The sequence below is a fragment of the Mesoplodon densirostris genome, chromosome 5 (assembly GCF_025265405.1).
Source record: "Mesoplodon densirostris isolate mMesDen1 chromosome 5, mMesDen1 primary haplotype, whole genome shotgun sequence".
In the NCBI taxonomy this organism is placed as follows: domain Eukaryota; kingdom Metazoa; phylum Chordata; class Mammalia; order Artiodactyla; family Ziphiidae; genus Mesoplodon; species Mesoplodon densirostris.
The window spans coordinates 71354312-71425215 of record NC_082665.1 but is presented as its reverse complement, the minus strand read 5'-3'; positions in this window follow the sequence as shown (position 1 = coordinate 71425215).

Here is a 70904-nt window from a genome sequence, read left to right as displayed (position 1 = left end):
CATATGCCTTGGAAGAACACTGGGTGGCGGAAGAGTTCTTGGGGCCCTGCGCATCTGTCCACTATAAAAGTGCCACGGTTCATCTCTGTGAATGCAGAGTGAGCGGCAACAGCCTGTTCTCTTTGCCGGATATCTACATGGCCAAAACATTCAAAAGTGCCCCTGAGCAGAGCTGTAAAAGTTCGTACGTGGACCCTCAGGGCTCTCGGTGCGGAAGCTGAGGAGCAATAGGAAACACTGTGCGCAGTGTCCCTTCTGGATGTTCTTAACCTAGCAGCACTTTCTGGCTAGCCATGACTCGACTTTAGTGGCCGTCTTGCAAACGGACCGTTTGCCCCTGAACACGGCTAGGCTTCTGGCAGGTTCAGGGCACCGCACATTGATCACGAAGTACAAACAACCAAGGTCCGGGGATAGCCTCCACAATGCTTGCCGGCAGGCAGCCTTTGCCCAGAAGCCTCAGTCAAAGCAGTGACTTGACGCGAGTGTGCTGTTCAGGACTCCTAGGACTCCTGGGGGCTCACCACGTCGCATGGCAAAACACTGTGTCCCAGTGTGTCTTCCTGGGCGACCGCACCAAAAAGTGATACCTGAGGCAATTGGGACTGGTTCCCTGCACGAAGGATGAAAGGCAACACTCTGCTCTCTTCGCTGCCCACCTATTCGGCCAAGCGTTCCAAAGTCCTCCCGGACTCCGGCCTAGCAGCTCCTAGGTGTAATGCAGACGGTCCCCACAGCTGAACTACTGCTGCGATGAGGAAACACTGTGTTTACGGTTCATACTGGGAACCCTTACCTGCCGTGTCTCTGTGGGAGCAGAAGGTCGACTTCAGAGGCAGCCAGACAAACGTACAGTTTGCCCTTTCAACGCTACCTGTGGTTTCGTGAGACACGCGGACACTGTTGCCTCTCCCCAGAAATTATATCCTCGAAGCCCTTCAGCCCATGCAGGAGCACCTGGGTGCCAACATTTTCTCTGGGAAGCACCCGGGTGCGGGTTGCATCTCTTTCTCGTGGTCAGAAACTACAGAGCACTGTGCTGGGTTCCATGCTGATATTGGTTACCTAAAGCCAGGAGCATTACTTTCCCAGTGGGAGAGCTGAAAGTGCGGCCCCAAAGTGTGCTGAGAAACAGTGCGGTTGCTCGTGCTCGCTTCACCGTTAGAACGGCTTTGCGAAGGGCAAGGCAGTGTGACTGGAGATACCCTCTCTTTTCTCCTCCGTGCAGGAGGCTTTCCTGGCGCCCCATGTCCCTAAAGGGAACACTCTACGGTTCCACAAGGACCAGAGGATGGGTCAGGGATGCCCTCCATGAATGCACTAGTGCAGAGTTTGGCCAGGACACCTTAAGCATGTAGTGCATGACAGTTAGCATGCCTTTCTGGAGGCTGCTGCTGCCTCAGCATATGCCTGGGAAGAACACTGGGTGGCGGAAGAGTTCTTGGGGCCCTGTGCATCTGTCCACTATAAAAGTGCCCCGGTTCATCTCTGGGAATGCAGAGTGAGCCGCAACAGCCTGTTCTCTTTGCCGGATAACTACATGGCCAAAACATTCAAAAGTGCCCCTGAGCAGAGCTGTAAAAGTTCGTACGTGGACCCTCAGGGCTCTCCGTGTGGAAGCTGAGGAGCAATAGGAAACACGGTTCGCAGTGTCCCTTCTGGGTGTTCTTAACCTAGCGGCACTTTCTGGCCAGCCATGACTCGACGTTAGAGGCAGTCTTGCAAACGGACCGTTTGCCCCCGAACACGGCTAGGCTTCTGGCAGGTTCAGGGCACCGCACATTGATCACGAAGTACAAACAACCAAGGTCCGGGGATAGCCTCCACAATGCTTGCCGGCAGGCAGCCTTTGCCCAGAAGCCTCAGGCAAAGCAGTGGCTTGACGCGAGTGTGCTGTTCAGTACTCCTAGGACTCCTGGGGGCTCACCACGTCGCATGGCAAAACACTGTGTCCCAGTGTGTCTTCCTGGGCGACCGCACCAAAAAGTGATACCTGAGGCAATTGGGACTGGTTCCCTGCACGAAGGATGAAAGGCAACACTCTGCTCTCTTCGCTGCCCACCTATTCGGCCAAGCGTTCCAAAGTCCTCCCGGACTCCGGCCTAGCAGCTCCTGGGTGTAATGCAGACGGTCCCCACAGCTCAACCACTGCTGCGATGAGGAAACACTGTGTTTACGGTTCATACTGGGAACCCTTACCTGCCGTGTCTCTGTGGGAGCAGAAGGTCGACTTCAGAGGCAGCCAGACAAACGTACAGTTTGCCCTTTCAACGCTACCTGTGGTTTTGTGAGACACGCGGACACTGTTGCCTCTCCCCAGAAATTATATCCTCGAAGCCCTTCAGCCCATGCAGGAGCACCTGGGTGCCAACATTTTCTCCGGGAAGCGTCAGCGTGCGGGTTGCATCTCATTCTCGTGGTCAAAAACTACAGAGCACTGTGCTGGGTTCCATGCTGATATTGGTTACCTAAAGCCAGGAGCATTACTTTCCCAGTGGGAGAGCTGAAAGTGCGGCCCCAAAGTGTGCTGAGAAACAGTGCGGTTGCTCGTGCTCTCTTCACCGTTAGAACGGCTTTGCGAAGGGCAAGGCAGTGTGACTGGAGAAACCCTCTCTTTTCTCCTCCGTGCAGGAGGCTTTCCTGGCGCCCCATGTCCCTAAAGGGAACACTCTACGGTTCCACAAGGACCAAAGGAAGGGTCAGGGATGCCATCCATGAATGGACTCGTGCAGAGTTTGGCCAGGACACCTTAAGCATGTAGTGCATGACAGTTAGCATGCCTTTCTGGAGGCTGCTGCTGCCTCAGCATATGCCTGGGAAGAACACTGGGTGGCGGAAGAGTTCTTGGGGCCCTGCGCCTCTGTCCACTATAAAAGTGCCCCGGTTCATCTCTGGGAATGCAGAGTGAGCCGCAACAGCCTGTTCTCTTTGCCGGATAACTACATGGCCAAAACATTCAAAAGTGCCCCTGAGCAGAGCTGTAAAAGTTCGTACGTGGACCCTCAGGGCTCTCCGTGTGGAAGCTGAGGAGCAATAGGAAACACGGTGCGCAGTGTCCCTTCTGGGTGTTCTTAACCTAGCGGCACTTTCTGGCCAGCCATGACTGGACGTTAGAGGCAGTCTTGCAAACGGACCGTTTGCCCCCGAACACGGCTAGGCTTCTGGCAGGTTCAGGGCACCGCACATTGATCACGAAGTACAAACAACCAAGGTCCGGGGATAGCCTCCACAATGCTTGCCGGCAGGCAGCCTTTGCCCAGAAGCCTCAGGCAAAGCAGTGGCTTGACGCGAGTGTGCTGTTCAGTACTCCTAGGACTCCTGGGGGCTCACCACGTCGCATGGCAAAACACTGTGTACCAGTGTGTCTTCCTGGGCGACCGCACCAAAAAGTGATACCTGAGGCAATTGGGACTGGTTCCCTGCACGAAGGATGAAAGGCAACACTCTGCTCTCTTCGCTGCCCACCTATTTGGCCAAGCGTTCCAAAGTCCTCCCGGACTCCGGCCTAGCAGCTCCTGGGTGTAATGCAGACGGTCCCCACAGCTGAACCACTGCTGCGATGAGGAAACACTGTGTTTACGGTTCATACTGGGAACCCTTACCTGCCGTGTCTCTGTGGGAGCAGAAGGTCGACTTCAGAGGCAGCCAGACAAACGTACACTTTGCCCTTTCAACGCTACCTGTGGTTTCGTGAGACACGCGGACACTGTTGCCTCTCCCCAGAAATTATATCCTCGAAGCCCTTCAGCCCATGCAGGAGCACCTGGGTACCAACATTTTCTCTGGGAAGCGCCAGGGTGCGGGTTGCATCTCTTTCTCGTGGTCAGAAACTACAGAGCACTGTGCTGGGTTCCATGCTGATATTGGTTACCTAAAGCCAGGAGCATTACTTTCCCAGTGGGAGAGCTGAAAGTGCGGCCCCAAAGTGTGCTGAGAAACAGTGCGGTTGCTCGTGCTCTCTTCACCGTTAGAACGGCTTTGCGAAGGGCAAGGCAGTGTGACTGGAGAAACCCTCTCTTTTCTCCTCCGTGCAGGAGGCTTTCCTGGCGCCCCATGTCCCTAAAGGGAACACTCTACGGTTCCACAAGGACCAGAGGATGGGTCAGCGATTCCCTCCATGAATGCACTAGTGCAGAGTTTGGCCAGGACACCTTAAGCATGTAGTGCATGACAGTTAGCATGCCTTTCTGGAGGCTGCTGCTGCCTCAGCATATGCCTTGGAAGAACACTGGGTGGTGGAAGAGTTCTTGGGGCCCTGCGCCTCTGTCCACTATAAAAGTACCCCGGCTCATCTCTGTGAATGCAGAGTGAGCGGCAACAGCCTGTTCTCTTTGCTGGATAACTACATGGCCAAAACATTCAAAAGTACCCCTGAGCAGAGCTGTAAAACTTCGTACGTGGACCCTCAGGGCTCTCGGTGCGGAAGCTGAGGAGCAATAGGAAACACTGTGCGAAGTGTCCCTTCTGGATGTTCTTAACCTAGCAGCACTTTCTGGCTAGCCATGACTCGACTTTAGTGGCCGTCTTGCAAACGGACCGTTTGCCCCTGAACACGGCTAGGCTTCTGGCAGGTTCAGGGCACCGCACACTGATCACAAAGTACAAACAACCAAGGTCCGGGGATAGCCTCCACAATGCTTGCCGGCAGGCAGCCTTTGCCCAGAAGCCTCAGGCAAAGCAGTGGCTTGACGCGAGTGTGCTGTTCAGTACTCCTAGGACTCCTGGGGGCTCACCACGTCGCATGGCAAAACACTGTGTCCCAGTGTGTCTTCCTGGGCGACCGCACCAAAAAGTGATACCTGAGGCAATTGGGACTGGTTCCCTGCACGAAGGATGAAAGGCAACACTCTGCTCTCTTCGCTGCCCACCTATTTGGCCAAGCGTTCCAAAGTCCTCCCGGACTCCGGCCTAGCAGCTCCTGGGTGTAATGCAGACGGTCCCCACAGCTCAACCACTGCTGCGATGAGGAAACACTGTGTTTACGGTTCATACTGGGAACCCTTACCTGCCGTGTCTCTGTGGGAGCAGAAGGTCGACTTCAGAGGCAGCCAGAGAAACGTACAGTTTACCCTTTCAACGCTACCTGTGGTTTTGTGAGACACGCGGACACTGTTGCCTCTCCCCAGAAATTATATCCTCGAAGCCCTTCAGCCCATGCAGGAGCACCTGGGTGCCAACATTTTCTCCGGGAGGCGCCAGGGTGCTGGTTGCGTCTCTTTCTCGTGGTCACAAACTGCATAGCACTGTGCTGGGTTCCATGCTGATATTGGTTACCTAAAGCCAGGAGCATTACTTTCCCAGTGGGAGAGCTGAAAGTGCGGCCCCAAAGTGTGCTGAGAAACAGTGCGGTTGCTCGTGCTCTCTTCACCGTTAGAACGGCTTTGTGAAGGGCAAGGCAGTGTGACTGGAGAAACCCTCTCTTTTCTCCTCCGTGCAGGAGGCTTTCCTGGCGCCCCATGTCCCTAAAGGGAACACTCTACGGTTCCACAAGGACCAAAGGAAGGGTCAGGGATGCCATCCATGAATGGACTCATGCAGAGTTTGGCCAGGACACCTTAAGCATGTAGTGCATGACAGTTAGCATGCCTTTCTGGAGGCTGCTGCTGCCTCAGCATATGCCTGGAAAGAACACTGGGTGGCGGAAGAGTTCTTGGGGCCCTGTGCATCTGTCCACTATAAAAGTGCCCCGGTTCATCTCTGGGAATGCAGAGTGAGCCGCAACAGCCTGTTCTCTTTGCCGGATAACTACATGGCCAAAACATTCAAAAGTGCCCCTGAGCAGAGCTGTAAAAGTTCGTACGTGGACCCTCAGGGCTCTCCGTGTGGAAGCTGAGGAGCAATAGGAAACACGGTGCGCAGTGTCCATTCTGGGTGTTCTTAACCTAGCGGCACTTTCTGGCCAGCCATGACTCGACGTTAGAGGCAGTCTTGCAAACGGACCGTTTGCCCCCGAACACGGCTAGGCTTCTGGCAGGTTCAGGGCACCGCACATTGATCACGAAGTACAAACAACCAAGGTCCGGGGATAGCCTCCACAATGCTTGCCGGCAGGCAGCCTTTGCCCAGAAGCCTCAGGCAAAGCAGTGGCTTGAGGCGAGTGTGCTGTTCAGGACTCCTAGGACTCCTGGGGGCTCACCACGTCGCATGGCAAAACACTGTGTCCCAGTGTGTCTTCCTGGGCGACCGCACCAAAAAGTGATACCTGAGGCAATTGGGAGTGGTTCCCTGCACGAAGGATGAAAGGCAACACTCTGCTCTCTTCGCTGCCCAACTATTCGGCCAAGCGTTCCAAAGTCCTCCCGGACTCCGGCCTAGCAGCTCCTGGGTGTAATGCAGACGGTCCCAGAAGCTGAACCACTGCTGCGATGAGGAAACACTGTGTTTACAGTTCATACTGGGAACCCTTACCTGCCGTGTCTCTGTGGGAGCAGAAGGTCGACTTCAGAGGCAGCCAGACAAACGTACAGTTTGCCCTTTCAACGCTACCTGTGGTTTTGTGAGACACGCGGACACTGTTGCCTCTCCCCAGAAATTATATCCTCGAAGCCCTTCAGCCCATGCAGGAGCACCTGGGTGCCAACATTTTCTCTGGGAAGCACCAGGGTGCGGGTTGCATCTCTTTCTCGAGGTCAGAAACTACAGAGCACTGTGCTGGGTTCCATGCTGATATTGGTTACCTAAAGCCAGGAGCATTACTTTCCCAGTGGGAGAGCTGAAAGTGCGGCCCCAAAGTGTGCTGAGAAACAGTGCGGTTGCTCGTGCTCGCTTCACCGTTAGAACGGCTTTGCGAAGGGCAAGGCAGTGTGACTGGAGATACCCTCTCTTTTCTCCTCCGTGCAGGAGGCTTTCCTGGTGCCCCATGTCCCTAAAGGGAACACTCTACGGTTCCACAAGGACCAGAGGATGGGTCAGGGATGCCCTCCATGAATGCACTAGTGCAGAGTTTGGCCAGGACACTTTAAGCATGTAGTGCATGACAGTTAGCATGCCTTTCTAGAGGCTGCTGCTGCCTCAGCATATGCCTTGGAAGAACACTGGGTGGCGGAAGTGTTCTTGGGGCCCTGCGCCTCTGTCCACTATAAAAGTACCCCGGCTCATCTCTGTGAATGCAGAGTGAGCGGCAACAGCCTGTTCTCTTTGCCGGATAACTACATGGCCAAAACATTCAAAAGTACCCCTGAGCAGAGCTGTAAAACTTCGTACGTGGACCCTCAGGGCTCTCGGTGCGGAAGCTGAGGAGCAATAGGAAACACTGTGCGCAGTGTCCCTTCTGGATGTTCTTAACCTAGCAGCACTTTCTGGCTAGCCATGACTCGACTTTAGTGGCCGTCTTGCAAACGGACCGTTTGCCCCTGAACACGGCTAGGCTTCTGGCAGGTTCAGGGCACCGCACACTGATCACGAAGTACAAACAACCAAGGTCCGGCGATAGCCTCCACAATGCTTGCCGGCAGGCAGCCTTTGCCCAGAAGCCTCAGGCAAAGCAGTGACTTGACGCGAGTGTGCTGTTCAGGACTCCTAGGACTCCTGGGGGCTCACCACGTCGCATGGCAAAACACTGTGTCCCAGTGTGTCTTCCTGGGCGACCGCACCAAAAAGTGATACCTGAGGCAATTGGGACTGGTTCCCTGCACGAAGGATGAAAGGCAACACTCTGCTCTCTTCGCTGCCCACCTATTCGGCCAAGCGTTCCAAAGTCCTCCCGGACTCCGGCCTAGCAGCTCCTGGGTGTAATGCAGACGGTCCCCACAGCTGAACCACTGCTGCGATGAGGAAACACTGTGTTTACGGTTCATACTGGGAACCCTTACCTGCCGTGTCTCTGTGGGAGCAGAAGGTCGACTTCAGAGGCAGCCAGACAAACGTACAGTTTGCCCTTTCAACGCTACCTGTGGTTTTGTGAGACACGCGGACACTGTTGCCTCTCCCCAGAAATTATATCCTCGAAGCCCTTCAGCCCATGCAGGAGCACCTGGGTGCCAACATTTTCTCCGGGAAGCGTCAGCGTGCGGGTTGCATCTCATTCTCGTGGTCAAAAACTACAGAGCACTGTGCTGGGTTCCATGCTGATATTGGTTACCTAAAGCCAGGAGCATTACTTTCCCAGTGGGAGAGCTGAAAGTGCGGCCCCAAAGTGTGCTGAGAAACAGTGCGGTTGCTCGTGCTCTCTTCACCGTTAGAACGGCTTTGCGAAGGGCAAGGCAGTGTGACTGGAGAAACCCTCTCTTTTCTCCTCCGTGCAGGAGGCTTTCCTGGCGCCCCATGTCCCTAAAGGGAACACTCTACGGTTCCACAAGGACCAAAGGAAGGGTCAGGGATGCCATCCATGAATGGACTCGTGCAGAGTTTGGCCAGGACACCTTAAGCATGTAGTGCATGACAGTTAGCATGCCTTTCTGGAGGCTGCTGCTGCCTCAGCATATGCCTGGGAAGAACACTGGGTGGCGGAAGAGTTCTTGGGGCCCTGTGCATCTGTCCACTATAAAAGTGCCCCGGTTCATCTCTGGGAATGCAGAGTGAGCCGCAACAGCCTGTTCTCTTTGCCGGATAACTACATGGCCAAAACATTCAAAAGTGCCCCTGAGCAGAGCTGTAAAAGTTCGTACGTGGACCCTCAGGGCTCTCGGTGCGGAAGCTGAGGAGCAATAGGAAACACTGTGCGCAGTGTCCCTTCTGGATGTTCTTAACCTAGCAGCACTTTCTGGCTAGCCATGACTCGACTATAGTGGCCGTCTTGCAAACGGACCGTTTGCCCCTGAACACGGCTAGGCTTCTGGCAGGTTCAGGGCACCGCACACTGATCACGAAGTACAAACAACCAAGTTCCGGGGATAGCCTCCACAATGCTTGCCGGCAGGCAGCCTTTGCCCAGAAGCCTCAGGCAAAGCAGTGACTTGACGCGAGTGTACTGTTCAGGACTCCTAGGACTCCTGGGGGCTCACCACGTCGCATGGCAAAACACTGTGTCCCAGTGTGTCTTCCTGGGCGACCGCACCAAGAAGTGATACCTGAGGCAATTGGGACTGGTTCCCTGCACGAAGGATGAAAGGCAACACTCTGCTCTCTTCGCTGCCCACCTATTCGGCCAAGCGTTCCAAAGTCCTCCCGGACTCCGGCCTAGCAGCTCCTGGGTGTAATGCAGACGGTCCCCACAGCTGAACCACTGCTGCGATGAGGAAACACTGTGTTTACGGTTCATACTGGGAACCCTTACCTGCCGTGTCTCTGTGGGAGCAGATGGTCGACTTCAGAGCAGCCAGACAAACGTACACTTTGCCCTTTCAACGCTACCTGTGGTTTCGTGAGACACGCGGACACTGTTGCCTCTCCCCAGAAATTATATCCTCGAAGCCCTTCAGCCCATGCAGGAGCACCTGGGTGCCAACATTTTCTCTGGGAAGCGCCATGGTGCGGGTTGCATCTCTTTCTCGTGGTCAGAAACTACAGAGCACTGTGCTGGGTTCCATGCTGATATTGGTTACCTAAAGCCAGGAGCATTACTTTCCCAGTGGGAGAGCTGAAAGTGCGGCCCCAAAGTGTGCTGAGAAACAGTGCGGTTGCTCGTGCTCGCTTCACCGTTAGAACGGCTTTGCGAAGGGCAAGGCAGTGTGACTGGAGAAACCCTCTCTTTTCTCCTCCGTGCAGGAGGCTTTCCTGGCGCCCCATGTCCCTAAAGGGAACACTCTACGGTTCCACAAGGACCAGAGGATGGGTCAGGGATGCCCTCCATGAATGCACTAGTGCAGAGTTTGGCCAGGACACCTTAAGCATGTAGTGCATGACAGTTAGCATGCCTTTCTGGAGGCTGCTGCTGCCTCAGCATATGCCTTGGAAGAACACTGGGTGGTGGAAGTGTTCTTGGGGCCCTGCGCCTCTGTCCACTATAAAAGTACCCCGGCTCATCTCTGTGAATGCAGAGTGAGCGGCAACAGCCTGTTCTCTTTGCTGGATAACTACATGGCCAAAACATTCAAAAGTACCCCTGAGCAGAGCTGTAAAACTTCGTACGTGGACCCTCAGGGCTCTCGGTGCGGAAGCTGAGGAGCAATAGGAAACACTGTGCGCAGTGTCCCTTCTGGATGTTCTTAACCTAGCAGCACTTTCTGGCTAGCCATGACTCGACTTTAGTGGCCGTCTTGCAAACGGACCGTTTGCCCCTGAACACGGCTAGGCTTCTGGCAGGTTCAGGGCACCGCACACTGATCACGAAGTACAAACAACCAAGGTCCGGGGATAGCCTCCACAATGCTTGCCGGCAGGCAGCCTTTGCCCAGAAGCCTCAGGCAAAGCAGTGACTTGACGCGAGTGTGCTGTTCAGGACTCCTAGGACTCCTGGGGGCTCACCACGTCGCATGGCAAAACACTGTGTCCCAGTGTGTCTTCCTGGGCGACCGCACCAAAAAGTGATACCTGAGGCAATTGGGACTGGTTCCCTGCACGAAGGATGAAAGGCAACACTCTGCTCTCTTCGCTGCCCAACTATTCGGCCAAGCGTTCCAAAGTCCTCCCGGACTCCGGCCTAGCAGCTCCTGGGTGTAATGCAGACGGTCCCCACAGCTGAACCACTGCTGCGATGAGGAAACACTGTGTTTACGGTTCATACTGGGAACCCTTACCTGCCGTGTCTCTGTGGGAGCAGAAGGTCGACTTCAGAGGCAGCCAGAAAAACGTAGTTTGCCCTTTCAACGCTACCTGTGGTTTTGTGAGACACGCGGACACTGTTGCCTCTCCCCAGAAATTATATCCTCGAAGCCCTTCAGCCCATGCAGGAGCACCTGGGTGCCAACATTTTCTCCGGGAAGCGTCAGCGTGCGGGTTGCATCTCATTCTCGTGGTCAAAAACTACAGAGCACTGTGCTGGGTTCCATGCTGATATTGGTTACCTAAAGCCAGGAGCATTACTTTCCCAGTGGGAGAGCTGAAAGTGCGGCCCCAAAGTGTGCTGAGAAACAGTGCGGTTGCTCGTGCTCTCTTCACCGTTAGAACGGCTTTGCGAAGGGCAAGGCAGTGTGACTGGAGAAACCCTCTCTTTTCTCCTCCGTGCAGGAGGCTTTCCTGGCGCCCCATGTCCCTAAAGGGAACACTCTACGGTTCCACAAGGACCAAAGGAAGGGTCAGGGATGCCATCCATGAATGGACTCGTGCAGAGTTTGGCCAGGACACCTTAAGCATGTAGTGCATGACAGTTAGCATGCCTTTCTGGAGGCTGCTGCTGCCTCAGCATATGCCTGGGAAGAACACTGGGTGGCGGAAGAGTTCTTGGGGCCCTGCGCATCTGTCCACTATAAAAGTGCCCCGGTTCATCTCTGGGAATGCAGAGTGAGCCGCAACAGCCTGTTCTCTTTGCCGGATAACTACATGGCCAAAACATTCAAAAGTGCCCCTGAGCAGAGCTGTAAAAGTTCGTACGTGGACCCTCAGGGCTCTCGGTGCGGAAGCTGAGGAGCAATAGGAAACACGGTGCGCAGTGTCCCTTCTGGGTTTTCTTAACCTAGCGGCACTTTCTGGCCAGCCATGACTCGACGTTAGAGGCAGTCTTGCAAACGGACCGTTTGCCCCTGAACACGGCTAGGCTTCTGGCAGGTTCAGGGCACCGCACACTGATCACGAAGTACAAACAACCAAGGTCCGGGGATAGCCTCCACAATGCTTGCCGGCAGGCAGCCTTTGCCCAGAAGCCTCAGGCAAAGCAGTGGCTTGACGCGAGTGTGCTGTTCAGGACTCCTAGGACTCCCGGGGGCTCACCACGTCGCATGGCAAAACACTGTGTCCCAGTGTGTCTTCCTGGGCGACCGCACCAAAAAGTGATACCTGAGGCAATTGGGACTGGTTCCCTGCACGAAGGATGAAAGGCAACACTCTGCTCTCTTCGCTGCCCACCTATTCGGCCAAGCGTTCCAAAGTCCTCCCGGACTCCGGCCTAGCAGCTCCTGGGTGTAATGCAGACGGTCCCCACAGCTGAACCACTGCTGCAATGAGGAAACACTGTGTTTACGGTTCATACTGGGAACCCTAACCTGCCGTGTCTCTGTGGGAGCAGAAGGTCGACTTCAGAGGCAGCCAGACAAACGTACACTTTGCCCTTTCAACTCTACCGGTGGTTTTGTGAGACACGCGGACACTGTTGCCTCTCCCCAGAAATTATATCCTCGAAGCCCTTCAGCCCATGCAGGAGCACCTGGGTGCCAACATTTTCTCCGGGAAGCGTCAGCGTGCGGGTTGCATCTCATTCTCGTGGTCAAAAACTACAGAGCACTGTGCTGGGTTCCATGCTGATATTGGTTACCTAAAGCCAGGAGCATTACTTTCCCAGTGGGAGAGCTGAAAGTGCGGCCCCAAAGTGTGGTGAGAAACAGTGCGGTTGCTCGTGCTCTCTTCACCGTTAGAACGGCTTTGCGAAGGGCAAGGCAGTGTGACTGGAGAAACCCTCTCTTTTCTCCTCCGTGCAGGAGGCTTTCCTGGCGCCCCATGTCCCTAAATGGAACACTCTACGGTTCCACAAGGACCAGAGGAAGGGTCAGGGATGCCATCCATGAATGGACTCGTGCAGAGTTTGGCCAGGACACCTTAAGCATGTAGTGCATGACAGTTAGCATGCCTTTCTGGAGGCTGCTGCTGCCTCAGCATATGCCTTGGAAGAACACTGGGTGGCGGAAGAGTTCTTGGGGCCCTGCGCATCTGTCCACTATAAAAGTGCCACGGTTCATCTCTGTGAATGCAGAGTGAGCGGCAACAGCCTGTTCTCTTTGCCGGATATCTACATGGCCAAAACATTCAAAAGTGCCCCTGAGCAGAGCTGTAAAAGTTCGTACGTGGACCCTCAGGGCTCTCGGTGCGGAAGCTGAGGAGCAATAGGAAACACTGTGCGCAGTGTCCCTTCTGGATGTTCTTAACCTAGCAGCACTTTCTGGCTAGCCATGACTCGACTTTAGTGGCCGTCTTGCAAACGGACCGTTTGCCCCTGAACACGGCTAGGCTTCTGGCAGGTTCAGGGCACCGCACATTGATCACGAAGTACAAACAACCAAGGTCCGGGGATAGCCTCCACAATGCTTGCCGGCAGGCAGCCTTTGCCCAGAAGCCTCAGTCAAAGCAGTGACTTGACGCGAGTGTGCTGTTCAGGACTCCTAGGACTCCTGGGGGCTCACCACGTCGCATGGCAAAACACTGTGTCCCAGTGTGTCTTCCTGGGCGACCGCACCAAAAAGTGATACCTGAGGCAATTGGGACTGGTTCCCTGCACGAAGGATGAAAGGCAACACTCTGCTCTCTTCGCTGCCCACCTATTCGGCCAAGCGTTCCAAAGTCCTCCCGGACTCCGGCCTAGCAGCTCCTAGGTGTAATGCAGACGGTCCCCACAGCTGAACTACTGCTGCGATGAGGAAACACTGTGTTTACGGTTCATACTGGGAACCCTTACCTGCCGTGTCTCTGTGGGAGCAGAAGGTCGACTTCAGAGGCAGCCAGACAAACGTACAGTTTGCCCTTTCAACGCTACCTGTGGTTTCGTGAGACACGCGGACACTGTTGCCTCTCCCCAGAAATTATATCCTCGAAGCCCTTCAGCCCATGCAGGAGCACCTGGGTGCCAACATTTTCTCTGGGAAGCACCCGGGTGCGGGTTGCATCTCTTTCTCGTGGTCAGAAACTACAGAGCACTGTGCTGGGTTCCATGCTGATATTGGTTACCTAAAGCCAGGAGCATTACTTTCCCAGTGGGAGAGCTGAAAGTGCGGCCCCAAAGTGTGCTGAGAAACAGTGCGGTTGCTCGTGCTCGCTTCACCGTTAGAACGGCTTTGCGAAGGGCAAGGCAGTGTGACTGGAGATACCCTCTCTTTTCTCCTCCGTGCAGGAGGCTTTCCTGGCGCCCCATGTCCCTAAAGGGAACACTCTACGGTTCCACAAGGACCAGAGGATGGGTCAGGGATGCCCTCCATGAATGCACTAGTGCAGAGTTTGGCCAGGACACCTTAAGCATGTAGTGCATGACAGTTAGCATGCCTTTCTGGAGGCTGCTGCTGCCTCAGCATATGCCTGGGAAGAACACTGGGTGGCGGAAGAGTTCTTGGGGCCCTGTGCATCTGTCCACTATAAAAGTGCCCCGGTTCATCTCTGGGAATGCAGAGTGAGCCGCAACAGCCTGTTCTCTTTGCCGGATAACTACATGGCCAAAACATTCAAAAGTGCCCCTGAGCAGAGCTGTAAAAGTTCGTACGTGGACCCTCAGGGCTCTCCGTGTGGAAGCTGAGGAGCAATAGGAAACACGGTTCGCAGTGTCCCTTCTGGGTGTTCTTAACCTAGCGGCACTTTCTGGCCAGCCATGACTCGACGTTAGAGGCAGTCTTGCAAACGGACCGTTTGCCCCCGAACACGGCTAGGCTTCTGGCAGGTTCAGGGCACCGCACATTGATCACGAAGTACAAACAACCAAGGTCCGGGGATAGCCTCCACAATGCTTGCCGGCAGGCAGCCTTTGCCCAGAAGCCTCAGGCAAAGCAGTGGCTTGACGCGAGTGTGCTGTTCAGTACTCCTAGGACTCCTGGGGGCTCACCACGTCGCATGGCAAAACACTGTGTCCCAGTGTGTCTTCCTGGGCGACCGCACCAAAAAGTGATACCTGAGGCAATTGGGACTGGTTCCCTGCACGAAGGATGAAAGGCAACACTCTGCTCTCTTCGCTGCCCACCTATTCGGCCAAGCGTTCCAAAGTCCTCCCGGACTCCGGCCTAGCAGCTCCTGGGTGTAATGCAGACGGTCCCCACAGCTCAACCACTGCTGCGATGAGGAAACACTGTGTTTACGGTTCATACTGGGAACCCTTACCTGCCGTGTCTCTGTGGGAGCAGAAGGTCGACTTCAGAGGCAGCCAGACAAACGTACAGTTTGCCCTTTCAACGCTACCTGTGGTTTTGTGAGACACGCGGACACTGTTGCCTCTCCCCAGAAATTATATCCTCGAAGCCCTTCAGCCCATGCAGGAGCACCTGGGTGCCAACATTTTCTCCGGGAAGCGTCAGCGTGCGGGTTGCATCTCATTCTCGTGGTCAAAAACTACAGAGCACTGTGCTGGGTTCCATGCTGATATTGGTTACCTAAAGCCAGGAGCATTACTTTCCCAGTGGGAGAGCTGAAAGTGCGGCCCCAAAGTGTGCTGAGAAACAGTGCGGTTGCTCGTGCTCTCTTCACCGTTAGAACGGCTTTGCGAAGGGCAAGGCAGTGTGACTGGAGAAACCCTCTCTTTTCTCCTCCGTGCAGGAGGCTTTCCTGGCGCCCCATGTCCCTAAAGGGAACACTCTACGGTTCCACAAGGACCAAAGGAAGGGTCAGGGATGCCATCCATGAATGGACTCGTGCAGAGTTTGGCCAGGACACCTTAAGCATGTAGTGCATGACAGTTAGCATGCCTTTCTGGAGGCTGCTGCTGCCTCAGCATATGCCTGGGAAGAACACTGGGTGGCGGAAGAGTTCTTGGGGCCCTGCGCCTCTGTCCACTATAAAAGTGCCCCGGTTCATCTCTGGGAATGCAGAGTGAGCCGCAACAGCCTGTTCTCTTTGCCGGATAACTACATGGCCAAAACATTCAAAAGTGCCCCTGAGCAGAGCTGTAAAAGTTCGTACGTGGACCCTCAGGGCTCTCCGTGTGGAAGCTGAGGAGCAATAGGAAACACGGTGCGCAGTGTCCCTTCTGGGTGTTCTTAACCTAGCGGCACTTTCTGGCCAGCCATGACTGGACGTTAGAGGCAGTCTTGCAAACGGACCGTTTGCCCCCGAACACGGCTAGGCTTCTGGCAGGTTCAGGGCACCGCACATTGATCACGAAGTACAAACAACCAAGGTCCGGGGATAGCCTCCACAATGCTTGCCGGCAGGCAGCCTTTGCCCAGAAGCCTCAGGCAAAGCAGTGGCTTGACGCGAGTGTGCTGTTCAGTACTCCTAGGACTCCTGGGGGCTCACCACGTCGCATGGCAAAACACTGTGTCCCAGTGTGTCTTCCTGGGCGACCGCACCAAAAAGTGATACCTGAGGCAATTGGGACTGGTTCCCTGCACGAAGGATGAAAGGCAACACTCTGCTCTCTTCGCTGCCCACCTATTTGGCCAAGCGTTCCAAAGTCCTCCCGGACTCCGGCCTAGCAGCTCCTGGGTGTAATGCAGACGGTCCCCACAGCTGAACCACTGCTGCGATGAGGAAACACTGTGTTTACGGTTCATACTGGGAACCCTTACCTGCCGTGTCTCTGTGGGAGCAGAAGGTCGACTTCAGAGGCAGCCAGACAAACGTACACTTTGCCCTTTCAACGCTACCTGTGGTTTCGTGAGACACGCGGACACTGTTGCCTCTCCCCAGAAATTATATCCTCGAAGCCCTTCAGCCCATGCAGGAGCACCTGGGTACCAACATTTTCTCTGGGAAGCGCCAGGGTGCGGGTTGCATCTCTTTCTCGTGGTCAGAAACTACAGAGCACTGTGCTGGGTTCCATGCTGATATTGGTTACCTAAAGCCAGGAGCATTACTTTCCCAGTGGGAGAGCTGAAAGTGCGGCCCCAAAGTGTGCTGAGAAACAGTGCGGTTGCTCGTGCTCTCTTCACCGTTAGAACGGCTTTGCGAAGGGCAAGGCAGTGTGACTGGAGAAACCCTCTCTTTTCTCCTCCGTGCAGGAGGCTTTCCTGGCGCCCCATGTCCCTAAAGGGAACACTCTACGGTTCCACAAGGACCAGAGGATGGGTCAGCGATTCCCTCCATGAATGCACTAGTGCAGAGTTTGGCCAGGACACCTTAAGCATGTAGTGCATGACAGTTAGCATGCCTTTCTGGAGGCTGCTGCTGCCTCAGCATATGCCTTGGAAGAACACTGGGTGGTGGAAGAGTTCTTGGGGCCCTGCGCCTCTGTCCACTATAAAAGTACCCCGGCTCATCTCTGTGAATGCAGAGTGAGCGGCAACAGCCTGTTCTCTTTGCTGGATAACTACATGGCCAAAACATTCAAAAGTACCCCTGAGCAGAGCTGTAAAACTTCGTACGTGGACCCTCAGGGCTCTCGGTGCGGAAGCTGAGGAGCAATAGGAAACACTGTGCGAAGTGTCCCTTCTGGATGTTCTTAACCTAGCAGCACTTTCTGGCTAGCCATGACTCGACTTTAGTGGCCGTCTTGCAAACGGACCGTTTGCCCCTGAACACGGCTAGGCTTCTCGCAGGTTCAGGGCACCGCACACTGATCACAAAGTACAAACAACCAAGGTCCGGGGATAGCCTCCACAATGCTTGCCGGCAGGCAGCCTTTGCCCAGAAGCCTCAGGCAAAGCAGTGGCTTGACGCGAGTGTGCTGTTCAGGACTCCTAGGACTCCTGGGGGCTCACCACGTCGCATGGCAAAACACTGTGTCCCAGTGTGTCTTCCTGGGCGACCGCACCAAAAAGTGATACCTGAGGCAATTGGGACTGGTTCCCTGCACGAAGGATGAAAGGCAACACTCTGCTCTCTTCGCTGCCCACCTATTTGGCCAAGCGTTCCAAAGTCCTCCCGGACTCCGGCCTAGCAGCTCCTAGGTGTAATGCAGACGGTCCCCACAGCTCAACCACTGCTGCGATGAGGAAACACTGTGTTTACGGTTCATACTGGGAACCCTTACCTGCCGTGTCTCTGTGGGAGCAGAAGGTCGACTTCAGAGGCAGCCAGAGAAACGTACAGTTTACCCTTTCAACGCTACCTGTGGTTTTGTGAGACACGCGGACACTGTTGCCTCTCCCCAGAAATTATATCCTCGAAGCCCTTCAGCCCATGCAGGAGCACCTGGGTGCCAACATTTTCTCCGGGAGGCGCCAGGGTGCTGGTTGCGTCTCTTTCTCGTGGTCACAAACTGCATAGCACTGTGCTGGGTTCCATGCTGATATTGGTTACCTAAAGCCAGGAGCATTACTTTCCCAGTGGGAGAGCTGAAAGTGCGGCCCCAAAGTGTGCTGAGAAACAGTGCGGTTGCTCGTGCTCTCTTCACCGTTAGAACGGCTTTGCGAAGGGCAAGGCAGTGTGACTGGAGAAACCCTCTCTTTTCTCCTCCGTGCAGGAGGCTTTCCTGGCGCCCCATGTCCCTAAAGGGAACACTCTACGGTTCCACAAGGACCAGAGGATGGGTCAGCGATGCCCTCCATGAATGGACTCGTGCAGAGTTTCGCCAGGACACCTTAAGCATGTAGTGCATGACAGTTAGCATGCCTTTCTGGAGGCTGCTGCTGCCTCAGCATATGCCTTGGAAGAACACTGGGTGGCGGAAGTGTTCTTGGGGCCCTGAGCCTCTGTCCACTATAAAAGTACCCCGGCTCATCTCTGTGAATGCAGAGTGAGCGGCAACAGCCTGTTCTCTTTGCCGGATAACTACATGGCCAAAACATTCAAAAGTGCCCCTGAGCAGAGCTGTAAAAGTTCGTACGTGGACCCTCAGGGCTCTCGGTGCGGAAGCTGAGGAGCAATAGGAAACACGGTGCGCAGTGTCCCTTCTGGGTGTTCTTAACCTAGCGGCACTTTCTGGCAAGCCATGACTCGACTTTAGAGGCACTCTTGAAAACGGACCGTTTGCCCCTGAACACGGCTAGGCTTCTGGCAGGTTCAGGGCACCGCACACTGATCACGAAGTACAAACAACCAAGGTCCGGGGATAGCCTCCACAATGCTTGCCGGCAGGCAGCCTTTGCCCAGAAGCCTCAGGCAAAGCAGTGGCTTGACGCGAGTGTGTTGTTCAGGACTCCTAGGACTCCTGGGGGCTCACCACGTCGCATGGCAAAACACTGTGTCCCAGTGTGTCTTCCTGGGCGACCGCACCAAAAAGTGATACCTGAGGCAATTGGGTCTGGTTCCCTGCACGAAGGATGAAAGGCAACACTCTGCTCTCTTCGCTGCCCACCTATTTGGCCAAGCGTTCCAAAGTCCTCCCGGACTCCGGCCTAGCAGCTCCTAGGTGTAATGCAGACGGTCCCAGAAGCTGAACCACTGCTGCGATGCGGAAACACTGTGTTTACGGTTCATACTGGGAACCCTTACCTGCCGTGTCTCTGTGGGAGCAGAAGGTCGACTTCAGAGGCAGCCAGACAAACGTACAGTTTGCCCTTTCAACGCTACCTGTGGTTTCGTGAGACACGCGGACACTGTTGCCTCTCCCCAGAAATTATATCCTCGAAGCCCTTCAGCCCATGCAGGAGCACCTGGGTGCCAACATTTTCTCTGGGAAGCACCAGGGTGCGGGTTGCATCTCTTTCTCGTGGTCAGAAACTACAGAGCACTGTGCTGGGTTCCATGCTGATATTGGTTACCTAAAGCCAGGAGCATTACTTTCCCAGTGGGAGAGCTGAAAGTGCGGCCCCAAAGTGTGCTGAGAAACAGTGCGGTTGCTCGTGCTCGCTTCACCGTTAGAACAGCTTTGCGAAGGGCAAGGCAGTGTGACTGGAGATACCCTCTCTTTTCTCCTCCGTGCAGGAGGCTTTCCTGGCGCCCCATGTCCCTAAAGGGAACACTCTACGGTTCCACAAGGACCAGAGGATGGGTCAGGAATGCCCTCCATGAATGCACTAGTGCAGAGTTTGGCCAGGACACTTTAAGCATGTAGTGCATGACAGTTAGCATGCCTTTCTAGAGGCTGCTGCTGCCTCAGCATATGCCTTGGAAGAACACTGGGTGGCGGAAGTGTTCTTGGGGCCCTGCGCCTCTGTCCACTATAAAAGTACCCCGGCTCATCTCTGTGAATGCAGAGTGAGCCGCAACAGCCTGTTCTCTTTGCCGCATAACTACATGGCCAAAACATTCAAAAGTGCCCCTGAGCAGAGCTGTAAAAGTTCGTACGTGGACCCTCAGGGCTCTCCGTGTGGAAGCTGAGGAGCAATAGGAAACACGGTGCGCAGTGTCCATTCTGGGTGTTCTTAACCTAGCGGCACTTTCTGGCCAGCCATGACTCGACGTTAGAGGCAGTCTTGCAAACGGACCGTTTGCCCCCGAACACGGCTAGGCTTCTGGCAGGTTCAGGGCACCGCACATTGATCACGAAGTACAAACAACCAAGGTCCGGGGATAGCCTCCACAATGCTTGCCGGCAGGCAGCCTTTGCCCAGAAGCCTCAGGCAAAGCAGTGGCTTGAGGCGAGTGTGCTGTTCAGGACTCCTAGGACTCCTGGGGGCTCACCACGTCGCATGGCAAAACACTGTGTCCCAGTGTGTCTTCCTGGGCGACCGCACCAAAAAGTGATACCTGAGGCAATTGGGACTGGTTCCCTGCACGAAGGATGAAAGGCAACACTCTGCTCTCTTCGCTGCCCACCTATTCGGCCAAGCGTTCCAAAGTCCTCCCGGACTCCGGCCTAGCAGCTCCTGGGTGTAATGCAGACGGTCCCCACAGCTGAACCACTGCTGCGATGAGGAAACACTGTGTTTACGGTTCATACTGGGAACCCTTACCTGCCGTGTCTCTGTGGGAGCAGAAGGTCGACTTCAGAGGCAGCCAGACAAACGTACAGTTTGCCCTTTCAACGCTACCTGTGGTTTTGTGAGACACGCGGACACTGTTGCCTCTCCCCAGAAATTATATCCTCGAAGCCCTTCAGCCCATGCAGGAGCACCTGGGTGCTAACGTTTTCTCCGGGAAGCGTCAGCGTGCGGGTTGCATCTCATTCTCGTGGTCAAAAACTACAGAGCACTGTGCTGGGTTCCATGCTGATATTGGTTACCTAAAGCCAGGAGCATTACTTTCCCAGTGGGAGAGCTGAAAGTGCGGCCCCAAAGTGTGCTGAGAAACAGTGCGGTTGCTCGTGCTCTCTTCACCGTTAGAACGGCTTTGCGAAGGGCAAGGCAGTGTGACTGGAGAAACCCTCTCTTTTCTCCTCCGTGCAGGAGGCTTTCCTGGCACCCCATGTCCCTAAAGGGAACACTCTACGGTTCCACAAGGACCAAAGGAAGGGTCAGGGATGCCATCCATGAATGGACTCGTGCAGAGTTTGGCCAGGACACCTTAAGCATGTAGTGCATGACAGTTAGCATGCCTTTCTGGAGGCTGCTGCTGCCTCAGCATATGCCTTGGAAGAACACTGGGTGGCGGAAGAGTTCTTGGGGCCCTGTGCATCTGTCCACTATAAAAGTGCCCCGGTTCATCTCTGGGAATGCAGAGTGAGCCGCAACAGCCTGTTCTCTTTGCCGGATAACTACATGGCCAAAACATTCAAAAGTGCCCCTGAGCAGAGCTGTAAAAGTTCGTACGTGGACCCTCAGGGCTCTCCGTGTGGAAGCTGAGGAGCAATAGGAAACACGGTGCGCAGTGTCCCTTCTGGGTGTTCTTAACCTAGCGGCACTTTCTGGCCAGCCATGACTCGACGTTAGAGGCAGTCTTGCAAACGGACCGTTTGCCCCCGAACACGGCTAGGCTTCTGGCAGGTTCAGGGCACCGCACATTGATCACGAAGTACAAACAACCAAGGTCCGGGGATAGCCTCCACAATGCTTGCCGGCAGGCAGCCTTTGCCCAGAAGCCTCAGGCAAAGCAGTGGCTTGACGCGAGTGTGCTGTTCAGGACTCCTAGGACTCCTGGGGGCTCACCACGTCGCATGGCAAAACACTGTGTCCCAGTGTGTCTTCCTGGGCGACCGCACCAAAAAGTGATACCTGAGGCAATTGGGACTGGTTCCCTGCACGAAGGATGAAAGGCAACACTCTGCTCTCTTCGCTGCCCACCTATTTGGCCAAGCGTTCCAAAGTCCTCCCGGACTCCGGCCTAGCAGCTCCTGGGTGTAATGCAGACGGTCCCCACAGCTCAACCACTGCTGCGATGAGGAAACACTGTGTTTACGGTTCATAATGGGAACCCTTACCTGCCGTGTCTCTGTGGGAGCAGAAGGTCGACTTCAGAGGCAGCCAGAGAAACGTACAGTTTACCCTTTCAACGCTACCTGTGGTTTTGTGAGACACGCGGACACTGTTGCCTCTCCCCAGAAATTATATCCTCGAAGCCCTTCAGCCCATGCAGGAGCACCTGGGTGCCAACATTTTCTCCGGGAGGCGCCAGGGTGCTGGTTGCGTCTCTTTCTCGTGGTCACAAACTGCATAGCACTGTGCTGGGTTCCATGCTGATATTGGTTACCTAAAGCCAGGAGCATTACTTTCCCAGTGGGAGAGCTGAAAGTGCGGCCCCAAAGTGTGCTGAGAAACAGTGCGGTTGCTCGTGCTCTCTTAACCGTTAGAACGGCTTTGCGAAGGGCAAGGCAGTGTGACTGGAGAAACCCTCTCTTTTCTCCTCCGTGCAGGAGGCATTCCTGGCGCCCCATGTCCCTAAAGGGAACACTCTACGGTTCCACAAGGACCAGAGGATGGGTCAGCGATGCCCTCCATGAATGGACTCGTGCAGAGTTTGGCCAGGACACCTTAAGCATGTAGTGCATGACAGTTAGCATGCCTTTCTGGAGGCTGCTGCTGCCTCAGCATATGCCTTGGAAGAACACTGGGTGGCGGAAGTGTTCTTGGGGCCCTGCGCCTCTGTCCACTATAAAAGTACCCCGGCTCATCTCTGTGAATGCAGAGTGAGCCGCAACAGCCTGTTCTCTTTGCCGGATAACTACATGGCCAAAACATTCAAAAGTGCCCCTGAGCAGAGCTGTAAAAGTTCGTACGTGGACCCTCAGGGCTCTCGGTGCGGAAGCTGAGGAGCAATAGGAAACACGGTGCGCAGTGTCCCTTCTGGGTGTTCTTAACCTAGCGGCACTTTCTGGCCAGCCATGACTCGACGTTAGAGGCAGTCTTGCAAACGGACCGTTTGCCCCCGAACACGGCTAGGCTTCTGGCAGGTTCAGGGCACCGCACATTGATCACGAATTACAAACAACCAAGGTCCGGGGATAGCCTCCACAATGCTTGCCGGCAGGCAGCCTTTGCCCAGAAGACTCAGGCAAATCAGTGGCTTGACGCGAGTGTGCTGTTCAGGACTCCTAGGACTCCTGGGGGCTCACCACGTCGCATGGCAAAACACTGTGTCCCAGTGTGTCTTCCTGGGCGACCGCACCAAAAAGTGATACCTGAGGCAATTGGGACTGGTTCCCTGCACGAAGGATGAAAGGCAACACTCTGCTCTCTTCGCTGCCCACCTATTTGGCCAAGCGTTCCAAAGTCCTCCCGGACTCCGGCCTAGCAGCTCCTGGGTGTAATGCAGACGGTCCCCACAGCTCAACCACTGCTGCGATGAGGAAACACTGTGTTTACGGTTCATAATGGGAACCCTTACCTGCCGTGTCTCTGTGGGAGCAGAAGGTCGACTTCAGAGGCAGCCAGAGAAACGTACAGTTTACCCTTTCAACGCTACCTGTGGTTTTGTGAGACACGCGGACACTGTTGCCTCTCCCCAGAAATTATATCCTCGAAGCCCTTCAGCCCATGCAGGAGCACCTGGGTGCCAACATTTTCTCCGGGAGGCGCCAGGGTGCTGGTTGCGTCTCTTTCTCGTGGTCACAAACTGCATAGCACTGTGCTGGGTTCCATGCTGATATTGGTTACCTAAAGCCAGGAGCATTACTTTCCCAGTGGGAGAGCTGAAAGTGCGGCCCCAAAGTGTGCTGAGAAACAGTGCGGTTGCTCGTGCTCTCTTCACCGTTAGAACGGCTTTGCGAAGGGCAAGGCAGTGTGACTGGAGAAACCCTCTCTTTTCTCCTCCGTGCAGGAGGCATTCCTGGCGCCCCATGTCCCTAAAGGGAACACTCTACGGTTCCACAAGGACCAGAGGATGGGTCAGCGATGCCCTCCATGAATGGACTCGTGCAGAGTTTGGCCAGGACACCTTAAGCATGTAGTGCATGACAGTTAGCATGCCTTTCTGGAGGCTGCTGCTGCCTCAGCATATGCCTTGGAAGAACACTGGGTGGCGGAAGTGTTCTTGGGGCCCTGCGCCTCTGTCCACTATAAAAGTACCCCGGCTCATCTCTGTGAATGCAGAGTGAGCCGCAACAGCCTGTTCTCTTTGCCGGATAACTACATGGCCAAAACATTCAAAAGTGCCCCTGAGCAGAGCTGTAAAAGTTCGTACGTGGACCCTCAGGGCTCTCGGTGCGGAAGCTGAGGAGCAATAGGAAACACGGTGCGCAGTGTCCCTTCTGGATGTTCTTAACCTAGCAGCACTTTCTGGTTAGCCATGACTCGACTTTATTGGCCGTCTGGCAAACGTACCGTTTGCCCCTGAAAACGGCTAGGCTTCTGGCAGGTTCAGGGCACCGCACACTGATCACGAAGTACAAACAACCAAGGTCCGGGGATAGCCTCCACAATGCTTGCCGGCAGGCAGCCTTTGCCCAGAAGCCTCAGGCAAAGCAGTGGCTTGACGCGAGTGTGCTGTTCAGGACTCCTAGGACTCCTGGGGGCTCACCACGTCGCATGGCAAAACACTGTGTCCCAGTGTGTCTTCCTGGGCGACCGCACCAAAAAGTGATACCTGAGGCAATTGGGACTGGTTCCCTGCACGAAGGATGAAAGGCAACACTCTGCTCTCTTCGCTGCCCACCTATTTGGCCAAGCGTTCCAAAGTCCTCCCGGACTCCGGCCTAGCAGCTCCTGGGTGTAATGCAGACGGTCCCCACAGCTCAACCACTGCTGCGATGAGGAAACACTGTGTTTACGGTTCATACTGGGAAACCTTACCTGCCGTGTCTCTGTGGGAGCAGAAGGTCGACTTCAGAGGCAGCCAGACAAACGTACAGTTTGCCCTTTCAACGCTACCTGTGGTTTCGTGAGACACGCGGACACTGTTGCCTCTCCCCAGAAATTATATCCTCGAAGCCCTTCAGCCCATGCAGGAGCACCTGGGTGCCAACATTTTCTCCGGGAAGCGTCAGCGTGCGGGTTGCACCTCATTCTCGTGGTCAAAAACTACAGAGCACTGTGCTGGGTTCCATGCTGATATTGGTTACCTAAAGCCAGGAGCATTACTTTCCCAGTGGGAGAGCTGAAAGTGCGGCCCCAAAGTGTGCTGAGAAACAGTGCGGTTGCTCGTGCTCTCTTCACCGTTAGAACGGCTTTGCGAAGGGCAAGGCAGTGTGACTGGAGAAACCCTCTCTTTTCTCCTCCGTGCAGGAGGCTTTCCTGGCGCCCCATGTCCCTAAAGGGAACACTCTACGGTTCCACAAGGACCAAAGGAAGGGTCAGGGATGCCATCCATGAATGGACTCGTGCAGAGTTTGGCCAGGACACCTTAAGCATGTAGTGCATGACAGTTAGCATGCCTTTCTAGAGGCTGCTGCTGCCTCAGCATATGCCTTGGAAGAACACTGGGTGGCGGAAGTGTTCTTGGGGCCCTGCGCCTCTGTCCACTATAAAAGTACCCCGGCTCATCTCTGTGAATGCAGAGTGAGCGGCAACAGCCTGTTCTCTTTGCCGGATAACTACATGGCCAAAACATTCAAAAGTACCCCTGAGCAGAGCTGTAAAACTTCGTACGTGGACCCTCAGGGCTCTCGGTGCGGAAGCTGAGGAGCAATAGGAAACACTGTGCGCAGTGTCCCTTCTGGATGTTCTTAACCTAGCAGCACTTTCTGGCTAGCCATGACTCGACTTTAGTGGCCGTCTTGCAAACGGACCGTTTGCCCCTGAACACGGCTAGGCTTCTGGCAGGTTCAGGGCACCGCACACTGATCACGAAGTACAAACAACCAAGGTCCGGGGATAGCCTCCACAATGCTTGCCGGCAGGCAGCCTTTGCCCAGAAGCCTCAGGCAAAGCAGTGGCTTGACGCGAGTGTGCTGTTCAGGACTCCTAGGACTCCTGGGGGCTCACCACGTCGCATGGCAAAACACTGTGTCCCAGTGTGTCTTCCTGGGCGACCGCACCAAAAAGTGATACCTGAGGCAATTGGGACTGGTTCCCTGCACGAAGGATGAAAGGCAACACTCTGCTCTCTTCGCTGCCCACCTATTTGGCCAAGCGTTCCAAAGTCCTCCCGGACTCCGGCCTAGCAGCTCCTGGGTGTAATGCAGACGGTCCCCACAGCTCAACCACTGCTGCGATGAGGAAACACTGTGTTTACGGTTCATACTGGGAACCCTTACCTGCCGTGTCTCTGTGGGAGCAGAAGGTCGACTTCAGAGGCAGCCAGAGAAACGTACAGTTTACCCTTTCAACGCTACCTGTGGTTTTGTGAGACACGCGGACACTGTTGCCTCTCCCCAGAAATTATATCCTCGAAGCCCTTCAGCCCATGCAGGAGCACCTGGGTGCCAACATTTTCTCCGGGAGGCGCCAGGGTGCTGGTTGCGTCTCTTTCTCGTGGTCACAAACTGCATAGCACTGTGCTGGGTTCCATGCTGATATTGGTTACCTAAAGCCAGGAGCATTACTTTCCCAGTGGGAGAGCTGAAAGTGCGGCCCCAAAGTGTGCTGAGAAACAGTGCGGTTGCTCGTGCTCTCTTCACCGTTAGAACGGCTTTGCGAAGGGCAAGGCAGTGTGACTGGAGAAACCCTCTCTTTTCTCCTCCGTGCAGGAGGCATTCCTGGCGCCCCATGTCCCTAAAGGGAACACTCTACGGTTCCACAAGGACCAGAGGATGGGTCAGCGATGCCCTCCATGAATGGACTCGTGCAGAGTTTGGCCAGGACACCTTAAGCATGTAGTGCATGACAGTTAGCATGCCTTTCTGGAGGCTGCTGCTGCCTCAGCATATGCCTTGGAAGAACACTGGGTGGCGGAAGTGTTCTTGGGGCCCTGCGCCTCTGTCCACTATAAAAGTACCCCGGCTCATCTCTGTGAATGCAGAGTGAGCGGCAACAGCCTGTTCTCTTTGCCGGATAACTACATGGCCAAAACATTCAAAAGTGCCCCTGAGCAGAGCTGTAAAACTTCGTACGTGGACCCTCAGGGCTTTCGGTGCGGAAGCTGAGGAGCAATAGGAACCACGGTGCGCAGTGTCCCTTCTGGGTGTTCTTAACCTAGCGGCACTTTCTGGCAAGCCATGACTCGACTTTAGAGGCACTCTTGAAAACGGACCGTTTGCCCCTGAACACGGCTAGGCTTCTGGCAGGTTCAGGGCACCGCACACTGATCACGAAGTACAAACAACCAAGGTCCGGGGATAGCCTCCACAATGCTTGCCGGCAGGCAGCCTTTGCCCAGAAGCCTCAGGCAAAGCAGTGGCTTGACGCGAGTGTGCTGTTCAGGACTCCTAGGACTCCTGGGGGCTCACCACGTCGCATGGAAAAACACTGTGTCCCAGTGTGTCTTCCTGGGCGACCGCACCAAAAAGTGATACCTGAGGCAATTGGGACTGGTTCCCTGCACGAAGGATGAAAGGCAACACTCTGCTCTCTTCGCTGCCCACCTATTTGGCCAAGCGTTCCAAAGTCCTCCCGGACTCCGGCCTAGCAGCTCCTGGGTGTAATGCAGACGGTCCCCACAGCTCAACCACTGCTGCGATGAGGAAACACTGTGTTTACGGTTCATACTGGGAACCCTTACCTGCCGTGTCTCTGTGGGAGCAGAAGGTCGACTTCAGAGGCAGCCAGAGAAACGTACAGTTTACCCTTTCAACGCTACCTGTGGTTTTGTGAGACACGCGGACACTGTTGCCTCTCCCCAGAAATTATATCCTCGAAGCCCTTCAGCCCATGCAGGAGCACCTGGGTGCCAACATTTTCTCCGGGAGGCGCCAGGGTGCTGGTTGCGTCTCTTTCTCGTGGTCACAAACTGCATAGCACTGTGCTGGGTTCCATGCTGATATTGGTTACCTAAAGCCAGGAGCATTACTTTCCCAGTGGGAGAGCTGAAAGTGCGGCCCCAAAGTGTGCTGAGAAACAGTGCGGTTGCTCGTGCTCTCTTCACCGTTAGAACGGCTTTGCGAAGGGCAAGGCAGTGTGACTGGAGAAACCCTCTCTTTTCTCCTCCGTGCAGGAGGCATTCCTGGCGCCCCATGTCCCTAAAGGGAACACTCTACGGTTCCACAAGGACCAGAGGATGGGTCAGCGATGCCCTCCATGAATGGACTCGTGCAGAGTTTGGCCAGGACACCTTAAGCATGTAGTGCATGACAGTTAGCATGCCTTTCTGGAGGCTGCTGCTGCCTCAGCATATGCCTTGGAAGAACACTGGGTGGCGGAAGTGTTCTTGGGGCCCTGCGCCTCTGTCCACTATAAAAGTACCCCGGCTCATCTCTGTGAATGCAGAGTGAGCGGCAACAGCCTGTTCTCTTTCCCGGATAACTACATGGCCAAAACATTCAAAAGTGCCCCTGAGCAGAGCTGTAAAACTTCGTACGTGGACCCTCAGGGCTTTCGGTGCGGAAGCTGAGGAGCAATAGGAAACACGGTGCGCAGTGTCCCTTCTGGGTGTTCTTAACCTAGCGGCACTTTCTGGCAAGCCATGACTCGACTTTAGAGGCACTCTTGAAAACGGACCGTTTGCCCCTGAACACGGCTAGGCTTCTGGCAGGTTCAGGGCACCGCACACTGATCACGAAGTACAAACAACCAAGGTCCGGGGATAGCCTCCACAATGCTTGCCGGCAGGCAGCCTTTGCCCAGAAGCCTCAGGCAAAGCAGTGGCTTGACGCGAGTGTGCTGTTCAGGACTCCTAGGACTCCTGGGGGCTCACCACGTCGCATGGCAAAACACTGTGTCCCAGTGTGTCTTCCTGGGCGACCGCACCAAAAAGTGATACCTGAGGCAATTGGGACTGGTTCCCTGCACGAAGGATGAAAGGCAACACTCTGCTCTCTTCGCTGCCCACCTATTTGGCCAAGCGTTCCAAAGTCCTCCCGGACTCCGGCCTAGCAGCTCCTGGGTGTAATGCAGACGGTCCCCACAGCTCAACCACTGCTGCGATGAGGAAACACTGTGTTTACGGTTCATAATGGGAACCCTTACCTGCCGTGTCTCTGTGGGAGCAGAAGGTCGACTTCAGAGGCAGCCAGAGAAACGTACAGTTTACCCTTTCAACGCTACCTGTGGTTTTGTGAGACACGCGGACACTGTTGCCTCTCCCCAGAAATTATATCCTCGAAGCCCTTCAGCCCATGCAGGAGCACCTGGGTGCCAACATTTTCTCCGGGAGGCGCCAGGGTGCTGGTTGCGTCTCTTTCTCGTGGTCACAAACTGCATAGCACTGTGCTGGGTTCCATGCTGATATTGGTTACCTAAAGCCAGGAGCATTACTTTCCCAGTGGGAGAGCTGAAAGTGCGGCCCCAAAGTGTGCTGAGAAACAGTGCGGTTGCTCGTGCTCTCTTCACCGTTAGAACGGCTTTGTGAAGGGCAAGGCAGTGTGACTGGAGAAACCCTCTCTTTTCTCCTCCGTGCAGGAGGCATTCCTGGCGCCCCATGTCCCTAAAGGGAACACTCTACGGTTCCACAAGGACCAGAGGATGGGTCAGCGATGCCCTCCATGAATGGACTCGTGCAGAGTTTGGCCAGGACACCTTAAGCATGTAGTGCATGACAGTTAGCATGCCTTTCTGGAGGCTGCTGCTGCCTCAGCATATGCCTTGGAAGAACACTGGGTGGCGGAAGTGTTCTTGGGGCCCTGCGCCTCTGTCCACTATAAAAGTACCCCGGCTCATCTCTGTGAATGCAGAGTGAGCCGCAACAGCCTGTTCTCTTTGCCGGATAACTACATGGCCAAAACATTCAAAAGTGCCCCAGAGCAGAGCTGTAAAAGTTCGTACGTGGACCCTCAGGGCTCTCGGTGCGGAAGCTGAGGAGCAATAGGAAACACTGTGCGCAGTGTCCCTTCTGGATGTTCTTAACCTAGCAGCACTTTCTGGCTAGCCATGACACGACTTTAGTGGCCGTCTGGCAAACGGACCGTTTGCCCCTGAACACGGCTAGGCTTCTGGCAGGTTCAGGGCACCGCACACTGATCACGAAGTACAAACAACCAAGGTCCGGGGATAGCCTCCACAATGCTTGCCGGCAGGCAGCCTTTGCCCAGAAGCCTCAGGCAAAGCAGTGGCTTGACGCGAGTGTGTTGTTCAGGACTCCTAGGACTCCTGGGGGCTCACCACGTCGCATGGCAAAACACTGTGTCCCAGTGTGTCTTCCTGGGCGACCGCACCAAAAAGTGATACCTGAGGCAATTGGGACTGGTTCCCTGCACGAAGGATGAAAGGCAACACTCTGCTCTCTTCGCTGCCCACCTATTTGGCCAAGCGTTCCAAAGTCCTCCCGGACTCCGGCCTAGCAGCTCCTGGGTGTAATGCAGACGGTCCCCACAGCTGAACCACTGCTGCGATGAGGAAACACTGTGTTTACGGTTCATACTGGGAAACCTTACCTGCCGTGTCTCTGTGGGAGCAGAAGGTCGACTTCAGAGGCAGCCAGACAAACGTACAGTTTGCCCTTTCAACGCTACCTGTGGTTTCGTGAGACACGCGGACACTGTTGCCTCTCCCCAGAAATTATATCCTCGAAGCCCTTCAGCCCATGCAGGAGCACCTGGGTGCCAACATTTTCTCCGGGAAGCGTCAGCGTGCGGGTTGCATCTCATTCTCGTGGTCAAAAACTACAGAGCACTGTGCTGGGTTCCATGCTGATATTGGTTACCTAAAGCCAGGAGCATTACTTTCCCAGTGGGAGAGCTGAAAGTGCGGCCCCAAAGTGTGCTGAGAAACAGTGCGGTTGCTCGTGCTCTCTTCACCGTTAGAACGGCTTTGCGAAGGGCAAGGCAGTGTGACAGGAGAAACCCTCTCTTTTCTCCTCCATGCAGGAGGCTTTCCTGGCGCCCCATGTCCCTAAAGGGAACACTCTACGGTTCCACAAGGACCAAAGGAAGGGTCAGGGATGCCATCCATGAATGGACTCGTGCAGAGTTTGGCCAGGACACCTTAAGCATGTAGTGCATGACAGTTAGCATGCCTTTCTGGAGGCTGCTGCTGCCTCAGCATATGCCTGGGAAGAACACTGGGTGGCGGAAGAGTTCTTGGGGCCCTGTGCATCTGTCCACTATAAAAGTGCCCCGGTTCATCTCTGGGAATGCAGAGTGAGCCGCAACAGCCTGTTCTCTTTGCCGGATAACTACATGGCCAAAACATTCAAAAGTGCCCCTGAGCAGAGCTGTAAAAGTTCGTACGTGGACCCTCAGGGCTCTCGGTGCGGAAGCTGAGGAGCAATAGGAAACACGGTGCGCAGTGTCCCTTCTGGGTGTTCTTAACCTAGCGGCACTTTCTGGCCAGCCATGACTCGACGTTAGAGGCAGTCTTGCAAACGGACCGTTTGCCCCCGAACACGGCTAGGCTTCTGGCAGGTTCAGGGCACCGCACATTGATCACGAAGTACAAACAACCAAGGTCCGGGGATAGCCTCCACAATGCTTGCCGGCAGGCAGCCTTTGCCCAGAAGCCTCAGGCAAAGCAGTGGCTTGACGCGAGTGTGCTGTTCAGGACTCCTAGGACTCCTGGGGGCTCACCACGTCGCATGGCAAAACACTGTGTCCCAGTGTGTCTTCCTGGGCGACCGCACCAAAAAGTGATACCTGAGGCAATTGGGACTGGTTCCCTGCACGAAGGATGAAAGGCAACACTCTGCTCTCTTCGCTGCCCACCTATTTGGCCAAGCGTTCCAAAGTCCTCCCGGACTCCGGCCTAGCAGCTCCTGGGTGTAATGCAGACGGTCCCCACAGCTCAACCACTGCTGCGATGAGGAAACACTGTGTTTACGGTTCATAATGGGAACCCTTACCTGCCGTGTCTCTGTGGGAGCAGAAGGTCGACTTCAGAGGCAGCCAGAGAAACGTACAGTTTACCCTTTCAACGCTACCTGTGGTTTTGTGAGACACACGGACACTGTTGCCTCTCCCCAGAAATTATATCCTCGAAGCCCTTCAGCCCATGCAGGAGCACCTGGGTGCCAACATTTTCTCCGGGAGGCGCCAGGGTGCTGGTTGCGTCTCTTTCTCGTGGTCACAAACTGCATAGCACTGTGCTGGGTTCCATGCTGATATTGGTTACCTAAAGCCAGGAGCATTACTTTCCCAGTGGGAGAGCTGAAAGTGCGGCCCCAAAGTGTGCTGAGAAACAGTGCGGTTGCTCGTGCTCTCTTCACCGTTAGAACGGCTTTGCGAAGGGCAAGGCAGTGTGACTGGAGAAACCCTCTCTTTTCTCCTCCGTGCAGGAGGCTTTCCTAGCGCCCCATGTCCCTAAAGGGAACACTCTACGGTTCCACAAGGACCAGAGGATGGGTCAGCGATGCCCTCCATGAATGGACTCGTGCAGAGTTTGGCCAGGACACCTTAAGCATGTAGTGCATGACAGTTAGCATGCCTTTCTGGAGGCTGCTGCTGCCTCAGCATATGCCTTGGAAGAACACTGGGTGGCGGAAGTGTTCTTGGGGCCCTGCGCCTCTGTCCACTATAAAAGTACCCCGGCTCATCTCTGTGAATGCAGAGTGAGCCGCAACAGCCTGTTCTCTTTGCCGGATAACTACATGGCCAAAACATTCAAAAGTGCCCCTGAGCAGAGCTGTAAAAGTTCGTACGTGGACCCTCAGGGCTCTCGGTGCGGAAGCTGAGGAGCAATAGGAAACACGGTGCGCAGTGTCCCTTCTGGATGTTCTTAACCTAGCAGCACTTTCTGGTTAGCCATGACTCGACTTTATTGGCCGTCTGGCAAACGTACCGTTTGCCCCTGAAAACGGCTAGGCTTCTGGCAGGTTCAGGGCACCGCACACTGATCACGAAGTACAAACAACCAAGGTCCGGGGATAGCCTCCACAATGCTTGCCGGCAGGCAGCCTTTGCCCAGAAGCCTCAGGCAAAGCAGTGGCTTGACGCGAGTGTGCTGTTCAGGACTCCTAGGACTCCTGGGGGCTCACCACGTCGCATGGCAAAACACTGTGTCCCAGTGTGTCTTCCTGGGCGACCGCACCAAAAAGTGATACCTGAGGCAATTGGGACTGGTTCCCTGCACGAAGGATGAAAGGCAACACTCTGCTCTCTTCGCTGCCCACCTATTTGGCCAAGCGTTCCAAAGTCCTCCCGGACTCCGGCCTAGCAGCTCCTGGGTGTAATGCAGACGGTCCCCACAGCTCAACCACTGCTGCGATGAGGAAACACTGTGTTTACGGTTCATAATGGGAACCCTTACCTGCCGTGTCTCTGTGGGAGCAGAAGGTCGACTTCAGAGGCAGCCAGAGAAACGTACAGTTTACCCTTTCAACGCTACCTGTGGTTTTGTGAGACACGCGGACACTGTTGCCTCTCCCCAGAAATTATATCCTCGAAGCCCTTCAGCCCATGCAGGAGCACCTGGGTGCCAACATTTTCTCCGGGAGGCGCCAGGGTGCTGGATGCGTCTCTTTCTCGTGGTCACAAACTGCATAGCACTGTGCTGGGTTCCATGCTGATATTGGTTACCTAAAGCCAGGAGCATTACTTTCCCAGTGGGAGAGCTGAAAGTGCGGCCCCAAAGTGTGCTGAGAAACAGTGCGGTTGCTCGTGCTCTCTTCACCGTTAGAACGGCTTTGCGAAGGGCAAGGCAGTGTGACTGGAGAAAACCTCTCTTTTCTCTTCCGTGCAGGAGGCTTTCCTGGTGACCCATGTCCCTAAAGGGAACACTCTACGGTTCCACAAGGACCAGAGGATGGGTCAGGTATGCCATCCATGAATGGACTCGTGCAGAGTTTGGCCAGGACACCTTAAGCATGTAGTGCATGACAGTTAGCATGCCTTTCTGAGGCTGCTGCTGCCTCAGCATATGCCTTGGAAGAACACTGGGTGGCGGAAGTGTTCTTGGGGCCCTGCGCCTCTGTCCACTATAAAAGTACCCCGGCTCATCTCTGTGAATGCAGAGTGAGCGGCAACAGCCTGTTCTCTTTCCCGGATAACTACATGGCCAAAACATTCAAAAGTGCCCCTGAGCAGAGCTGTAAAACTTCGTACGTGGACCCTCAGGGCTCTCGGTGCGGAAGCTGAGGAGCAATAGGAAACACGGTGCGCAGTGTCCCTTCTGGGTGTTCTTAACCTAGCGGCACTTTCTGGCAAGCCATGACTCGACTTTAGAGGCACTCTTGAAAACGGACCGTTTGCCCCTGAACACGGCTAGGCTTCTGGCAGGTTCAGGGCACCGCACACTGATCACGAAGTACAAACAACCAAGGTCCGGGGATAGCCTCCACAATGCTTGCCGGCAGGCAGCCTTTGCCCAGAAGCCTCAGGCAAAGCAGTGGCTTGACGCGAGTGTGCTGTTCAGGACTCCTAGGACTCCTGGGGGCTCACCACGTCGCATGGCAAAACACTGTGTCCCAGTGTGTCTTCCTGGGCGACCGCACCAAAAAGTGATACCTGAGGCAATTGGGACTGGTTCCCTGCACGAAGGATGAAAGGCAACACTCTGCTCTCTTCGCTGCCCACCTATTCGGCCAAGCGTTCCAAAGTCCTCCCGGACTCCGGCCTAGCAGCTCCTAGGTGTAATGCAGACGGTCCCCACAGCTGAACCACTGCTGCGATGAGGAAACACTGTGTTTACGGTTCATACTGGGAACCCTTACCTGCCGTGTCTCTGTGGGAGCAGAAGGTCGACTTCAGAGGCAGCCAGACAAACGTACAGTTTGCCCTTTCAACGCTACCTGTGGTTTCGTGAGACACGCGGACACTGTTGCCTCTCCCCAGAAATTATATCCTCGAAGCCCTTCAGCCCATGCAGGAGCACCTGGGTGCCAACATTTTCTCCGGGAAGCGTCAGCGTGCGGGTTGCATCTCATTCTCGTGGTCAAAAACTACAGAGCACTGTGCTGGGTTCCATGCTGATATTGGTTACCTAAAGCCAGGAGCATTACTTTCCCAGTGGGAGAGCTGAAAGTGCGGCCCCAAAGTGTGCTGAGAAACAGTGCGGTTGCTCGTGCTCTCTTCACCGTTAGAACGGCTTTGCGAAGGGCAAGGCAGTGTGACTGGAGAAACCCTCTCTTTTCTCCTCCGTGCAGGAGGCTTTCTTGGCGCCCCATGTCCCTAAAGGGAACACTCTACGGTTCCACAAGGACCAAAGGAAGGGTCAGGGATGCCATCCATGAATGGACTCGTGCAGAGTTTGGCCAGGACACCTTAAGCATGTAGTGCATGACAGTTAGCATGCCTTTCTGGAGGCTGCTGCTGCCTCAGCATATGCCTGGGAAGAACACTGGGTGGCGGAAGAGTTCTTGGGGCCCTGTGCATCTGTCCACTATAAAAGTGCCCCGGTTCATCTCTGGGAATGCAGAGTGAGCCGCAACAGCCTGTTCTCTTTGCCGGATAACTACATGGCCAAAACATTCAAAAGTGCCCCTGAGCAGAGCTGTAAAAGTTCGTACGTGGACCCTCAGGGCTCTCGGTGCGGAAGCTGAGGAGCAATAGGAAACACGGTGCGCAGTGTCCCTTCTGGGTGTTCTTAACCTAGCGGCACTTTCTGGCCAGCCATGACTCGACGTTAGAGGCAGTCTTGCAAACGGACCGTTTGCCCCCGAACACGGCTAGGCTTCTGGCAGGTTCAGGGCACCGCACATTGATCACGAAGTACAAACAACCAAGGTCCGGGGATAGCCTCCACAATGCTTGCCGGCAGGCAGCCTTTGCCCAGAAGCCTCAGGCAAAGCAGTGGCTTGACGCGAGTGTGCTGTTCTGGACTCCTAGGACTCCTGGGGGCTCACCACGTCGCATGGCAAAACACTGTGTCCCAGTGTGTCTTCCTGGGCGACCGCACCAAAAAGTGATACCTGAGGCAATTGGGACTGGTTCCCTGCACGAAGGATGAAAGGCAACACTCTGCTCTCTTCGCTGCCCACCTATTTGGCCAAGCGTTCCAAAGTCCTCCCGGACTCCGGCCTAGCAGCTCCTGGGTGTAATGCAGACGGTCCCCACAGCTCAACCACTGCTGCGATGAGGAAACACTGTGTTTACGGTTCATAATGGGAACCCTTAGCTGCCGTGTCTCTGTGGGAGCAGAAGGTCGACTTCAGAGGCAGCCAGAGAAACGTACAGTTTACCCTTTCAACGCTACCTGTGGTTTTGTGAGACACACGGACACTGTTGCCTCTCCCCAGAAATTATATCCTCGAAGCCCTTCAGCCCATGCAGGTGCACCTGGGTGCCAACATTTTCTCCGGGAAGCGTCAGGGTGCTGGTTGCGTCTCTTTCTCGTGGTCACAAACTGCATAGCACTGTGCTGGGTTCCATGCTGATATTGGTTACCTAAAGCCAGGAGCATTACTTTCCCAGTGGGAGAGCTGAAAGTGCGGCCCCAAAGTGTGCTGAGAAACAGTGCGGTTGCTCGTGCTCTCTTCACCGTTAGAACGGCTTTGCGAAGGGCAAGGCAGTGTGACTGGAGAAACCCTCTCTTTTCTCCTCCGTGCAGGAGGCTTTCCTGGCGCCCCATGTCCCTAAAGGGAACACTCTACGGTTCCACAAGGACCAGAGGATGGGTCAGCGATGCCCTCCATGAATGGACTCGTGCAGAGTTTGGCCAGGACACCTTAAGCATGTAGTGCATGACAGTTAGCATGCCTTTCTGGAGGCTGCTGCTGCCTCAGCATATGCCTTGGAAGAACACTGGGTGGCGGAAGTGTTCTTGGGGCCCTGCGCCTCTGTCCACTATAAAAGTACCCCGGCTCATCTCTGTGAATGCAGAGTGAGCCGCAACAGCCTGTTCTCTTTGCCGGATAACTACATGGCCAAAACATTCAAAAGTGCCCCTGAGCAGAGCTGTAAAAGTTCGTACGTGGACCCTCAGGGCTCTCGGTGCGGAAGCTGAGGAGCAATAGGAAACACTGTGCGCAGTGTCCCTTCTGGATGTTCTTAACCTAGCAGCACTTTCTGGCTAGCCATGACTCGACTTTAGTGGCCGTCTGGCAAACGGACCGTTTGCCCCTGAACACGCCTAGGCTTCTGGCAGGTTCAGGGCACCGCACACTGATCACAAAGTACAAACAACCAAGGTCCGGGGATAGCCTCCACAATGCTTGCCGGCAGGCAGCCTTTGCCCAGAAGCCTCAGGCAAAGCAGTGGCTTGACGCGAGTGTGCTGTTCAGGACTCCTAGGACTCCTGGGGGCTCACCACGTCGCATGGCAAAACACTGTGTCCCAGTGTGTCTTCCTGGGCGACCGCACCAAAAAGTGATACCTGAGGCAATTGGGACTGGTTCCCTGCACGAAGGATGAAAGGCAACACTCTGCTCTCTTCGCTGCCCACCTATTTGGCCAAGCGTTCCAAAGTCCTCCCGGACTCCGGCCTAGCAGCTCCTAGGTGTAATGCAGACGGTCCCCACAGCTGAACCACTGCTGCGATGAGGAAACACTGTGTTTACGGTTCATACTGGGAACCCTTACCTGCCGTGTCTCTGTGGGAGCAGAAGGTCGACTTCAGAGGCAGCCAGACAAACGTACAGTTTGCCCTTTCAACGCTACCTGTGGTTTCGTGAGACACGCGGACACTGTTGCCTCTCCCCAGAAATTATATCCTCGAAGCCCTTCAGCCCATGCAGGAGCACCTGGGTGCCAACATTCTCTCTGGGAAGCACCAGGGTGCGGGTTGCATCTCTTTCTCGTGGTCAGAAACTACAGAGCACTGTGCTGGGTTCCATGCTGATATTGGTTACCTAAAGCCAGGAGCATTACTTTCCCAGTGGGAGAGCTGAAAGTGCGGCCCCAAAGTGTGCTGAGAAACAGTGCGGTTGCTCGTGCTCGCTTCACCGTTAGAACGGCTTTGCGAAGGGCAAGGCAGTGTGACTGGAGATACCCTCTCTTTTCTCCTCCGTGCAGGAGGCTTTCCTGGCGCCCCATGTCCCTAAAGGGAACACTCTACGGTTCCACAAGGACCAGAGGATGGGTCAGGGATGCCCTCCATGAATGCACTAGTGCAGAGTTTGGCCAGGACACTTTAAGCATGTAGTGCATGACAGTTAGCATGCCTTTCTGGAGGCTGCTGCTGCCTCAGCATATGCCTTGGAAGAACACTGGGTGGCGGAAGTGTTCTTGGGGCCCTGCGCCTCTGTCCACTATAAAAGTACCCCGGCTCATCTCTGTGAATGCAGAGTGAGCGGCAACAGCCTGTTCTCTTTGCCGGATAACTACATGGCCAAAACATTCAAAAGTACCCCTGAGCAGAGCTGTAAAACTTCGTACGTGGACCCTCAGGGCTCTCGGTGCGGAAGCTGAGGAGCAATAGGAAACACTGTGCGCAGTGTCCCTTCTGGATGTTCTTAACCTAGCAGCACTTTCTGGCTAGCCATGACTCGACTTTAGTGGCCGTCTTGCAAACGGACCGTTTGCCCCTGATCACGGCTAGGCTTCTGGCAGGTTCAGGGCACCGCACACTGATCACGAAGTACAAACAACCAAGGTCCGGGGATAGCCTCCACAATGCTTGCCGGCAGGCAGCCTTTGCCCAGAAGCCTCAGTCAAAGCAGTGACTTGACGCGAGTGTGCTGTTCAGGACTCCTAGGACTCCTGGGGGCTCACCACGTCGCATGGCAAAACACTGTGTCCCCAGTGTGTCTTCCTGGGCGACCGCACCAAAAAGTGATACCTGAGGCAATTGGGACTGGTTCCCTGCACGAAGGATGAAAGGCAACACTCTGCTCTCTTCGCTGCCCACCTATTCGGCCAAGCGTTCCAAAGTCCTCCCGGACTCCGGCCTAGCAGCTCCTGGGTGTAATGCAGACGGTCCCCACAGCTGAACCACTGCTGCGATGAGGAAACTCTGTGTTTACGGTTCATACTGGGAACCCTTACCTGCCGTGTCTCTGTGGGAGCAGAAGGTCGACTTCAGAGGCAGCCAGACAAACGTACAGTTTGCCCTTTCAACGCTACCTGTGGTTTTGTGAGACACGCGGACACTGTTGCCTCTCCCCAGAAATTATATCCTCGAAGCCCTTCAGCCCATGCAGGAGCACCTGGGTGCCAACATTTTCTCCGGGAAGCGTCAGCGTGCGGGTTGCATCTCATTCTCGTGGTCAAAAACTACAGAGCACTGTGCTGGGTTCCATGCTGATATTGGTTACCTAAAGCCAGGAGCATTACTTTCCCAGTGGGAGAGCTGAAAGTGCGGCCCCAAAGTGTGCTGAGAAACAGTGCGGTTGCTCGTGCTCTCTTCACCGTTAGAACGGCTTTGCGAAGGGCAAGGCAGTGTGACTGGAGAAACCCTCTCTTTTCTCCTCCGTGCAGGAGGCTTTCCTGGCGCCCCATGTCCCTAAAGGGAACACTCTACGGTTCCACAAGGACCAAAGGAAGGGTCAGGGATGCCATCCATGAATGGACTCGTGCAGAGTTTGGCCAGGACACCTTAAGCATGTAGTGCATGACAGTTAGCATGCCTTTCTGGAGGCTGCTGCTGCCTCAGCATATGCCTGGGAAGAACACTGGGTGGCGGAAGAGTTCTTGGGGCCCTGTGCATCTGTCCACTATAAAAGTGCCCCGGTTCATCTCTGGGAATGCAGAGTGAGCCGCAACAGCCTGTTCTCTTTGCCGGATAACTACATGGCCAAAACATTCAAAAGTGCCCCTGAGCAGAGCTGTAAAAGTTCGTACGTGGACCCTCAGGGCTCTCCGTGTGGAAGCTGAGGAGCAATAGGAAACACGGTGCGCAGTGTCCATTCTGGGTGTTCTTAACCTAGCGGCACTTTCTGGCCAGCCATGACTCGACGTTAGAGGCAGTCTTGCAAACGGACCGTTTGCCCCCGAACACGGCTAGGCTTCTGGCAGGTTCAGGGCACCGCACGTTGATCACGAAGTACAAACAACCAAGGTCCGGGGATAGCCTCCACAATGCTTGCCGGCAGGCAGCCTTTGCCCAGAAGCCTCAGGCAAAGCAGTGGCTTGAGGCGAGTGTGCTGTTCAGGACTCCTAGGACTCCTGGGGGCTCACCACGTCGCATGGCAAAACACTGTGTCCCCAGTGTGTCTTCCTGGGCGACCGCACCAAAAAGTGATACCTGAGGCAATTGGGACTGGTTCCCTGCACGAAGGATGAAAGGCAACACTCTGCTCTCTTCGCTGCCCACCTATTCGGCCAAGCGTTCCAAAGTCCTCCCGGACTCCGGCCTAGCAGCTCCTAGGTGTAATGCAGACGGTCCCCACAGCTGAACCACTGCTGCGATGAGGAAACACTGTGTTTACGGTTCATACTGGGAACCCTTACCTGCCGTGTCTCTGTGGGAGCAGAAGGTCGACTTCAGAGGCAGCCAGACAAACGTACAGTTTGCCCTTTCAACGCTACCTGTGGTTTTGTGAGACACGCGGACACTGTTGCCTCTCCCTAGAAATTATATCCTCGAAGCCCTTCAGCCCATGCAGGAGCACCTGGGTGCCAACATTTTCTCCAGGAAGCGCCAGGGTGTGGGTTGCGTCTCTTTCTCGTGGTCAAAAACTACAGAGCACTGTGCTGGGTTCCATGCTGATATTGGTTACCTAAAGCCAGGAGCATTACTTTCCCAGTGGGAGAGCTGAAAGTGCGGCCCCAAAGTGTGCTGAGAAACAGTGCGGTTGTTCGTGCTCTCTTCACCGTTAGAACGGCTTTGCGAAGGGCAAGGCAGTGTGACTGGAGAAACCCTCTCTTTTCTCCTCCGTGCAGGAGGCTTTCCTGGCGCCCCATGTCCCTAAAGGGAACACTCTACGGTTCCACAAGGACCAGAGGATGGGTCAGGGATGCCCTCCATGAATGCACTAGTGCAGAGTTTGGCCAGGACACTTTAAGCATGTAGTGCATGACAGTTAGCATGCCTTTCTAGAGGCTGCTGCTGCCTCAGCATATGCCTTGGAAGAACACTGGGTGGCGGAAGTGTTCTTGGGGCCCTGCGCCTCTGTCCACTATAAAAGTACCCCGGCTCATCTCTGTGAATGCAGAGTGAGCGGCAACAGCCTGTTCTCTTTGCCGGATAACTACATGGCCAAAACATTCAAAAGTGCCCCTGAGCAGAGCTGTAAAAGTTCGTACGTGGACCCTCAGGGCTCTCCGTGTGGAAGCTGAGGAGCAATAGGAAACACAGTGCGCAGTGTCCATTCTGGGTGTTCTTAACCTAGCGGCACTTTCTGGCCAGCCATGACTCGACGTTAGAGGCAGTCTTGCAAACGGACCGTTTGCCCCCGAACACGGCTAGGCTTCTGGCAGGTTCAGGGCACCGCACGTTGATCACGAAGTACAAACAACCAAGGTCCGGGGATAGCCTCCACAATGCTTGCCGGCAGGCAGCCTTTGCCCAGAAGCCTCAGGCAAAGCAGTGGCTTGAGGCGAGTGTGCTGTTCAGGACTCCTAGGACTCCTGGGGGCTCACCACGTCGCATGGCAAAACACTGTGTCCCCAGTGTGTCTTCCTGGGCGACCGCACCAAAAAGTGATACCTGAGGCAATTGGGACTGGTTCCCTGCACGAAGGATGAAAGGCAACACTCTGCTCTCTTCGCTGCCCACCTATTCGGCCAAGCGTTCCAAAGTCCTCCCGGACTCCGGCCTAGCAGCTCCTGGGTGTAATGCAGACGGTCCCCACAGCTGAACCACTGCTGCGATGAGGAAACACTGTGTTTACGGTTCATACTGGGAACCCTTACCTGCCGTGTCTCTGTGGGAGCAGAAGGTCGACTTCAGAGGCAGCCAGACAAACGTACAGTTTGCCCTTTCAACGCTACCTGTGGTTTTGTGAGACACGCGGACACTGTTGCCTCTCCCCAGAAATTATATCCTCGAAGCCCTTCAGCCCATGCAGGAGCACCTGGGTGCCAACATTTTCTCCGGGAAGCGCCAGGGTGCGGGTTGCGTCTCTTTCTCGTGGTAAAAAACTACAGAGCACTGTGCTGGGTTCCATGCTGATATTGGTTACCTAAAGCCAGGAGCATTACTTTCCCAGTGGGAGAGCTGAAAGTGCGGCCCCAAAGTGTGCTGAGAAACAGTGCGGTTGCTCGTGCTCTCTTCACCGTTAGAACGGCTTTGCGAAGGGCAAGGCAGTGTGACTGGAGAAACCCTCTCTTTTCTCCTCCGTGCAGGAGGCTTTCCTGGCGCCCCATGTCCCTAAAGGGAACACTCTACGGTTCCACAAGGACCAGAGGATGGGTCAGGGATGCCCTCCATGAATGCACTAGTGCAGAGTTTGGCCAGGACACTTTAAGCATGTAGTGCATGACAGTTAGCATGCCTTTCTAGAGGCTGCTGCTGCCTCAGCATATGCCTTGGAAGAACACTGGGTGGCGGAAGTGTTCTTGGGGCCCTGCGCCTCTGTCCACTATAAAAGTACCCCGGCTCATCTCTGTGAATGCAGAGTGAGCGGCAACAGCCTGTTCTCTTTGCCGGATAACTACATGGCCAAAACATTCAAAAGTACCCCTGAGCAGAGCTGTAAAACTTCGTACGTGGACCCTCTGGGCTCTCGGTGCGGAAGCTGAGGAGCAATAGGAAACACTGTGCGCAGTGTCCCTTCTGGATGTTCTTAACCTAGCAGCACTTTCTGGCTAGCCATTACTCGACTTTAGTGGCCGTCTTGCAAACGGACCGTTTGCCCCTGATCACGGCTAGGCTTCTGGCAGGTTCAGGGCACCGCACACTGATCACGAAGTACAAACAACCAAGGTCCGGGGATAGCCTCCACAATGCTTGCCGGCAGGCAGCCTTTGCCCAGAAGCCTCAGTCAAAGCAGTGACTTGACGCGAGTGTGCTGTTCAGGACTCCTAGGACTCCTGGGGGCTCACCACGTCGCATGGCAAAACACTGTGTCCCAGTGTGTCTTCCTGGGCGACCGCACCAAAAAGTGATACCTGAGGCAATTGGGACTGGTTCCCTGCACGAAGGATGAAAGGCAACACTCTGCTCTCTTCGCTGCCCACCTATTTGGCCAAGCGTTCCAAAGTCCTCCCGGACTCCGGCCTAGCAGCTCCTGGGTGTAATGCAGACGGTCCCCACAGCTGAACCACTGCTGCGATGAGGAAACACTGTGTTTACAGTTCAGACTGGGAACCCTTACCTGCCGTGTCTCTGTGGGAGCAGAAGGTCGACTTCAGAGGCAGCCAGACAAACGTACAGTTTGCCCTTTCAACGCTACCTGTGGTTTTGTGAGACACGCGGACACTGTTGCCTCTCCCCAGAAATTATATCCTCGAAGCCCTTCAGCCCATGCAGGAGCACCTGGGTGCTAACGTTTTCTCCGGGAAGCGTCAGCGTGCGGGTTGCATCTCATTCTCGTGGTCAAAAACTACAGAGCACTGTGCTGGGTTCCATGCTGATATTGGTTACCTAAAGCCAGGAGCATTACTTTCCCAGTGGGAGAGCTGAAAGTGCGGCCCCAAAGTGTGCTGAGAAACAGTGCGGTTGCTCGTGCTCTCTTCACCGTTAGAACGGCTTTGCGAAGGGCAAGGCAGTGTGACTGGAGAAACCCTCTCTTTTCTCCTCCGTGCAGGAGGCTTTCCTGGCGCCCCATGTCCCTAAAGGGAACACTCTACGGTTCCACAAGGACCAAAGGAAGGGTCAGGGATGCCATCCATGAATGGACTCGTGCAGAGTTTGGCCAGGACACCTTAAGCATGTAGTGCATGACAGTTAGCATGCCTTTCTGGAGGCTGCTGCTGCCTCAGCATATGCCTGGGAAGAACACTGGGTGGCGGAAGAGTTCTTGGGGCCCTGTGCATCTGTCCACTATAAAAGTGCCCCGGTTCATCTCTGGGAATGCAGAGTGAGCCGCAACAGCCTGTTCTCTTTGCCGGATAACTACATGGCCAAAACATTCAAAAGTGCCCCTGAGCAGAGCTGTAAAAGTTCGTACGTTGACCCTCAGGGCTCTCCGTGTGGAAGCTGAGGAGCAATAGGAAACACGGTGCGCAGTGTCCATTCTGGGTGTTCTTAACCTAGCGGCACTTTCTGGCCAGCCATGACTCGACGTTAGAGGCAGTCTTGCAAACGGACCGTTTGCCCCCGAACACGGCTAGGCTTCTGGCAGGTTCAGGGCACCGCACGTTGATCACGAAGTACAAACAACCAAGGTCCGGGGATAGCCTCCACAATGCTTGCCGGCAGGCAGCCTTTGCCCAGAAGCCTCAGGCAAAGCAGTGGCTTGAGGCGAGTGTGCTGTTCAGGACTCCTAGGACTCCTGGGGGCTCACCACGTCGCATGGCAAAACACTGTGTCCCCAGTGTGTCTTCCTGGGCGACCGCACCAAAAAGTGATACCTGAGGCAATTGGGACTGGTTCCCTGCACGAAGGATGAAAGGCAACACTCTGCTCTCTTCGCTGCCCACCTATTCGGCCAAGCGTTCCAAAGTCCTCCCGGACTCCGGCCTAGCAGCTCCTGGGTGTAATGCAGACGGTCCCCACAGCTGAACCACTGCTGCGATGAGGAAACACTGTGTTTACGGTTCATACTGGGAACCCTTACCTGCCGTGTCTCTGTGGGAGCAGAAGGTCGACTTCAGAGGCAGCCAGACAAACGTACAGTTTGCCCTTTCAACGCTACCTGTGGTTTTGTGAGACACGCGGACACTGTTGCCTCTCCCCAGAAATTATATCCTCGAAGCCCTTCAGCCCATGCAGGAGCACCTGGGTGCCAACATTTTCTCCGGGAAGCGCCAGGGTGCGGGTTGCGTCTCTTTCTCGTGGTCAAAAACTACAGAGCACTGTGCTGGGTTCCATGCTGATATTGGTTACCTAAAGCCAGGAGCATTACTTTCCCAGTGGGAGAGCTGAAAGTGCGGCCCCAAAGTGTGCTGAGAAACAGTGCGGTTGCTCGTGCTCTCTTCACCGTTAGAACGGCTTTGCGAAGGGCAAGGCAGTGTGACTGGAGAAACCCTCTCTTTTCTCCTCCGTGCAGGAGGCTTTCCTGGCGCCCCATGTCCCTAAAGGGAACACTCTACGGTTCCACAAGGACCAAAGGAAGGGTCAGGGATGCCCTCCATGAATGCACTAGTGCAGAGTTTGGCCAGGACACCTTAAGCATGTAGTGCATGACAGTTAGCATGCCTTTCTGGAGGCTGCTGCTGCCTCAGCATATGCCTTGGAAGAACACTGGGTGGCGGAAGTGTTCTTGGGGCCCTGCGCCTCTGTCCACTATAAAAGTGCCCCGGTTCATCTCTGTGAATGCAGAGTGAGCCGCAACAGCCTGTTCTCTTTGCCGGATAACTACATGGCCAAAACATTCAAAAGTACCCCTGAAAAGAGCTGTAAAACTTCGTACGTGGACCCTCAGGGCTCTCGGTGCGGAAGCTGAGGAGCAATAGGAAACACTGTGCGCAGTGTCCCTTCTGGATTTTCTTAACCTAGCAGCACTTTCTGGCTAGCCATGACTCGACTATAGTGGCCGTCTTGCAAACGGACCGTTTGCCCCTGAACATGGCTAGGCTTCTGGCAGGTTCAGGGCACCGCACACTGATCACGAAGTACAAACAACCAAGGTCCGGGGATAGCCTCCACAATGCTTGCCGGCAGGCAGCCTTTGCCCAGAAGCCTCAGGCAAAGCAGTGACTTGACGCGAGTGTGCTGTTCAGGACTCCTAGGACTCCTGGGGGCTCACCACGTCGCATGGCAAAACACTGTGTCCCAGTGTGTCTTCCTGGGCAACCGCACCAAAAAGTGATACCTGAGGCAATTGGGACTGGTTCCCTGCACGAAGGATGAAAGGCAACACTCTGCTCTCTTCGCTGCCCACCTATTCGGCCAAGCGTTCCAAAGTCCTCCCAGACTCCGGCCTAGCAGCTCCTGGGTGTAATGCAGACGGTCCCCACAGCTGAACAACTGCTGCGATGAGGAAACACTGTGTTTACGGTTCATACTGGGAACCCTTACCTGCCGTGTCTCTGTGGGAGCAGAAGGTCGACTTCAGAGGCAGCCAGACAAACGTACAGTTTACCCTTTCAACGCTACCTGTGGTTTCGTGAGACACGCGGACACTGTTGCCTCTCCCCAGAAATTATATCCTCGAAGCCCTTCAGCCCATGCAGGAGCACCTGGGTGCCAACATTTTCTCCGGGAAGCGTCAGCATGCGGGTTGCATCTCATTCTCGTGGTCAAAAGCTACAGAGCACTGTGCTGGGTTCCATGCTGATATTGGTTACCTAAAGCCAGGAGCATTACTTTCCCAGTGGGAGAGCTGAAAGTGCGGCCCCAAAGTGTGCTGAGAAACAGTGCGGTTGCTCGTGCTCTCTTCACCGTTAGAACGGCTTTGCGAAGGGCAAGGCAGTGTTACTGGAGATACCCTCTCATTTCTCCTCCATGCAGGAGGCTTTCCTGGCGCCCCATGTCCCTAAAGGGAACACTCTACGGTTCCACAAGGACCAGAGGATGGGTCAGGGATGCCTTCCATGAATGCACTAGTGCAGAGTTTGGCCAGGACACTTTAAGCATGTAGTGCATGACAGTTAGCATGCCTTTCTGGAGGCTGCTGCTGCCTCAGCATATGCCTTGGAAGAACACTGGGTGGCGGAAGTGTTCTTGGGGCCCTGCGCCTCTGTCCACTATAAAAGTACCCCGGCTCATCTCTGTGAATGCAGAGTGAGCGGCAACAGCCTGTTCTCTTTGCCGGATAACTACATGGCCAAAACATTCAAAAGTACCCCTGAGCAGAGCTGTAAAACTTCGTACGTGGACCCTCAGGGCTCTCGGTGCGGAAGCTGAGGAGCAATAGGAAACACTGTGCGCAGTGTCCCTTCTGGATGTTCTTAACCTAGCGGCACTTTCTGGCTAGCCATGACTCGACTTTAGTGGCCGTCTTGCAAACGGACCGTTTGCCCCTGAACACGGCTAGGCTTCTGGCAGCTTCAGGGCACCGCACACTGATCACGAAGTACAAACAACCAAGGTCCGGGGATAGCCTCCACAATGCTTGCCTGCAGGCAGCCTTTGCCCAGAAGCCTCAGTCAAAGCAGTGACTTGACACGAGTGTGCTGTTCAGGACTCCTAGGACTCCTGGGGGCTCACCACGTCGCATGGCAAAACACTGTGTCCCAGTGTGTCTTCCTGGGCGACCGCACCAAAAAGTGATACCTGAGGCAATTGGGACTGGTTCCCTGCACGAAGGATGAAAGGCAACACTCTGCTCTCTTCGCTGCCCACCTATTTGGCCAAGCGTTCCAAAGTCCTCCCGGACTCCGGCCTAGCAGCTCCTGGGTGTAATGCAGACGGTCCCCACAGCTGAACCACTGCTGCGATGAGGAAACACTGTGTTTACAGTTCATACTGGGAACCCTTACCTGCCGTGTCTCTGTGGGAGCAGAAGGTCGACTTCAGAGGCAGCCAGACAAACGTACAGTTTGCCCTTTCAACGCTACCTGTGGTTTTGTGAGACACGCGGACACTGTTGCCTCTCCCCAGAAATTATATCCTCGAAGCCCTTCAGCCCATGCAGGAGCACCTGGGTGCCAACATTTTCTCCGGGAAGCGTCAGCGTGCGGGTTGCATCTCATTCTCGTGGTCAAAAACTACAGAGCACTGTGCTGGGTTCCATGCTGATATTGGTTACCTAAAGCCAGGAGCATTACTTTCCCAGTGGGAGAGCTGAAAGTGCGGCCCCAAAGTGTGCTGAGAAACAGTGCGGTTGCTCGTGCTCGCTTCACCGTTAGAACGGCTTTGCGAAGGGCAAGGCAGTGTGACTGGAGATACCCTCTCTTTTCTCCTCCGTGCAGGAGGCTTTCCTGGCGCCCCATGTCCCTAAAGGGAACACTCTACGGTTCCACAAGGACCAGAGGATGGGTCAGGGATGCCCTCCATGAATGCACTAGTGCAGAGTTTGGCCAGGACACCTTAAGCATGTAGTGCATGACAGTTAGCATGCCTTTCTGGAGGCTGCTGCTGCCTCAGCATATGCCTTGGAAGAACACTGGGTGGCGGAAGAGTTCTTGGGGCCCTGCGCATCTGTCCACTATAAAAGTGCCACGGTTCATCTCTGTGAATGCAGAGTGAGCCGCAACAGCCTGTTCTCTTTGCCGGATATCTACATGGCCAAAACATTCAAAAGTGCCCCTGAGCAGAGCTGTAAAAGTTCGTACGTGGACCCTCAGGGCTCTCGGTGCGGAAGCTGAGGAGCAATAGGAAACACTGTGCGCAGTGTCCCTTCTGGATGTTCTTAACCTAGCAGCACTTTCTGGCTAGCCATGACTCGACTATAGTGGCCGTCTTGCAAACGGACCGTTTGCCCCTGAACACGGCTAGGCTTCTGGCAGGTTCAGGGCACCGCACACTGATCACGAAGTACAAACAACCAAGTTCCGGGGATAGCCTCCACAATGCTTGCCGGCAGGCAGCCTTTGCCCAGAAGCCTCAGGCAAAGCAGTGACTTGACGCGAGTGTACTGTTCAGGACTCCTAGGACTCCTGGGGGCTCACCACGTCGCATGGCAAAACACTGTGTCCCAGTGTGTCTTCCTGGGCGACCGCACCAAGAAGTGATACCTGAGGCAATTGGGACTGGTTCCCTGCACGAAGGATGAAAGGCAACACTCTGCTCTCTTCGCTGCCCACCTATTCGGCCAAGCGTTCCAAAGTCCTCCCGGACTCCGGCCTAGCAGCTCCTGGGTGTAATGCAGACGGTCCCCACAGCTGAACCACTGCTGCGATGAGGAAACACTGTGTTTACGGTTCATACTGGGAACCCTTACCTGCCGTGTCTCTGTGGGAGCAGATGGTCGACTTCAGAGCAGCCAGACAAACGTACACTTTGCCCTTTCAACGCTACCTGTGGTTTCGTGAGACACGCGGACACTGTTGCCTCTCCCCAGAAATTATATCCTCGAAGCCCTTCAGCCCATGCAGGAGCACCTGGGTGCCAACATTTTCTCTGGGAAGCGCCATGGTGCGGGTTGCATCTCTTTCTCGTGGTCAGAAACTACAGAGCACTGTGCTGGGTTCCATGCTGATATTGGTTACCTAAAGCCAGGAGCATTACTTTCCCAGTGGGAGAGCTGAAAGTGCGGCCCCAAAGTGTGCTGAGAAACAGTGCGGTTGCTCGTGCTCGCTTCACCGTTAGAACGGCTTTGCGAAGGGCAAGGCAGTGTGACTGGAGAAACCCTCTCTTTTCTCCTCCGTGCAGGAGGCTTTCCTGGCGCCCCATGTCCCTAAAGGGAACACTCTACGGTTCCACAAGGACCAGAGGATGGGTCAGGGATGCCCTCCATGAATGCACTAGTGCAGAGTTTGGCCAGGACACCTTAAGCATGTAGTGCATGACAGTTAGCATGCCTTTCTGGAGGCTGCTGCTGCCTCAGCATATGCCTTGGAAGAACACTGGGTGGTGGAAGTGTTCTTGGGGCCCTGCGCCTCTGTCCACTATAAAAGTACCCCGGCTCATCTCTGTGAATGCAGAGTGAGCGGCAACAGCCTGTTCTCTTTGCTGGATAACTACATGGCCAAAACATTCAAAAGTACCCCTGAGCAGAGCTGTAAAACTTCGTACGTGGACCCTCAGGGCTCTCGGTGCGGAAGCTGAGGAGCAATAGGAAACACTGTGCGCAGTGTCCCTTCTGGATGTTCTTAACCTAGCAGCACTTTCTGGCTAGCCATGACTCGACTTTAGTGGCCGTCTTGCAAACGGACCGTTTGCCCCTGAACACGGCTAGGCTTCTGGCAGGTTCAGGGCACCGCACACTGATCACGAAGTACAAACAACCAAGGTCCGGGGATAGCCTCCACAATGCTTGCCGGCAGGCAGCCTTTGCCCAGAAGCCTCAGGCAAAGCAGTGACTTGACGCGAGTGTGCTGTTCAGGACTCCTAGGACTCCTGGGGGCTCACCACGTCGCATGGCAAAACACTGTGTCCCAGTGTGTCTTCCTGGGCGACCGCACCAAAAAGTGATACCTGAGGCAATTGGGACTGGTTCCCTGCACGAAGGATGAAAGGCAACACTCTGCTCTCTTCGCTGCCCAACTATTCGGCCAAGCGTTCCAAAGTCCTCCCGGACTCCGGCCTAGCAGCTCCTGGGTGTAATGCAGACGGTCCCCACAGCTGAACCACTGCTGCGATGAGGAAACACTGTGTTTACGGTTCATACTGGGAACCCTTACCTGCCGTGTCTCTGTGGGAGCAGATGGTCGACTTCAGAGCAGCCAGACAAACGTACACTTTGCCCTTTCAACGCTACCTGTGGTTTCGTGAGACACGCGGACACTGTTGCCTCTCCCCAGAAATTATATCCTCGAAGCCCTTCAGCCCATGCAGGAGCACCTGGGTGCCAACATTTTCTCTGGGAAGCGCCATGGTGCGGGTTGCATCTCTTTCTCGTGGTCAGAAACTACAGAGCACTGTGCTGGGTTCCATGCTGATATTGGTTACCTAAAGCCAGGAGCATTACTTTCCCAGTGGGAGAGCTGAAAGTGCGGCCCCAAAGTGTGCTGAGAAACAGTGCGGTTGCTCGTGCTCGCTTCACCGTTAGAACGGCTTTGCGAAGGGCAAGGCAGTGTGACTGGAGAAACCCTCTCTTTTCTCCTCCGTGCAGGAGGCTTTCCTGGCGCCCCATGTCCCTAAAGGGAACACTCTACGGTTCCACAAGGACCAGAGGATGGGTCAGGGATGCCCTCCATGAATGCACTAGTGCAGAGTTTGGCCAGGACACCTTAAGCATGTAGTGCATGACAGTTAGCATGCCTTTCTGGAGGCTGCTGCTGCCTCAGCATATGCCTTGGAAGAACACTGGGTGGTGGAAGTGTTCTTGGGGCCCTGCGCCTCTGTCCACTATAAAAGTACCCCGGCTCATCTCTGTGAATGCAGAGTGAGCGGCAACAGCCTGTTCTCTTTGCTGGATAACTACATGGCCAAAACATTCAAAAGTACCCCTGAGCAGAGCTGTAAAACTTCGTACGTGGACCCTCAGGGCTCTCGGTGCGGAAGCTGAGGAGCAATAGGAAACACTGTGCGCAGTGTCCCTTCTGGATGTTCTTAACCTAGCAGCACTTTCTGGCTAGCCATGACTCGACTTTAGTGGCCGTCTTGCAAACGGACCGTTTGCCCCTGAACACGGCTAGGCTTCTGGCAGGTTCAGGGCACCGCACACTGATCACGAAGTACAAACAACCAAGGTCCGGGGATAGCCTCCACAATGCTTGCCGGCAGGCAGCCTTTGCCCAGAAGCCTCAGGCAAAGCAGTGACTTGACGCGAGTGTGCTGTTCAGGACTCCTAGGACTCCTGGGGGCTCACCACGTCGCATGGCAAAACACTGTGTCCCAGTGTGTCTTCCTGGGCGACCGCACCAAAAAGTGATACCTGAGGCAATTGGGACTGGTTCCCTGCACGAAGGATGAAAGGCAACACTCTGCTCTCTTCGCTGCCCAACTATTCGGCCAAGCGTTCCAAAGTCCTCCCGGACTCCGGCCTAGCAGCTCCTGGGTGTAATGCAGACGGTCCCCACAGCTGAACCACTGCTGCGATGAGGAAACACTGTGTTTACAGTTCATACTGGGAACCCTTACCTGCCGTGTCTCTGTGGGAGCAGAAGGTCGACTTCAGAGGCAGCCAGAAAAACGTAGTTTGCCCTTTCAACGCTACCTGTGGTTTTGTGAGACACGCGGACACTGTTGCCTCTCCCCAGAAATTATATCCTCGAAGCCCTTCAGCCCATGCAGGAGCACCTGGGTGCCAACATTTTCTCCGGGAAGCGTCAGCGTGCGGGTTGCATCTCATTCTCGTGGTCAAAAACTACAGAGCACTGTGCTGGGTTCCATGCTGATATTGGTTACCTAAAGCCAGGAGCATTACTTTCCCAGTGGGAGAGCTGAAAGTGCGGCCCCAAAGTGTGCTGAGAAACAGTGCGGTTGCTCGTGCTCTCTTCACCGTTAGAACGGCTTTGCGAAGGGCAAGGCAGTGTGACTGGAGAAACCCTCTCTTTTCTCCTCCGTGCAGGAGGCTTTCCTGGCGCCCCATGTCCCTAAAGGGAACACTCTACGGTTCCACAAGGACCAAAGGAAGGGTCAGGGATGCCATCCATGAATGGACTCGTGCAGAGTTTGGCCAGGACACCTTAAGCATGTAGTGCATGACAGTTAGCATGCCTTTCTGGAGGCTGCTGCTGCCTCAGCATATGCCTGGGAAGAACACTGGGTGGCGGAAGAGTTCTTGGGGCCCTGCGCATCTGTCCACTATAAAAGTGCCCCGGTTCATCTCTGGGAATGCAGAGTGAGCCGCAACAGCCTGTTCTCTTTGCCGGATAACTACATGGCCAAAACATTCAAAAGTGCCCCTGAGCAGAGCTGTAAAAGTTCGTACGTGGACCCTCAGGGCTCTCGGTGCGGAAGCTGAGGAGCAATAGGAAACACGGTGCGCAGTGTCCCTTCTGGGTGTTCTTAACCTAGCGGCACTTTCTGGCCAGCCATGACTCGACGTTAGAGGCAGTCTTGCAAAGGGACCGTTTGCCCCTGAACACGGCTAGGCTTCTGGCAGGTTCAGGGCACCGCACACTGATCACGAAGTACAAACAACCAAGGTCCGGGGATAGCCTCCACAATGCTTGCCGGCAGGCAGCCTTTGCCCAGAAGCCTCAGGCAAAGCAGTGGCTTGACGCGAGTGTGCTGTTCAGGACTCCTAGGACTCCCGGGGGCTCACCACGTCGCATGGCAAAACACTGTGTCCCAGTGTGTCTTCCTGGGCGACCGCACCAAAAAGTGATACCTGAGGCAATTGGGACTGGTTCCCTGCACGAAGGATGAAAGGCAACACTCTGCTCTCTTCGCTGCCCACCTATTCGGCCAAGCGTTCCAAAGTCCTCCCGGACTCCGGCCTAGCAGCTCCTGGGTGTAATGCAGACGGTCCCCACAGCTGAACCACTGCTGCAATGAGGAAACACTGTGTTTACGGTTCATACTGGGAACCCTAACCTGCCGTGTCTCTGTGGGAGCAGAAGGTCGACTTCAGAGGCAGCCAGACAAACGTACACTTTGCCCTTTCAACTCTACCGGTGGTTTTGTGAGACACGCGGACACTGTTGCCTCTCCCCAGAAATTATATCCTCGAAGCCCTTCAGCCCATGCAGGAGCACCTGGGTGCCAACATTTTCTCCGGGAAGCGTCAGCGTGCGGGTTGCATCTCATTCTCGTGTTCAAAAACTACAGAGCACTGTGCTGGGTTCCATGCTGATATTGGTTACCTAAAGCCAGGAGCATTACTTTCCCAGTGGGAGAGCTGAAAGTGCGGCCCCAAAGTGTGGTGAGAAACAGTGCGGTTGCTCGTGCTCTCTTCACCGTTAGAACGGCTTTGCGAAGGGCAAGGCAGTGTGACTGGAGAAACCCTCTCTTTTCTCCTCCGTGCAGGAGGCTTTCCTGGCGCCCCATGTCCCTAAATGGAACACTCTACGGTTCCACAAGGACCAGAGGAAGGGTCAGGGATGCCATCCATGAATGGACTCGTGCAGAGTTTGGCCAGGACACCTTAAGCATGTAGTGCATGACAGTTAGCATGCCTTTCTGGAGGCTGCTGCTGCCTCAGCATATGCCTTGGAAGAACACTGGGTGGCGGAAGAGTTCTTGGGGCCCTGCGCATCTGTCCACTATAAAAGTGCCACGGTTCATCTCTGTGAATGCAGAGTGAGCGGCAACAGCCTGTTCTCTTTGCCGGATATCTACATGGCCAAAACATTCAAAAGTGCCCCTGAGCAGAGCTGTAAAAGTTCGTACGTGGACCCTCAGGGCTCTCGGTGCGGAAGCTGAGGAGCAATAGGAAACACTGTGCGCAGTGTCCCTTCTGGATGTTCTTAACCTAGCAGCACTTTCTGGCTAGCCATGACTCGACTTTAGTGGCCGTCTTGCAAACGGACCGTTTGCCCCTGAACACGGCTAGGCTTCTGGCAGGTTCAGGGCACCGCACATTGATCACGAAGTACAAACAACCAAGGTCCGGGGATAGCCTCCACAATGCTTGCCGGCAGGCAGCCTTTGCCCAGAAGCCTCAGTCAAAGCAGTGACTTGACGCGAGTGTGCTGTTCAGGACTCCTAGGACTCCTGGGGGCTCACCACGTCGCATGGCAAAACACTGTGTCCCAGTGTGTCTTCCTGGGCGACCGCACCAAAAAGTGATACCTGAGGCAATTGGGACTGGTTCCCTGCACGAAGGATGAAAGGCAACACTCTGCTCTCTTCGCTGCCCACCTATTCGGCCAAGCGTTCCAAAGTCCTCCCGGACTCCGGCCTAGCAGCTCCTAGGTGTAATGCAGACGGTCCCCACAGCTGAACTACTGCTGCGATGAGGAAACACTGTGTTTACGGTTCATACTGGGAACCCTTACCTGCCGTGTCTCTGTGGGAGCAGAAGGTCGACTTCAGAGGCAGCCAGACAAACGTACAGTTTGCCCTTTCAACGCTACCTGTGGTTTCGTGAGACACGCGGACACTGTTGCCTCTCCCCAGAAATTATATCCTCGAAGCCCTTCAGCCCATGCAGGAGCACCTGGGTGCCAACATTTTCTCTGGGAAGCACCAGGGTGCGGGTTGCATCTCTTTCTCGTGGTCAGAAACTACAGAGCACTGTGCTGGGTTCCATGCTGATATTGGTTACCTAAAGCCAGGAGCATTACTTTCCCAGTGGGAGAGCTGAAAGTGCGGCCCCAAAGTGTGCTGAGAAACAGTGCGGTTGCTCGTGCTCGCTTCACCGTTAGAACGGCTTTGCGAAGGGCAAGGCAGTGTGACTGGAGATACCCTCTCTTTTCTCCTCCGTGCAGGAGGCTTTCCTGGCGCCCCATGTCCCTAAAGGGAACACTCTACGGTTCCACAAGGACCAGAGGATGGGTCAGGGATGCCCTCCATGAATGCACTAGTGCAGAGTTTGGCCAGGACACCTTAAGCATGTAGTGCATGACAGTTAGCATGCCTTTCTGGAGGCTGCTGCTGCCTCAGCATATGCCTGGGAAGAACACTGGGTGGCGGAAGAGTTCTTGGGGCCCTGTGCATCTGTCCACTATAAAAGTGCCCCGGTTCATCTCTGGGAATGCAGAGTGAGCCGCAACAGCCTGTTCTCTTTGCCGGATAACTACATGGCCAAAACATTCAAAAGTGCCCCTGAGCAGAGCTGTAAAAGTTCGTACGTGGACCCTCAGGGCTCTCCGTGTGGAAGCTGAGGAGCAATAGGAAACACGGTGCGCAGTGTCCCTTCTGGGTGTTCTTAACCTAGCGGCACTTTCTGGCCAGCCATGACTCGACGTTAGAGGCAGTCTTGCAAACGGACCGTTTGCCCCCGAACACGGCTAGGCTTCTGGCAGGTTCAGGGCACCGCACATTGATCACGAAGTACAAACAACCAAGGTCCGGGGATAGCCTCCACAATGCTTGCCGGCAGGCAGCCTTTGCCCAGAAGCCTCAGGCAAAGCAGTGGCTTGACGCGAGTGTGCTGTTCAGTACTCCTAGGACTCCTGGGGGCTCACCACGTCGCATGGCAAAACACTGTGTCCCAGTGTGTCTTCCTGGGCGACCGCACCAAAAAGTGATACCTGAGGCAATTGGGACTGGTTCCCTGCACGAAGGATGAAAGGCAACACTCTGCTCTCTTCGCTGCCCACCTATTCGGCCAAGCGTTCCAAAGTCCTCCCGGACTCCGGCCTAGCAGCTCCTGGGTGTAATGCAGACGGTCCCCACAGCTCAACCACTGCTGCGATGAGGAAACACTGTGTTTACGGTTCATACTGGGAACCCTTACCTGCCGTGTCTCTGTGGGAGCAGAAGGTCGACTTCAGAGGCAGCCAGACAAACGTACAGTTTGCCCTTTCAACGCTACCTGTGGTTTTGTGAGACACGCGGACACTGTTGCCTCTCCCCAGAAATTATATCCTCGAAGCCCTTCAGCCCATGCAGGAGCACCTGGGTGCCAACATTTTCTCCGGGAAGCGTCAGCGTGCGGGTTGCATCTCATTCTCGTGGTCAAAAACTACAGAGCACTGTGCTGGGTTCCATGCTGATATTGGTTACCTAAAGCCAGGAGCATTACTTTCCCAGTGGGAGAGCTGAAAGTGCGGCCCCAAAGTGTGCTGAGAAACAGTGCGGTTGCTCGTGCTCTCTTCACCGTTAGAACGGCTTTGCGAAGGGCAAGGCAGTGTGACTGGAGAAACCCTCTCTTTTCTCCTCCGTGCAGGAGGCTTTCCTGGCGCCCCATGTCCCTAAAGGGAACACTCTACGGTTCCACAAGGACCAAAGGAAGGGTCAGGGATGCCATCCATGAATGGACTCGTGCAGAGTTTGGCCAGGACACCTTAAGCATGTAGTGCATGACAGTTAGCATGCCTTTCTGGAGGCTGCTGCTGCCTCAGCATATGCCTGGGAAGAACACTGGGTGGCGGAAGAGTTCTTGGGGCCCTGCGCCTCTGTCCACTATAAAAGTGCCCCGGTTCATCTCTGGGAATGCAGAGTGAGCCGCAACAGCCTGTTCTCTTTGCCGGATAACTACATGGCCAAAACATTCAAAAGTGCCCCTGAGCAGAGCTGTAAAAGTTCGTACGTGGACCCTCAGGGCTCTCCGTGTGGAAGCTGAGGAGCAATAGGAAACACGGTGCGCAGTGTCCCTTCTGGGTGTTCTTAACCTAGCGGCACTTTCTGGCCAGCCATGACTGGACGTTAGAGGCAGTCTTGCAAACGGACCGTTTGCCCCCGAACACGGCTAGGCTTCTGGCAGGTTCAGGGCACCGCACATTGATCACGAAGTACAAACAACCAAGGTCCGGGGATAGCCTCCACAATGCTTGCCGGCAGGCAGCCTTTGCCCAGAAGCCTCAGGCAAAGCAGTGGCTTGACGCGAGTGTGCTGTTCAGTACTCCTAGGACTCCTGGGGGCTCACCACGTCGCATGGCAAAACACTGTGTCCCAGTGTGTCTTCCTGGGCGACCGCACCAAAAAGTGATACCTGAGGCAATTGGGACTGGTTCCCTGCACGAAGGATGAAAGGCAACACTCTGCTCTCTTCGCTGCCCACCTATTTGGCCAAGCGTTCCAAAGTCCTCCCGGACTCCGGCCTAGCAGCTCCTGGGTGTAATGCAGACGGTCCCCACAGCTGAACCACTGCTGCGATGAGGAAACACTGTGTTTACGGTTCATACTGGGAACCCTTACCTGCCGTGTCTCTGTGGGAGCAGAAGGTCGACTTCAGAGGCAGCCAGACAAACGTACACTTTGCCCTTTCAACGCTACCTGTGGTTTCGTGAGACACGCGGACACTGTTGCCTCTCCCCAGAAATTATATCCTCGAAGCCCTTCAGCCCATGCAGGAGCACCTGGGTACCAACATTTTCTCTGGGAAGCGCCAGGGTGCGGGTTGCATCTCTTTCTCGTGGTCAGAAACTACAGAGCACTGTGCTGGGTTCCATGCTGATATTGGTTACCTAAAGCCAGGAGCATTACTTTCCCAGTGGGAGAGCTGAAAGTGCGGCCCCAAAGTGTGCTGAGAAACAGTGCGGTTGCTCGTGCTCTCTTCACCGTTAGAACGGCTTTGCGAAGGGCAAGGCAGTGTGACTGGAGAAACCCTCTCTTTTCTCCTCCGTGCAGGAGGCTTTCCTGGCGCCCCATGTCCCTAAAGGGAACACTCTACGGTTCCACAAGGACCAGAGGATGGGTCAGCGATTCCCTCCATGAATGCACTAGTGCAGAGTTTGGCCAGGACACCTTAAGCATGTAGTGCATGACAGTTAGCATGCCTTTCTGGAGGCTGCTGCTGCCTCAGCATATGCCTTGGAAGAACACTGGGTGGTGGAAGAGTTCTTGGGGCCCTGCGCCTCTGTCCACTATAAAAGTACCCCGGCTCATCTCTGTGAATGCAGAGTGAGCGGCAACAGCCTGTTCTCTTTGCTGGATAACTACATGGCCAAAACATTCAAAAGTACCCCTGAGCAGAGCTGTAAAACTTCGTACGTGGACCCTCAGGGCTCTCGGTGCGGAAGCTGAGGAGCAATAGGAAACACTGTGCGAAGTGTCCCTTCTGGATGTTCTTAACCTAGCAGCACTTTCTGGCTAGCCATGACTCGACTTTAGTGGCCGTCTTGCAAACGGACCGTTTGCCCCTGAACACGGCTAGGCTTCTGGCAGGTTCAGGGCACCGCACACTGATCACAAAGTACAAACAACCAAGGTCCGGGGATAGCCTCCACAATGCTTGCCGGCAGGCAGCCTTTGCCCAGAAGCCTCAGGCAAAGCAGTGGCTTGACGCGAGTGTGCTGTTCAGGACTCCTAGGACTCCTGGGGCTCACCACGTCGCATGGCAAAACACTGTGTCCCAGTGTGTCTTCCTGGGCGACCGCACCAAAAAGTGATACCTGAGGCAATTGGGACTGGTTCCCTGCACGAAGGATGAAAGGCAACACTCTGCTCTCTTCGCTGCCCACCTATTTGGCCAAGCGTTCCAAAGTCCTCCCGGACTCCGGCCTAGCAGCTCCTGGGTGTAATGCAGACGGTCCCCACAGCTCAACCACTGCTGCGATGAGGAAACACTGTGTTTACGGTTCATACTGGGAACCCTTACCTGCCGTGTCTCTGTGGGAGCAGAAGGTCGACTTCAGAGGCAGCCAGACAAACGTACAGTTTGCCCTTTCAACGCTACCTGTGGTTTTGTGAGACACGCGGACACTGTTGCCTCTCCCCAGAAATTATATCCTCGAAGCCCTTCAGCCCATGCAGGAGCACCTGGGTGCCAACATTTTCTCCGGGAAGCGTCAGCGTGCGGGTTGCATCTCATTCTCGTGGTCAAAAACTACAGAGCACTGTGCTGGGTTCCATGCTGATATTGGTTACCTAAAGCCAGGAGCATTACTTTCCCAGTGGGAGAGCTGAAAGTGCGGCCCCAAAGTGTGCTGAGAAACAGTGCGGTTGCTCGTGCTCTCTTCACCGTTAGAACGGCTTTGCGAAGGGCAAGGCAGTGTGACTGGAGAAACCCTCTCTTTTCTCCTCCGTGCAGGAGGCTTTCCTGGCGCCCCATGTCCCTAAAGGGAACACTCTACAGTTCCACAAGGACCAAAGGAAGGGTCAGGGATGCCATCCATGAATGGACTCGTGCAGAGTTTGGCCAGGACACCTTAAGCATGTAGTGCATGACAGTTAGCATGCCTTTCTGGAGGCTGCTGCTGCCTCAGCATATGCCTGGGAAGAACACTGGGTGGCGGAAGAGTTCTTGGGGCCCTGCGCCTCTGTCCACTATAAAAGTGCCCCGGTTCATCTCTGGGAATGCAGAGTGAGCCGCAACAGCCTGTTCTCTTTGCCGGATAACTACATGGCCAAAACATTCAAAAGTGCCCCTGAGCAGAGCTGTAAAAGTTCGTACGTGGACCCTCAGGGCTCTCCGTGTGGAAGCTGAGGAGCAATAGGAAACACGGTGCGCAGTGTCCCTTCTGGGTGTTCTTAACCTAGCGGCACTTTCTGGCCAGCCATGACTGGACGTTAGAGGCAGTCTTGCAAACGGACCGTTTGCCCCCGAACACGGCTAGGCTTCTGGCAGGTTCAGGGCACCGCACATTGATCACGAAGTACAAACAACCAAGGTCCGGGGATAGCCTCCACAATGCTTGCCGGCAGGCAGCCTTTGCCCAGAAGCCTCAGGCAAAGCAGTGGCTTGACGCGAGTGTGCTGTTCAGTACTCCTAGGACTCCTGGGGGCTCACCACGTCGCATGGCAAAACACTGTGTCCCAGTGTGTCTTCCTGGGCGACCGCACCAAAAAGTGATACCTGAGGCAATTGGGACTGGTTCCCTGCACGAAGGATGAAAGGCAACACTCTGCTCTCTTCGCTGCCCACCTATTTGGCCAAGCGTTCCAAAGTCCTCCCGGACTCCGGCCTAGCAGCTCCTGGGTGTAATGCAGACGGTCCCCACAGCTGAACCACTGCTGCGATGAGGAAACACTGTGTTTACGGTTCATACTGGGAACCCTTACCTGCCGTGTCTCTGTGGGAGCAGAAGGTCGACTTCAGAGGCAGCCAGACAAACGTACACTTTGCCCTTTCAACGCTACCTGTGGTTTCGTGAGACACGCGGACACTGTTGCCTCTCCCCAGAAATTATATCCTCGAAGCCCTTCAGCCCATGCAGGAGCACCTGGGTACCAACATTTTCTCTGGGAAGCGCCAGGGTGCGGGTTGCATCTCTTTCTCGTGGTCAGAAACTACAGAGCACTGTGCTGGGTTCCATGCTGATATTGGTTACCTAAAGCCAGGAGCATTACTTTCCCAGTGGGAGAGCTGAAAGTGCGGCCCCAAAGTGTGCTGAGAAACAGTGCGGTTGCTCGTGCTCTCTTCACCGTTAGAACGGCTTTGCGAAGGGCAAGGCAGTGTGACTGGAGAAACCCTCTCTTTTCTCCTCCGTGCAGGAGGCTTTCCTGGCGCCCCATGTCCCTAAAGGGAACACTCTACGGTTCCACAAGGACCAGAGGATGGGTCAGCGATTCCCTCCATGAATGCACTAGTGCAGAGTTTGGCCAGGACACCTTAAGCATGTAGTGCATGACAGTTAGCATGCCTTTCTGGAGGCTGCTGCTGCCTCAGCATATGCCTTGGAAGAACACTGGGTGGTGGAAGAGTTCTTGGGGCCCTGCGCCTCTGTCCACTATAAAAGTACCCCGGCTCATCTCTGTGAATGCAGAGTGAGCGGCAACAGCCTGTTCTCTTTGCTGGATAACTACATGGCCAAAACATTCAAAAGTACCCCTGAGCAGAGCTGTAAAACTTCGTACGTGGACCCTCAGGGCTCTCGGTGCGGAAGCTGAGGAGCAATAGGAAACACTGTGCGAAGTGTCCCTTCTGGATGTTCTTAACCTAGCAGCACTTTCTGGCTAGCCATGACTCGACTTTAGTGGCCGTCTTGCAAACGGACCGTTTGCCCCTGAACACGGCTAGGCTTCTGGCAGGTTCAGGGCACCGCACACTGATCACAAAGTACAAACAACCAAGGTCCGGGGATAGCCTCCACAATGCTTGCCGGCAGGCAGCCTTTGCCCAGAAGCCTCAGGCAAAGCAGTGGCTTGACGCGAGTGTGCTGTTCAGGACTCCTAGGACTCCTGGGGCTCACCACGTCGCATGGCAAAACACTGTGTCCCAGTGTGTCTTCCTGGGCGACCGCACCAAAAAGTGATACCTGAGGCAATTGGGACTGGTTCCCTGCACGAAGGATGAAAGGCAACACTCTGCTCTCTTCGCTGCCCACCTATTTGGCCAAGCGTTCCAAAGTCCTCCCGGACTCCGGCCTAGCAGCTCCTGGGTGTAATGCAGACGGTCCCCACAGCTCAACCACTGCTGCGATGAGGAAACACTGTGTTTACGGTTCATACTGGGAACCCTTACCTGCCGTGTCTCTGTGGGAGCAGAAGGTCGACTTCAGAGGCAGCCAGAGAAACGTACAGTTTACCCTTTCAACGCTACCTGTGGTTTTGTGAGACACGCGGACACTGTTGCCTCTCCCCAGAAATTATATCCTCGAAGCCCTTCAGCCCATGCAGGAGCACCTGGGTGCCAACATTTTCTCCGGGAGGCGCCAGGGTGCTGGTTGCGTCTCTTTCTCGTGGTCACAAACTGCATAGCACTGTGCTGGGTTCCATGCTGATATTGGTTACCTAAAGCCAGGAGCATTACTTTCCCAGTGGGAGAGCTGAAAGTGCGGCCCCAAAGTGTGCTGAGAAACAGTGCGGTTGCTCGTGCTCTCTTCACCGTTAGAACGGCTTTGTGAAGGGCAAGGCAGTGTGACTGGAGAAACCCTCTCTTTTCTCCTCCGTGCAGGAGGCTTTCCTGGCGCCCCATGTCCCTAAAGGGAACACTCTACGGTTCCACAAGGACCAAAGGAAGGGTCAGGGATGCCATCCATGAATGGACTCATGCAGAGTTTGGCCAGGACACCTTAAGCATGTAGTGCATGACAGTTAGCATGCCTTTCTGGAGGCTGCTGCTGCCTCAGCATATGCCTGGAAAGAACACTGGGTGGCGGAAGAGTTCTTGGGGCCCTGTGCATCTGTCCACTATAAAAGTGCCCCGGTTCATCTCTGGGAATGCAGAGTGAGCCGCAACAGCCTGTTCTCTTTGCCGGATAACTACATGGCCAAAACATTCAAAAGTGCCCCTGAGCAGAGCTGTAAAAGTTCGTACGTGGACCCTCAGGGCTCTCCGTGTGGAAGCTGAGGAGCAATAGGAAACACGGTGCGCAGTGTCCATTCTGGGTGTTCTTAACCTAGCGGCACTTTCTGGCCAGCCATGACTCGACGTTAGAGGCAGTCTTGCAAACGGACCGTTTGCCCCCGAACACGGCTAGGCTTCTGGCAGGTTCAGGGCACCGCACATTGATCACGAAGTACAAACAACCAAGGTCCGGGGATAGCCTCCACAATGCTTGCCGGCAGGCAGCCTTTGCCCAGAAGCCTCAGGCAAAGCAGTGGCTTGAGGCGAGTGTGCTGTTCAGGACTCCTAGGACTCCTGGGGGCTCACCACGTCGCATGGCAAAACACTGTGTCCCAGTGTGTCTTCCTGGGCGACCGCACCAAAAAGTGATACCTGAGGCAATTGGGAGTGGTTCCCTGCACGAAGGATGAAAGGCAACACTCTGCTCTCTTCGCTGCCCAACTATTCGGCCAAGCGTTCCAAAGTCCTCCCGGACTCCGGCCTAGCAGCTCCTGGGTGTAATGCAGACGGTCCCAGAAGCTGAACCACTGCTGCGATGAGGAAACACTGTGTTTACAGTTCATACTGGGAACCCTTACCTGCCGTGTCTCTGTGGGAGCAGAAGGTCGACTTCAGAGGCAGCCAGACAAACGTACACTTTGCCCTTTCAACGCTACCTGTGGTTTTGTGAGACACGCGGACACTGTTGCCTCTCCCCAGAAATTATATCCTCGAAGCCCTTCAGCCCATGCAGGAGCACCTGGGTGCCAACATTTTCTCTGGGAAGCACCAGGGTGCGGGTTGCATCTCTTTCTCGAGGTCAGAAACTACAGAGCACTGTGCTGGGTTCCATGCTGATATTGGTTACCTAAAGCCAGGAGCATTACTTTCCCAGTGGGAGAGCTGAAAGTGCGGCCCCAAAGTGTGCTGAGAAACAGTGCGGTTGCTCGTGCTCGCTTCACCGTTAGAACGGCTTTGCGAAGGGCAAGGCAGTGTGACTGGAGATACCCTCTCTTTTCTCCTCCGTGCAGGAGGCTTTCCTGGTGCCCCATGTCCCTAAAGGGAACACTCTACGGTTCCACAAGGACCAGAGGATGGGTCAGGGATGCCCTCCATGAATGCACTAGTGCAGAGTTTGGCCAGGACACTTTAAGCATGTAGTGCATGACAGTTAGCATGCCTTTCTAGAGGCTGCTGCTGCCTCAGCATATGCCTTGGAAGAACACTGGGTGGCGGAAGTGTTCTTGGGGCCCTGCGCCTCTGTCCACTATAAAAGTACCCCGGCTCATCTCTGTGAATGCAGAGTGAGCGGCAACAGCCTGTTCTCTTTGCCGGATAACTACATGGCCAAAACATTCAAAAGTACCCCTGAGCAGAGCTGTAAAACTTCGTACGTGGACCCTCAGGGCTCTCGGTGCGGAAGCTGAGGAGCAATAGGAAACACTGTGCGCAGTGTCCCTTCTGGATGTTCTTAACCTAGCAGCACTTTCTGGCTAGCCATGACTCGACTTTAGTGGCCGTCTTGCAAACGGACCGTTTGCCCCTGAACACGGCTAGGCTTCTGGCAGGTTCAGGGCACCGCACACTGATCACGAAGTACAAACAACCAAGGTCCGGCGATAGCCTCCACAATGCTTGCCGGCAGGCAGCCTTTGCCCAGAAGCCTCAGGCAAAGCAGTGACTTGACGCGAGTGTGCTGTTCAGGACTCCTAGGACTCCTGGGGGCTCACCACGTCGCATGGCAAAACACTGTGTCCCAGTGTGTCTTCCTGGGCGACCGCACCAAAAAGTGATACCTGAGGCAATTGGGACTGGTTCCCTGCACGAAGGATGAAAGGCAACACTCTGCTCTCTTCGCTGCCCACCTATTCGGCCAAGCGTTCCAAAGTCCTCCCGGACTCCGGCCTAGCAGCTCCTGGGTGTAATGCAGACGGTCCCCACAGCTGAACCACTGCTGCGATGAGGAAACACTGTGTTTACGGTTCATACTGGGAACCCTTACCTGCCGTGTCTCTGTGGGAGCAGAAGGTCGACTTCAGAGGCAGCCAGACAAACGTACAGTTTGCCCTTTCAACGCTACCTGTGGTTTTGTGAGACACGCGGACACTGTTGCCTCTCCCCAGAAATTATATCCTCGAAGCCCTTCAGCCCATGCAGGAGCACCTGGGTGCCAACATTTTCTCCGGGAAGCGTCAGCGTGCGGGTTGCATCTCATTCTCGTGGTCAAAAACTACAGAGCACTGTGCTGGGTTCCATGCTGATATTGGTTACCTAAAGCCAGGAGCATTACTTTCCCAGTGGGAGAGCTGAAAGTGCGGCCCCAAAGTGTGCTGAGAAACAGTGCGGTTGCTCGTGCTCTCTTCACCGTTAGAACGGCTTTGCGAAGGGCAAGGCAGTGTGACTGGAGAAACCCTCTCTTTTCTCCTCCGTGCAGGAGGCTTTCCTGGCGCCCCATGTCCCTAAAGGGAACACTCTACGGTTCCACAAGGACCAAAGGAAGGGTCAGGGATGCCATCCATGAATGGACTCGTGCAGAGTTTGGCCAGGACACCTTAAGCATGTAGTGCATGACAGTTAGCATGCCTTTCTGGAGGCTGCTGCTGCCTCAGCATATGCCTGGGAAGAACACTGGGTGGCGGAAGAGTTCTTGGGGCCCTGTGCATCTGTCCACTATAAAAGTGCCCCGGTTCATCTCTGGGAATGCAGAGTGAGCCGCAACAGCCTGTTCTCTTTGCCGGATAACTACATGGCCAAAACATTCAAAAGTGCCCCTGAGCAGAGCTGTAAAAGTTCGTACGTGGACCCTCAGGGCTCTCCGTGTGGAAGCTGAGGAGCAATAGGAAACACGGTGCGCAGTGTCCCTTCTGGGTGTTCTTAACCTAGCGGCACTTTCTGGCCAGCCATGACTCGACGTTAGAGGCAGTCTTGCAAACGGACCGTTTGCCCCCGAACACGGCTAGGCTTCTGGCAGGTTCAGGGCACCGCACATTGATCACGAAGTACAAACAACCAAGGTCCGGGGATAGCCTCCACAATGCTTGCCGGCAGGCAGCCTTTGCCCAGAAGCCTCAGGCAAAGCAGTGGCTTGACGCGAGTGTGCTGTTCAGTACTCCTAGGACTCCTGGGGGCTCACCACGTCGCATGGCAAAACACTGTGTCCCAGTGTGTCTTCCTGGGCGACCGCACCAAAAAGTGATACCTGAGGCAATTGGGACTGGTTCCCTGCACGAAGGATGAAAGGCAACACTCTGCTCTCTTCGCTGCCCACCTATTCGGCCAAGCGTTCCAAAGTCCTCCCGGACTCCGGCCTAGCAGCTCCTGGGTGTAATGCAGACGGTCCCCACAGCTCAACCACTGCTGCGATGAGGAAACACTGTGTTTACGGTTCATACTGGGAACCCTTACCTGCCGTGTCTCTGTGGGAGCAGAAGGTCGACTTCAGAGGCAGCCAGACAAACGTACAGTTTGCCCTTTCAACGCTACCTGTGGTTTTGTGAGACACGCGGACACTGTTGCCTCTCCCCAGAAATTATATCCTCGAAGCCCTTCAGCCCATGCAGGAGCACCTGGGTGCCAACATTTTCTCCGGGAAGCGTCAGCGTGCGGGTTGCATCTCATTCTCGTGGTCAAAAACTACAGAGCACTGTGCTGGGTTCCATGCTGATATTGGTTACCTAAAGCCAGGAGCATTACTTTCCCAGTGGGAGAGCTGAAAGTGCGGCCCCAAAGTGTGCTGAGAAACAGTGCGGTTGCTCGTGCTCTCTTCACCGTTAGAACGGCTTTGCGAAGGGCAAGGCAGTGTGACTGGAGAAACCCTCTCTTTTCTCCTCCGTGCAGGAGGCTTTCCTGGCGCCCCATGTCCCTAAAGGGAACACTCTACGGTTCCACAAGGACCAAAGGAAGGGTCAGGGATGCCATCCATGAATGGACTCGTGCAGAGTTTGGCCAGGACACCTTAAGCATGTAGTGCATGACAGTTAGCATGCCTTTCTGGAGGCTGCTGCTGCCTCAGCATATGCCTGGGAAGAACACTGGGTGGCGGAAGAGTTCTTGGGGCCCTGCGCCTCTGTCCACTATAAAAGTGCCCCGGTTCATCTCTGGGAATGCAGAGTGAGCCGCAACAGCCTGTTCTCTTTGCCGGATAACTACATGGCCAAAACATTCAAAAGTGCCCCTGAGCAGAGCTGTAAAAGTTCGTACGTGGACCCTCAGGGCTCTCCGTGTGGAAGCTGAGGAGCAATAGGAAACACGGTGCGCAGTGTCCCTTCTGGGTGTTCTTAACCTAGCGGCACTTTCTGGCCAGCCATGACTGGACGTTAGAGGCAGTCTTGCAAACGGACCGTTTGCCCCCGAACACGGCTAGGCTTCTGGCAGGTTCAGGGCACCGCACATTGATCACGAAGTACAAACAACCAAGGTCCGGGGATAGCCTCCACAATGCTTGCCGGCAGGCAGCCTTTGCCCAGAAGCCTCAGGCAAAGCAGTGGCTTGACGCGAGTGTGCTGTTCAGTACTCCTAGGACTCCTGGGGGCTCACCACGTCGCATGGCAAAACACTGTGTCCCAGTGTGTCTTCCTGGGCGACCGCACCAAAAAGTGATACCTGAGGCAATTGGGACTGGTTCCCTGCACGAAGGATGAAAGGCAACACTCTGCTCTCTTCGCTGCCCACCTATTTGGCCAAGCGTTCCAAAGTCCTCCCGGACTCCGGCCTAGCAGCTCCTGGGTGTAATGCAGACGGTCCCCACAGCTGAACCACTGCTGCGATGAGGAAACACTGTGTTTACGGTTCATACTGGGAACCCTTACCTGCCGTGTCTCTGTGGGAGCAGAAGGTCGACTTCAGAGGCAGCCAGACAAACGTACACTTTGCCCTTTCAACGCTACCTGTGGTTTCGTGAGACACGCGGACACTGTTGCCTCTCCCCAGAAATTATATCCTCGAAGCCCTTCAGCCCATGCAGGAGCACCTGGGTACCAACATTTTCTCTGGGAAGCGCCAGGGTGCGGGTTGCATCTCTTTCTCGTGGTCAGAAACTACAGAGCACTGTGCTGGGTTCCATGCTGATATTGGTTACCTAAAGCCAGGAGCATTACTTTCCCAGTGGGAGAGCTGAAAGTGCGGCCCCAAAGTGTGCTGAGAAACAGTGCGGTTGCTCGTGCTCTCTTCACCGTTAGAACGGCTTTGCGAAGGGCAAGGCAGTGTGACTGGAGAAACCCTCTCTTTTCTCCTCCGTGCAGGAGGCTTTCCTGGCGCCCCATGTCCCTAAAGGGAACACTCTACGGTTCCACAAGGACCAGAGGATGGGTCAGCGATTCCCTCCATGAATGCACTAGTGCAGAGTTTGGCCAGGACACCTTAAGCATGTAGTGCATGACAGTTAGCATGCCTTTCTGGAGGCTGCTGCTGCCTCAGCATATGCCTTGGAAGAACACTGGGTGGTGGAAGAGTTCTTGGGGCCCTGCGCCTCTGTCCACTATAAAAGTACCCCGGCTCATCTCTGTGAATGCAGAGTGAGCGGCAACAGCCTGTTCTCTTTGCTGGATAACTACATGGCCAAAACATTCAAAAGTACCCCTGAGCAGAGCTGTAAAACTTCGTACGTGGACCCTCAGGGCTCTCGGTGCGGAAGCTGAGGAGCAATAGGAAACACTGTGCGAAGTGTCCCTTCTGGATGTTCTTAACCTAGCAGCACTTTCTGGCTAGCCATGACTCGACTTTAGTGGCCGTCTTGCAAACGGACCGTTTGCCCCTGAACACGGCTAGGCTTCTGGCAGGTTCAGGGCACCGCACACTGATCACAAAGTACAAACAACCAAGGTCCGGGGATAGCCTCCACAATGCTTGCCGGCAGGCAGCCTTTGCCCAGAAGCCTCAGGCAAAGCAGTGGCTTGACGCGAGTGTGCTGTTCAGGACTCCTAGGACTCCTGGGGGCTCACCACGTCGCATGGCAAAACACTGTGTCCCAGTGTGTCTTCCTGGGCGACCGCACCAAAAAGTGATACCTGAGGCAATTGGGACTGGTTCCCTGCACGAAGGATGAAAGGCAACACTCTGCTCTCTTCGCTGCCCACCTATTTGGCCAAGCGTTCCAAAGTCCTCCCGGACTCCGGCCTAGCAGCTCCTAGGTGTAATGCAGACGGTCCCCACAGCTCAACCACTGCTGCGATGAGGAAACACTGTGTTTACGGTTCATACTGGGAACCCTTACCTGCCGTGTCTCTGTGGGAGCAGAAGGTCGACTTCAGAGGCAGCCAGAGAAACGTACAGTTTACCCTTTCAACGCTACCTGTGGTTTTGTGAGACACGCGGACACTGTTGCCTCTCCCCAGAAATTATATCCTCGAAGCCCTTCAGCCCATGCAGGAGCACCTGGGTGCCAACATTTTCTCCGGGAGGCGCCAGGGTGCTGGTTGCGTCTCTTTCTCGTGGTCACAAACTGCATAGCACTGTGCTGGGTTCCATGCTGATATTGGTTACCTAAAGCCAGGAGCATTACTTTCCCAGTGGGAGAGCTGAAAGTGCGGCCCCAAAGTGTGCTGAGAAACAGTGCGGTTGCTCGTGCTCTCTTCACCGTTAGAACGGCTTTGCGAAGGGCAAGGCAGTGTGACTGGAGAAACCCTCTCTTTTCTCCTCCGTGCAGGAGGCTTTCCTGGCGCCCCATGTCCCTAAAGGGAACACTCTACGGTTCCACAAGGACCAGAGGATGGGTCAGCGATGCCCTCCATGAATGGACTCGTGCAGAGTTTCGCCAGGACACCTTAAGCATGTAGTGCATGACAGTTAGCATGCCTTTCTGGAGGCTGCTGCTGCCTCAGCATATGCCTTGGAAGAACACTGGGTGGCGGAAGTGTTCTTGGGGCCCTGAGCCTCTGTCCACTATAAAAGTACCCCGGCTCATCTCTGTGAATGCAGAGTGAGCGGCAACAGCCTGTTCTCTTTGCCGGATAACTACATGGCCAAAACATTCAAAAGTGCCCCTGAGCAGAGCTGTAAAAGTTCGTACGTGGACCCTCAGGGCTCTCGGTGCGGAAGCTGAGGAGCAATAGGAAACACGGTGCGCAGTGTCCCTTCTGGGTGTTCTTAACCTAGCGGCACTTTCTGGCAAGCCATGACTCGACTTTAGAGGCACTCTTGAAAACGGACCGTTTGCCCCTGAACACGGCTAGGCTTCTGGCAGGTTCAGGGCACCGCACACTGATCACGAAGTACAAACAACCAAGGTCCGGGGATAGCCTCCACAATGCTTGCCGGCAGGCAGCCTTTGCCCAGAAGCCTCAGGCAAAGCAGTGGCTTGACGCGAGTGTGTTGTTCAGGACTCCTAGGACTCCTGGGGGCTCACCACGTCGCATGGCAAAACACTGTGTCCCAGTGTGTCTTCCTGGGCGACCGCACCAAAAAGTGATACCTGAGGCAATTGGGTCTGGTTCCCTGCACGAAGGATGAAAGGCAACACTCTGCTCTCTTCGCTGCCCACCTATTTGGCCAAGCGTTCCAAAGTCCTCCCGGACTCCGGCCTAGCAGCTCCTAGGTGTAATGCAGACGGTCCCAGAAGCTGAACCACTGCTGCGATGCGGAAACACTGTGTTTACGGTTCATACTGGGAACCCTTACCTGCCGTGTCTCTGTGGGAGCAGAAGGTCGACTTCAGAGGCAGCCAGACAAACGTACAGTTTGCCCTTTCAACGCTACCTGTGGTTTCGTGAGACACGCGGACACTGTTGCCTCTCCCCAGAAATTATATCCTCGAAGCCCTTCAGCCCATGCAGGAGCACCTGGGTGCCAACATTTTCTCTGGGAAGCACCAGGGTGCGGGTTGCATCTCTTTCTCGTGGTCAGAAACTACAGAGCACTGTGCTGGGTTCCATGCTGATATTGGTTACCTAAAGCCAGGAGCATTACTTTCCCAGTGGGAGAGCTGAAAGTGCGGCCCCAAAGTGTGCTGAGAAACAGTGCGGTTGCTCGTGCTCGCTTCACCGTTAGAACAGCTTTGCGAAGGGCAAGGCAGTGTGACTGGAGATACCCTCTCTTTTCTCCTCCGTGCAGGAGGCTTTCCTGGCGCCCCATGTCCCTAAAGGGAACACTCTACGGTTCCACAAGGACCAGAGGATGGGTCAGGAATGCCCTCCATGAATGCACTAGTGCAGAGTTTGGCCAGGACACTTTAAGCATGTAGTGCATGACAGTTAGCATGCCTTTCTAGAGGCTGCTGCTGCCTCAGCATATGCCTTGGAAGAACACTGGGTGGCGGAAGTGTTCTTGGGGCCCTGCGCCTCTGTCCACTATAAAAGTACCCCGGCTCATCTCTGTGAATGCAGAGTGAGCCGCAACAGCCTGTTCTCTTTGCCGCATAACTACATGGCCAAAACATTCAAAAGTGCCCCTGAGCAGAGCTGTAAAAGTTCGTACGTGGACCCTCAGGGCTCTCCGTGTGGAAGCTGAGGAGCAATAGGAAACACGGTGCGCAGTGTCCATTCTGGGTGTTCTTAACTTAGCGGCACTTTCTGGCCAGCCATGACTCGACGTTAGAGGCAGTCTTGCAAACGGACCGTTTGCCCCCGAACACGGCTAGGCTTCTGGCAGGTTCAGGGCACCGCACATTGATCACGAAGTACAAACAACCAAGGTCCGGGGATAGCCTCCACAATGCTTGCCGGCAGGCAGCCTTTGCCCAGAAGCCTCAGGCAAAGCAGTGGCTTGAGGCGAGTGTGCTGTTCAGGACTCCTAGGACTCCTGGGGGCTCACCACGTCGCATGGCAAAACACTGTGTCCCAGTGTGTCTTCCTGGGCGACCGCACCAAAAAGTGATACCTGAGGCAATTGGGACTGGTTCCCTGCACGAAGGATGAAAGGCAACACTCTGCTCTCTTCGCTGCCCACCTATTCGGCCAAGCGTTCCAAAGTCCTCCCGGACTCCGGCCTAGCAGCTCCTGGGTGTAATGCAGACGGTCCCCACAGCTGAACCACTGCTGCGATGAGGA